Source organism: Cebus imitator, unplaced genomic scaffold (genome assembly GCF_001604975.1).
Source record: "Cebus imitator isolate Cc_AM_T3 unplaced genomic scaffold, Cebus_imitator-1.0 Scaffold237, whole genome shotgun sequence".
In the NCBI taxonomy this organism is placed as follows: domain Eukaryota; kingdom Metazoa; phylum Chordata; class Mammalia; order Primates; family Cebidae; genus Cebus; species Cebus imitator.
The window spans coordinates 1,287,681-1,359,769 of NW_016107552.1; positions in this window are offsets into that span (position 1 = coordinate 1,287,681).

Here is a 72,089-nt window from a genome sequence, read left to right on the forward strand (position 1 = left end):
AATAACCTTACTGTAGTACTGTTGGGGAAGAAAGAAGGGAGAGAAAGAAAGGAGTGCATCCTTAATCCTGGGTTGTGTTGCTTCATTTAACTTTTATGAAGAAGTATTAATCCCATTTAACATAAAAGGAAACTGAGGTGCCAGGTGGGGAAGTCACCATGGTCATATAGCTAGGAGAGGCAGAGGAGGGAGAATACCCAGGTCTGCTGACTTAAGTGTGTCTGATTGTGAACACCATGCAACTCAGTTCCCTTTCCGGAGAATCACGAGTGTTTAGAGTCTGGTGATCAGCTCCCATGACTCTCTCCGCAACCTGAACACACACAGACACATTAACATGCATCCTCTGGGTCTGTCACAAACCACCTCCTCCACCTGGGAAAGAAGGAAGCCCTTGGACCTCCATAGTAGGAAAGATAAGAGCATGGATTCCAGCCTCAAATCTGGGCTTCAATGCAGCTCTGAGTCTCAGTTTCTGCATCTGTACAGTGGAGCCAATAGTTGTACCTGCCTTATAGGGTGACTGTCAGGATTCAAGGAATAAATACATTCAGGTTCTTAGCATATAGAAATAATAGCATTTAGTAGTGCTTATCGTCAACATTACACCCAAAAGAGATGCACCAATATCTAATCAGAGAATGTGACACCTCACTTTTGATAAATTGTGCCTTCAATCCTCTCTTAAGAATATTTCCTGAAGCAGAACTTTTCCCAAGAGGCTCTGATAGAGAAATCACTTGAGAATTTCTAGAATAGATGTTTCCTCCCAACCTAGTTTTTTTTCTTTCCTCACAGCAACCTGTTATCATCCTTCCTTTTTCTACCACACTGTGGTATCTCACACTTACAGTTGTGTTTACCTGTCTATTCATTTCTTTGCCCCTGTTTATCTAATATTTTTCTGTAACCTCAGTTTCTAGCATCCCACGTAGAGAATACTGATGGAGTAAATAGATGACAGTGAGGCTGGGAAGAGGCTCCAATGAAGACACGGGATCACATTTTGTGAGTTAGTGTCTAGCTGAAAAGTCACCACTTCTCAGAAGTCTTCCAGGATTCCTTCCCTCTGCAGAGGGGCATCAAGGATTGTGAAAGGAATACAAAATGAATCTTTCAGATCAGTTTGAACCTGCTCTACCAGTTTCAGCTTGAGATCATCTCTGAGCCTCATTTTATCTAGAAAATTGAACCTCTCTCTGATGAAAACTCCCACCTTTACCAAACATTAGTCAGTCTCTTCCAAGACCTCTTCCCAACTAGGCCTTTTCCTTGACCTGCCATCCTTGGCCTGTGAAACTCAGGTTTAGCCAAAAAAAAAAATCCTGCTAAGAGAGTTTAACAAACAAGAATCTCCCCATTCTCAATGTCTAATCAAGTTCCTCTTAGTAATTTTCCATCTACTTATTCTCTCATCCTGCCCATTGGCTATAAATCCCCAGATGCCCTTACTAGATTCGGAGTTGAGCTCAGTTCTGTGCTTAAGTCACTCTCCTTTATTGCAGTAACTTGAATAAAATCTATCTTGCTGTTTTTGCCAAGTATCCAGTGTAATTTCTCTTTGATACCTCTCAAGATTAAACAGGAAGTTAGGTAAACTACCACGCCCAGAGCCGGACACTCAACTTATGTTAATAAATATTAGATGACTAAATGGATAGGTGAATGGATGGGTGGATGGATGGATGGATGGCTGGATGGATGGATGGACTGACGGATAGATGGATAAATGGGTGGACGAATGGATGAGTGGATGAATGAACAAACAATGCCCTCTGTTAAGACTTGCTCTATGGGTTTGAGGGTTCACTGGTGAACAAAACCACTTAAGGTCCTGGTACACAGCAAGCTCACAGTGTGGGTGGGAGTCAGACATTATTAGCCAAAGTACGAGATAGACTAATGTAAGCTTTCAACCACAATAAGTGCATTGAAGGAGAGGCACATGGCTAGAGGGCTCAGACACCACTTCCGGGAGGAGGCAAAGGCTGTGATGAACTCTGAAACACAAAAAGGAGCCTACTCAGGAGGGGAGGAGAGACTGCTCAAGCCAAGGGAAAGGCATGTGTGGATTTTTAAACAACCTTGTGTAAATATCAGGCTGATACGAAGCTGCAATCTTTATAGGTTAAGCATTGTCAAATATCATCAACTTCATATGATTTAACTTTCTGGTCTCAGGACCCTTTTATCCCCTTAAGAATTATTAAGCACTCCTCCAAGCATTTGTGTAGGTGGGGTATAGCTCTAGATATTTACCATATTAGAAAATTGAGAAATTTTGTAGTATAAAACTAAGAAATATTTAAAACATGAAAATATACAAGATACACAAGCTCATCTTCCATTAATTGTCAAAGCAATGACATCATTCCGTGTCACGTCGCCTCTAGAAAGTAATTGGCACATAGCAAATAATAGCATTTGTTGGAAAATGCCGTTGTAAACTCATAGGAAAATAAGAGAGAGAACAAATGATATCTTAGCATTATAATACAAGTAGTTTTTAACTCCAGCAAAGGTCTCAAGGTTACCCAGGAGTCCCACTTTAAGAAATGCTGGTTTAACCTAATAAATTCTGAGAACTTCCGCACATGTCCAATGTCAGAGTTAAAAGTGACCTATCTGTGCAGATAATACCTGGGCTTCTCGCACTCTCTGCCTTCCTTCTTTAAAACAGCATATTAAAGCATAAGAGGGCCATTGGGTCCCTGGGAGTTATCAAGAAGAAGAGGGAAGATCCAGTGGGAAGGGAACATGAGGCAATGCTGGGGATCCTTTCAAGGTGCTCATGGGAAATTCTGAGCATGGTTATCATGTAAACAAGCTCAGTGCTGTTGTACGTCAGGATCACCATGTTGAATGTGGCAATGAGAAAGTCAAGATAATGTTCCCCCAGGGACAGCTTTCAAAGATCAAAGACGTTGACACAGAAACAGCCAAACAAGGGGGGCTTAAGTATTAAGTCTTATCACTTCCATTGATAGGTCCTTTTTCAACTCCCATAAAAACAAGCATCATTGACTTTTTCATGGGGAAAAAAGAGAATTCAATGGGGAAAAGAGAAGAAAGTTTGCTGTTTTCAACATAATACTGTAATGCAGAGGCTACTCAACTAATGGGAAGTTCATTGTCTTCTCGATTCTCTGGGTTCAGTGGCTAAGAGCTTTCTATCGACTGAACCTGGGCTTAGTTCCCGGCTGTGCCATTTTTCAGATGTGTCAATTCACCTTCACAGCCTCAGTCTTCTTTCTTCAAAAAACAGGAAAGATAATGGTGCCTACCTCACAGATATGGTTCAGAACCGACCAAAATGTGGGGCGTAAAGTGCCAAAGATATACAATCAAATTATAAATAGGAAGACAATTAAACATTTTAAGACTTTAGTTTAAAAATTAGCTTCTACTTGCAGAAAGTGATTTCACTTTTCTATTCACAGAAGAAAACTCACATTCCCATGCAAAGTAATTTTACTTATTTGAAAAATAACCCATTTGGAGAATGTTATTAAAGAGGTCATATGAACAGGTGGTAGATGAGCACATCGGGGCTGAAGGTATTGTGCTCATGACCAAGTTGGACAAACCTGGAGATAAAGTATGCACAGTGCTCAGTTCCGTGTCTGACATATCCTAAGCACTAGAGACAGGATGGCTACTATTTTCTAAATGGTTTCCTGGAGATTGAAATGAGTATTTGGGTGAGGAAGCAAGACTAGACAGGGCGCAGACGCTGGTGCAAGCCACAAGTTCAAATCTTGGTTCAGCTTCCCACCTGCTGTGGACACAGGAGCACCTCTTTACCTCTCTGAGCCCCTCTTGTGGTTTGGCTTCCACCAGAAGTGCTTTTGGAGAGGATTCTAGTCATAGTAGTTGACATGAATGACAATCTCAAGAGACACAGATACAGGGGTAGGGAAGTGAAACAGGGAAGGGAAGAAAGTCAATGCAGAGTAGATTACCAACCAAATAACTACAGTGGGGAACTGTAGCTCACACCCACTGGAGGACTCTGGGAGATGGCATAGAGCACGTGGTTCAGTTTTCCCACCTGGGAAACTGGAATGTTATGCACCAACTCTCATCTGTAACTGAGAACTGCCCCAACACCATTAACTCTCAAGCACTTCTGACATGTTCCATGAAGGGGCTAAGCATGGCCCTGTGGCCAGTAGAAGGTTCCCACACTGAGAGTCACAGGCGTTTGTGTAGACATGAGTGTCAAAGCAGGAGTGGCAGGTTAGAGCCTCTGCTGCTACATCCCTGCCTTCCTCCTCTCAGAAATGAGGATAATGTCTATCCCCAAAGAGTGCTTTGAAAAAAAATAATTTATGCCATGCATAAAAAATAATTATGTCATGTATAGATTGTCTCTGGTACCTGGTTTGTTCATTTATTCAACAAATAATTATTGAGCCCCTGCTATGCAATACATCTGATATCCCAACATGCTACCTCACATTTATCCATCCCTCATGTTTTTGCCTACATTTCAAGTGGAATGTTTTGCAGAAATCTTGAACCCCATTGGGAATTGCAAGGGCAAAGAGAAGGGGAGAGAATTCTTACAAGAGGTTTTCTCAGCCACCCTTTCAGGTAGACCTCATGCCTCATGTGATTGGATATTCCAGTGCCCCCCTCCATCCTTCCTGATTTCACTGACACCCCTCTAGGTAAATGGCTGTCAGGGTTTCCATCCATGAGGATGCCATGAAGCTGTATGTCTCCCTTGGAATTTAATCTGGGAATATTTTGCATGTCAGGGGAGGGAGATAAACAAAATAAAGCAAGTCTTCATCACAAAGGAAGATGGGTCAATCTGCAAAGCATCTCTAATGTTGCTCTACCACCCCGGTGTGAGCATCCCTTGGAATATCCCACTTGCTGCCACTCCCCTGATGAGGGCTTGATCATCACTGGCTGGAACTGGGTCTGAGGAACAATGACTATATTCGCAGAAATCCACTTTGTGGGATCCGTGTGACCTCCCCCCAGGGCTGAATTGTAGATGTCTGAAAATCTACAGGCAGTTGAACTTAAAGTTCCAAAACCGAACTCTTAATGTTGAACCTATGGGTTGGGAAGGTTGCTTTGAGGTCTTTCTTTCTACCTTATTCTCTACTTAACCACCACTGTGACCTGGGGTATGCCACTTTAATTCTCAGAGCCTTGGTGTCCCCACCTGTAAATCGGGCATACATTATTGCTGTCTCCCAGGGCTGTTGCGAAGATTCAATGAGAAAAGGAATACCAGAGAAGATGGATGAGAAAGAAAATGAAAAGAAAAGGAAGAAAAAGAGAAAGAGGAGGAGAGGGAGGAGGAGGAGCAAGAGAAGAAGGAGAAGAAGGCAGCCTTTATCACAAGGAGCCTGGCACACAGTAGGTCTACAATAATTATTAGTTGTCCTCCCCTTTCCATAAGGTGTGAATGGTAGAGCAAGCACTGTGAGAAGAGTCTTGGAAGCTTGAGTTCCAGTCCTGCCTAGGAAATGGCAGTCCTCCCCCTCGTTCTGATCACAGTTCAGCACTGTTTTCCTACCCGGTTCTTATGTTGAAGCCAGTCTGAATTCTCTTTTCAGGAAAGGAGGAGAAGCCGTGAGGCAAATGAAGGAAGAAGGGAAAGAGGCAGGGAGAAAGGCAGAGGAGAAGAGGGGAGACAGATAACCAGGGAGGGTGAGAGAGAGAAGAACCCCAAGCGAGCCCCAGTATGACTGGATCCCCTTCAACCCCGCGTCATCAGCTGCAGAAAAGAAAAAAAGGACAAAAAAAAAACCCGAAGGCTATGGCTGTTCTGGAAGAGGCAGGCAGGCAGCCGCTAAATTAACGAGGTATTACCCAAGATGAAGGAAACAATTAGGACATTTAGCAACAGAGATAAAGCAAATACTCTTTCCATCAAAAAAATATTAAAGCTAATTCAATTGGAAAACAGGTGATGGGGAGAGGGCCTTGGAAGCTCAGGAAGGGGGAAGAAGGGCGGGCTGAGCAGTCCGCAGAAGAGAGAGATTTATCCAAACTCAAATACATGCTGGGAGGGAGGGGCTCTGGTGGGGTCCCCAGCTGGGCTAGAAAAACAAGTCGATGTCGGCTTCTGTAAGTGAGAGGGTGATGGGCAAACCTCACTTCCCCCAGTTGGCAGACTTGAAATGAGTGATCAATAGGGCAATATCACCGAGCTAATTAAATCAGCACTCCATGGGGCTGATTTCTTCTTTATAACCCGGGACCAGCCTCTGATAGGCAGGACCAGATGGCACTTGAAGGCCTGGCCCCATCTCTCGCCCCAACTGGATAGGTGAAGTTCTCCTGCCACATCTGACCCTTTCCATGTCTGCCCTTACTCACCCAAGGCAGCATATTCTGCTGTTTGGAAACACTAATAATAATACAAATAATATTAAACAGCCTAACCCTGAGAAGGTCCAAGCATTGGACTTTGAGTTCAGTCTTTTTTTTTTCTTTTTATTGAGACAGAGTCTTGCTCTGTCACCCAGACTGGAGTCTAATGGCGTGATCTCAGCTCACTGCAACCTCTACCTCCCAGGTTCAAGAGATTCTCCTGCCTCTGCCTCCCCAGTAGCTGGGATTACAGGTGCTTGCCACCATGGCTTGCTACTTTTTGTATTTTTAGTAGGAACAGGGTTTTAGCATGTTGGCCAGGCTGGTCTTAAACTCCTGATCTCAGGGGACCGGCCTGCCTCAGCCTCCCAAAGTGCTGGGATTAGAGGTGTGAGCCACTGTCCCGGCCGAGTTCAGTTGTTTTTTAATCTCATTTTGTCCTCAAGACGACACTCTGTGGTGGGTACACTGATTACCACCATTTTACAGAGGAAGACACTGAGGGTCAGAGAGGCGAACACATTGCCCAGAGGCACACCTGTGGAGTGTTTGAGTCAGAATAAGAATCCAGGTCTCCTGGCATCCCAGTGAGAAGGCTTTGACCGCTGATTCTGAGGAAGTCCAGCCAAATCTGGCATTTATTCATTCGTTCTTGCCCATGTGTGTAACTATGAGCCAATCATTGGGCATGGCAGTGGGAACAGAATGGGAAACTTGTTCTCAAACTAAAGGGAAAATACAGAAGAAAACAAGGTAACCAAGCAGCAAATGGACACTTAAAAAGTGTAGTCAGTGCTCCATGGAGCCAAAGAGGACTGTGGCCCAGAACAAAGGGGCGATCCTACAGAGAAAATCAGGGAAGGCTTCTGGGAGGGGGTGGCATTCACAGCAAGACCCAAGGGATAAGCAGAAGCCAGCCAGGTGGAAGGTGGAGGAGGCATTTGCGATTTTCTCAGAATAACAATGCAAATTCGTGACTGCATGAGACCAGAGCCCAGGCCTCCTGATGCCCAGCCCAGAGCTCATGCCTCTGGCAGCCTCTCCTGCCAGATGACAAGTGTCACAGGAGTGGGCACCTTGTCTTTTGTATTTGTTACTGTTTCCCAACACTCACTCCTAGATCTGGAACATACTAAGCACCCACTGACTGTTTGTTGTTTAATGAATGACATTAAACAATACTAAGCACCACCCAACTGTTCGTTGTTTAATAAATGACACCGAAAGTAGGGCTGGAGAAGGATTTAACACCTACTGAGCACCTAGTGTATACACGGCACCACGATCATTGCAATGGGACCAGAGCGATGAAAGGTCCTCCTCTTTTTTTTTTATGGTAGTCTAGGTTCTGGGGTACATGTGCAAATCATGGAAGACTGTTGCACAGGTACATTCATGGCGAGGTAGTTTGCTGCCTCCATCCCCCTATCACCTATACCTGACATTTCTCCCCACGTTATCCCTCCCCACCCTCCCTCCCACTATCCCTCTCCTAGCCCCTCACCCCAACAGAACCCAGTGTGTGATGCTCCTCTCCCTGTGTCCATGTGTTCTAATTGTTCAGCACCTGCCTGTGAGTGAGAAGATGTGGTGTTTGATTCTCTGTTCTTGTGTCAGTTTGCTGAGAATGATGGTTTCCAGGTTCATCCATGTCCCTACAAAGGACACGAGCTCATCGTGTTTTATGGCTGCATAGTATTCCATGGTGTATATGTGCCACATTTTCTTTGTCCAGTATATCATGGAAGGACATTTGGGTTGGTTCCAGGTCTTTGCTATTGTAAACAGTGCCGTGATGAACACGTGTGTACATGTGTCTTTATAATAGAATGATTTATAGTCCTTTGGGTATATACCCAGCAATGGGATTGCTGGGTCAAACGGTTTTTCTATTTCTACATCTTTGAGGAATCACCACACTGTTTTCCACAGTGGTTGAACTAATTTACACTCCCACCAACAGTAAAAAAATGTTCCTATTTCTCCTCATCCTCTCCAGCATCTGTAGTCTCCTTATTTTTTAATGATTGCCATTCTAACTGGTGTGAGATGGTATCTTAATGTGGTTTTGATTTGCATTTCTCTAATGACCAGTGATGTTGCCCATTTTTTCATATGTTTGTTGGCTTCATATATGCCTTCTTTCGAAAAGTCTCTGTTCATATCCTTCATGGGCGAAGGCTAAGAACAGAACCTCCTCTTTTTAAGGGAGTCTTGGTTTTCTCCCCTGTCACTTCCTAAAACACAGCCTCCATTCTAAGCTAGCCAGCATCCTCCTCGACTCTGTCACACACACAATTTTCCTCCAACTCTCTGCCTGTGCCCTCACTGTGCCTCCCACCTGAACTATCCTCTCTCAATCTTTTCAGCTGCCCAAATTAATTTGTTCAGTCCTCCAAGATTCTCCTCCTGAGTGATGCCCTCCCGTCACCATTTCTCTGGACTGTCTCTGCACACAATATTTATCTACATCTGCCCCTCCCAGTAATATGTCATCTCCTCAAGAGCCCAAGCCATGGTTCCTGTTTTTCCTGCAGGACTGGACCTGTGGGAACAGGTGAGTAAATCCTTGCTGAAGGGACTCCCAGGAGACTTGGGCAAGTCACTTCCACTCTTTGAGACTCTTGGTTGTGTACCTGCAAAAGAATGAGATGAAATTTTATCGAGGGTGGCAGAGTTGTGCGGCAACATCACGGCACCCTCTCCGTTAGTCAAAGCAGACATTACTAATTGATCACTGATTGTTCCCCACCGTGACCAGATGTACATTTCAAATCCTTTCCCAATGCGGCATTCCAAGCAGCCTTTACAAAAAAAAAAAAAAAAAATGTGAAATGTGTGAGCAAGATGATATCTGCTTGCCACTCTTCAGTGCAATATACTCTAAGGGAGTTTTCTCTGGCCTTTGGGGACCTATCATGAGCCTGGTGCAAAGAACATGACCTTAGAAGCTTGAAATCTAATTTACAGATTATGCAACCTTGAGTAATCCCACCCTTGATAAGCCTCAATTCCCTTCTATGTCAGTTAGCACATATCTTCTGAGATGTGCTCTGTATAGATATCATTGCTTTTTACCTGTTGTGAAAAAAATCTAATCATCAGGCTTGTTATAATTGTGTGTAAATGTAAAGTTATTAGGCTCGGAGTGTGGCAGCCTGAGGGTGAGTTCTAGCAGTGCAGGAACTGAATGTACACACTTGGAAGATCCTTTTTTCAGCCTGCTTTCCTTCTGCTTGCTGACTGTGCTGCGTGTATACAAGCCGTCCTATTAAACACTTCCATGTGAGTGAGATCCTACTCAATTCACTGTTTCCCCCATCGTCCTCTCTCTGGACAACACTGTAAATTCCCAGGAGTTCTTTACAATTGTGGATTGGCTCAGTTGTCTTGGCACAAATACAGCGGATAAGGGGATTCCATTCCTCAGTGTTCCCCAGCTCACCAGGCTTGAGGGCAGGGAATCTGCCTCACTCACAGCTGTGTCCCCAGTAGCCAGCAATGGGCCAGGAGCTCCACAGACTCTCAATCAAGATTTGTTGAATGGACAGAGGGAGGGAGGAGAGGCACAGATACCATGTAATGCCCCATGCAGCGCCTTCGGCATGCCAAGCCCGTGCGCACAGTGCTCTAGCTTGCTCGGACACAATTATGTTAAAAGAGCAATTAGCAACCTTTAAAGCCTGATTGCCAACTCCCCCATTAATCACTTGCAATTATAAACCCGAAATCTTCAAAACAATTGCTCCCAGACGCCCACTAGAGAGAAACGTTAATAACCTTCCTTTTTCATTGGGAATCTCTGCTCAGTTGGAGTCTCTGGGTCACGGAGGGGTGGAGCAGCCACCAAGGGCTCAATAGGCTGACATGCGAGGGGCGACCCTGGAGAAAGGGGTAAAAATGTCACCCCACAGGGGCCAAAGGACACTCTGGGAGGCCGCCTCCTCTTCCCTCTGCCTGCTTCTCCCCCATCACCACAGCCAGCTTGGGCCATTTATCTCCCAATGCTTTCACCAAACCACTCTAATTCCACATTATGAAGACACTGTCTCTAATTACTGTAGCTAATTAGCTCCTCGCAGCCACCCCAGTTGAGACACGTGAGGGACAGAGCCAGCCCCGAGGCCTTGGACGTGGCTGGTCGCCGCCGGCCGCCACTTCGCCACCGCAAGGACACCCTGTGAGCTGACCCCCATGTTTCAGGGAAAAGGGAGGAGGAGGATCAGGGATGGTGGAAGCCTGCTCGGTCAGTCTGAACCCCCTCTCTCCGCCAGTCCCCTGCTGCGGGCAGCAGGCAATTCAGACCTGAGTGCAACAGCTAATTAAATCAATATGAGATAATGAACGGCAATTAGAGGTCCGGCTAGGCACATCTTCTCTTGTAAATACTGTTTCTTTCCCAACGGGGAGCTCTTTTTTAATAATCTGTTTGTGTTTCATTTCCAGGAGCCGTAATTCCCCCAAGAAGCACTTTGGGAAAGTGATTTGTTTGTCTGTATAATCGCCAAAGCATTCCGTTAGACTTGTTTGTTTTGCTGAGTGCCTGCTACTACAGGAGAGAAGCATTTTTTCTTCTCTCTGATTTTTTTTTTAATTTCTGCTTCCTTCCTATACATCCTAATGTTGGGCCAGTCCAGGGCTGTGCGTCTCGGAGGTGTAATGAGCTGCACTCTGCCCCTAGCTCCCTCTCTGCCATTCTGGGGGATGAACAAAACTAAAATCCTTAGGAAATAACAGAATGATGGGAGGAAGTCCAGTGTCTCCCATTCTACCGATGAGAAAACTGAGGTCTAGAGCAGCCATCAGTGACTAAGAACCTAAATTCTCCCATCCTCCATTCAGATAGTTCATAAATCTCCTGTGGTGCCCAGGAGGGAGGCTTGGGGAGGGCATTATAAGGAGCACTCTACCCCCAAGAAGCTTTCAGATTTATCTGGCGAGACAGGCTAAGACACATATCAATTAGAAAGCAATTAAGTGCCTAATTGTGTGGCACCAACAAGCTCAAAGAGTAGAGGAAAGGAAAAGATCCTTGAGGGAATCGAGTGGAAGAAGAGAATGTCAGAGCCATTTGCATCTGAGTTTTATCTCTAGCTCCCATCAAGCCCTGTTTTCTGAGCTCTAAACTTTTATGTATTCACTGAGATACCCCATTGGCACCATAAAGTCAATTTGTCCAAAATGGAAAACAGCATACACACACACACACACAGCCACGTTTTCATTCTTCTGCTCCCTGTTCAATACACGGCTGTGCAGACATCCAGTTTTCCCTCTAGAGAGTTCAATTTCTTTCCCACAGCGTCTATGCCCAGTCAATAGGGCCTTTTAAATGTCTCTCAGTTGTACCCACTTTTCTCCTTCCTTACCATCACTACCCTAGTACCAGTCACCCCCTAGATGTACCCTGGTGGTCCCCTGAATCTAACCCTTCCTCCCCTCCAATCTAAGACTGCAACCAGAGAGGCTTTCTGCAATGTAATCCAACCAGATTATTTTCCTGATTAAAGTCCTTAGTGCTTTCCTCTAGATAAAGGTCACTTTTAGTGATCTATGAGACCATTGGTCCTTGCTTACATGTTTAGGCTAGCCTCTTGACATCTACACTCCCCCTTTTATTTTTTCCTTTTTTTTTTTTTTTTNTTTGAGATGGAGTTTTGCTCTTGTTGCCTAGGCTAGAGTGCAGTGATGCAATCTCTGCTCACTGCAACCTACACCTCCCTGGTTCAAGCAATTCTCTTGCCTCAGCCTCCCAAGTAGCTGAGATTACAGACCAGCCCCCAGGCCTGGCTAATTTTTGTGCTTTTAGTAGAGATGGGTTTCACAATGCTGTCCAGGTTGGTCTGGGACTCCTGACCTCAAGTGATCCACCCGCCTCAGCCTCCCACAGTGCTGGGATTGCAGGCGTGAGCAACTGCACCTGGCCATCACTCCGCCTTGTATACACACACAGCTCATGCTTCAGCTGTGGCCTCACAAATATGTAATACCCCTTAGATACCCAAGCCTCTGCAAGTGATTCTTTCTCCACTGAAAACTCCTCCTCAAATTTCCCCCTAGATCTCTGTAGCGAGCAACTCTTACTCTTCTCTTAGGCATTGTCTTAGAGAGCTCCTCCTCCGGGAAGTCTTCCTGTTCTTCACCACCCCAGGCCGGGCTACCTACCTCTCCTCTGAGTCTCAGTCGACACCTGCTGTGCTGATACCAGTTATAGCCCTAGATCTTATCAAATCATGTGGAATGGTAATGATCTGATCATTGCTCTCCCTGCCTCGCTGGAACAAGAGCCCTTTGAGGCCAGGGTCATGTTTTGTCCTTCATCAGAACTTCTACTACTTAGCACACAATAGTTTCTTATTAAGTACCCATTGAATGTGTATAGAATAAAAGGCTAGAAGTACCCTCAACATTTATTTAATGCCACCTGTTCCCTTTCAGATGGCAAAAACAGAGACCTAAGAAAGGAGCAGAGGGCTTCCCATGGCTGTGCAGAAAAATGACAGCAGAATCAGAGTGGATCCAAGTTGTCCTGACTGCTGATTCAGTATTTTGATCTGCCATATTTATTTTATTTTAATCAAATCCCTATTACCCATAAATACATTTGACTAAATAAATATGGTGTGAATACATACCTTGAGAACTTAGAAATAGCTAAACAAAACAGATATAGTGTGACCACAGAAGAGGGGTTTATCGGGGATTAGAGGTGGAACTAAAAGCTTCCCAGAGGCCAGGCCTAGTGGCTCACGCCTATAATCCCAGCACATTGGGAGGCCGAGCAGGAGGATCACCTGAGGTCAGGGGTTCAAGATCAGCCTGGCCAACATGGTGAAACCCCGTCTCTACTAAAAATACAAAAATTAGCTGGGCATGGTGGCATGTGCCTGTAATCCCAGCTACTCTGGAGGCTGAGGCAGGAGAATTGCTTGAACCCAGGAGGTGAAGGGAGGCAGATTTTGCAGTGAACTGAGATTGCAGTACTGCATACCAGCCCGGGCGACAGAGCAAGACTCTGTCTCAAAACAAACAAACAAAAAAAGTTTCCCAGAAGGTGGCGGGCAGTGTTCTTGAAAAAAAAGTGAACGTCTGATGGACCAGAGAGATAAAAAAAATTGCTAAAGTCACATACCTGGTCAATAAAGAAGTCATGATTCAACCCAGGTCTTTCTACTATGCTGTGCCTTTCTTTTGTGAAGAACACAGCTATCTTTAAAGATAATTTAAAATCTGCCCAATATGTGCTGATAAAGCATAGCTGGAATAAAAGTTGGGATCCAAGTTGGAGACTCACGTTTCCCAGCTAGAGTTTAACTACAGGGGTTGTTGGTCATTAAGAGAGACTGGAACAGAATCAGGGTTGCTAGGTGCTTAAAGGTTATCTTTTTAACATATAGGATGTGTGTCAGAAACTGCAGGTTGTAACATGGGGAGCTGAACTCAGAAGGATCTCTCAGAGTGAAGACCATGAACCAGAGCCAGAGATGGGCTCCCCCTCCGCAATGGTAGAGTGCCAACGCAAAGGTTTCAGAACCACGGACAGCTCCTGGGTGGCACGTTCCCCTGGGTGGCAGGTTCCCTGGGCTGGCCTTCCTGGTGTGGCTTGCATTATTGCATGGCTTCCTGGTATGCAGCAAATGGTCGCTCAATTAATTTAAAAAGAAAAAAAAAATGAATCAAGGTCTTCGTGTATACTTTTCTCCCCAGAGGATCAGAATCTCTTCCTTCGTTGGAATGAGGTATACACACAAAGGCCTGAACTTCCCACAGAGCCACACCAAAATCCCCACAGCCCCAACTCTTCCATGGACCTCCACCTAAGGTAAGAACTGCTCAAAAAATGCTTGACCTTGCCTCCTCTGAGGTATCTCTGTCTACATTTGAGGAAAGGTGAACCACAGAAAATCTGTCTTTCTGGGGATTCAGTCTTTCCAAGGTTCAGGCCAGAATTTTTCCAAACCTAAGTTAACGAAAGACAGTGCAGACTTCAAGAACCAGATATGGAGAAAATACACCAGCTCTGTCAGTTTTCCAATGGTGAAAAGCAAGGTGCTGAGAGAGACATCAATTTAGCCTGCATTAGGAAATTGGGAGAAATTCTAAGTCGTGACTACATTAACAGCCATTCATATCTGCTATCAACAGCTGCTACACTCCAGGCACACTTAAAAAACATGATCTCATTTCATCTGCCCAAGTGCCCTGTGAGAAAGGTACTATTAACCCTCTTTTATAGATGAGGAATCTAAAGCTCAGAGAAGGAAATTGACTAGGCACAAGTCACAAAGTCAGGTACTGACAGATCCCCCACTTCAAGCCCAGATTGTCTGACTCAAAGTTTTTGATGTGTCTACCATGCTATATTGCCTTTGGTGTTCTTCCCTGATCTTTGAGCCAACAAGACTTGCAGATTTCAACCTGGGAGCAGGACACAAATGACCTATCACACAGATAGGTTGAACTATTACCCCTAGTCCCTGTGGGCTTCTGCATGAGTCTTTTACAGGACATGATTCTATTATTGACCATGACACCCATAAAGAGCAGGCCAGATTTTACCCCTCCTTAAAACCTCCCTTCCTTTCTCCCATGCTCACCAGCTTAAAAACATGAAACCAAATTTTCTCAGGTCAGCAAAAAGCCCTGAATAAGAACCTCTCATCCACAATTCACCATTGCCAAAATGCCAAATTCACTTTCTCCTCCTTTCTTCTTTTCTGTTTGTGTAGTAAGGTCTAAGGCAAATCTGTAAATCAGGCCTTTTGATCATACCCTCTACCACGCCAGACACACCTGCTATCCACTTACTCTCTTTCATCTTCAATTTTTTGTCTTCTCCTTTCCCTTCAATCTATCACAAGCCACTTGTGACTTGAAAACACCCTGCCCAAGCACGATGGAAGCAAATGGGCCTTGAAATCACATAGACAAGAATTCAAACGCAAGCTGTACTCTTTTGAGTTCTGTGATCTTGGACACATTCCTTAGTGTCATTGACCTCATCTATAAATTGGAGATTGTGACTGCCTTTGGCTGTCATAGGTCACAGATGCTATGACCTATATACACATCATTGCTAATTTCTGTTACTGCTAACATGGCAGTAATAATATTGACATTAATAATAAAAATAATCATCACCAACTTATCAAGTGCTCACCTTGTACTAGGCACTGTTCTAAATGTTCTACACAGAGTAACTAACTATATGTAAATTACTAATAACTAATATTTGTAACAATGAACACGCAACTAATTATACATGATAGGCACAAGATTACACAATTAGTAATGTTCAGGCTTGCACAGAGTAGGTGTTCAATAAATGAGAATTCCATATCTCACTCTCTGTCTATATTTTGTGTCTCCTTCCTTCCACTGCTGATGATCCATCTTGTCACCTGAACCACTGAGCTCCTTGTTCCTCATCCAGGAAATGAGTATCATGCCCTGATTTCCAGAAGTGCACTGAGACCTCGAAGATATAAATGTGAAGGTACTCCACCCATAAAACAGGCTTAATAAATATTTGTTAGAAATTAATAATGCTTACTATATTTTGCTCCACCTTCTTCAGCTTCTGGATATATAGTTCTGATCCCATCACCCTCAATAAGATTACCCTCCAGATAATCATTCACCGTAAAATTGCTAAATCTAAGACCTAATGCCAGCTCTCATACTCGACCTGTGGGTAGCCTTGCCACTTGCGGATCAATATCCCCAAGCCAATTTCCTTCTTGGATTCCAGAATCCTAGGCTTTCCTGTTTTCTGCTTATCCCTCAACTCTCTTCCTTATTTCACCGATTACCTGTAACCATATCTCCAAAAGATGATTCTAATTTCTCTACTTACTCTATGGTCCAGTTCAGTGGGGAAGAGTCCCACTGGAATTTCAGCAGAGGTCCTCAGCCAAAGCTTTGAGGACAAGTAGCTTATTTGCGGTCCTGGGAAACACCGGGAAGGAGCATGCAGATGTGAACAGGAAGGAAAGACAACCAATCAAGGGTGCATAATCAAGTCAGAAACTCCCGTGGGCAATTGGAGCCTAATCCCACTGGAGAATGCTGAGAATCCATGCAGAACATGCTCGTTGGAGTTATTTCACTCGAGGGGCCAGGGGTCTGAGCCATTTATTCACCAGTTCCCTTCAATCCTTAATTGAGGGTTGCTCCTGGAGGGTGGTGATTCTCAGGCACTTCTAACTTGCATGCATGTTAACAGAACAGGCCACAGACAACGGCAAAACCCCTAGACTGTTGGAAATCATCCTAGCAAGCCCTACAAAGGCAAGGCTGCAGGGATGTGGGTGAGGACACCAATTGTCTGCTGCAACCCCCAGATCCGCATCTCCATCTACAGCTCTTCTCCCAACTTCCAGCCAGACACAAATTTCCAACTCAAGGTGGTTTTCTCCCTTGGACCTTCCTAGGCTTCCCACATCAGCAGACCTAGCCTGTATGTCATCCTATATGCCCACCATATGTCATCTATATGCCCAGAGTGGAAGTCAGGAGTTCCCCCATTTTCCAAGGTGGGGAATATGTTCCAAGACCCTCATTGGATGTCTGAAACTTGCAGATAGTAATACCCCTATATAGACTACATTTTCTGCTATGCACAAATACCTATGATCAACTTTAAAGTTTATATAATCTAAATTAAACATATATTTATGTTTCTCCTATACATAAATACCTATGATGAAGTGTGTAAATTAAACACAGCAAGAAGAGGTTAACAAGGGAGCACTTGATGGCGTGTAGAAGGTGGAGCACTCAGGGACAGGCCTTCAAATGGAATCTAGGGAGGGTGAGGGGCAAGGGAGACCAGCTCAGGTTCCCTCTTCTCCTGGAAGACTTCCCTAATTATTGTAGCATGTATTATCTGTAAAGTACAGACAATGTGTCTACGTGGGACGTTTACATAGAACAATACTTAATAATAAAATGGAACAACGATAACAATATCCTGTAATAAACATAAGGCATTCTTTGGACGTGAGCACTGTGATATCTCAACAGCCAATCTGATAGCCAAGACAGCCACTGGTGGGTAAAGGGTGAGATGTGTAGACAGATTGGATACCTAGACAAAGGGAGGATTCACATCCCAGGCGGGATGGAGCTGCACAGCGTGAGATTCTATCACACTACTCAGAACAGCATGCCATTTAAAACTTATGAATTGTTTATTTCTGAAATCTTCCACTTAGTATTTCCAGACCTTGGTTGACCATGGGTAATGGAAACCACAGAAACCAAAACTGTGGATAAAGGGGAACCCCCGCCATTTTACCTATTGTGTATTCTTGACCCAACAGTCTCGGCGTATCCCCCAGAGGCAGGATGGCACCAGGGCAAACAGCAGTTCAGCTGTAGTGGTGCAAGAGTTTGCATGCTGGCTGTGCCGCTTCCCAACTGCACCCACACTGGTGCATTGCCTCACCTCTCACGTGCAGCTGCATCACCCGCAAATGAGAATTTTAAAATCATACTTAGAGAGGGTGCATAGGGACATGTATGGAAGGGTGCCGGGGCCTAGTCCAGTTCCTAACACATGGTGGGTGTCCTGTCCCTTAGGGCTGTGACTCTTCCAATCAGTGCTCAAGGTGTACGTCTCTTTTCTTTTTGCCAATTCAAATGAATGTCTCATACTATCCCATCATGTTTATATTTTCTTGGCTATTTGAAGAGTCTGTGAGCTTGGCAAAATGCTGGATCTTCCGGTGAATGGTTCCTAACCTTTCTACAGCCCTCAATCACTTTCCCCTAGAGTCCTTCTTGCTTATCAATGCCAAACTCACCTCCTTGAAATAAAAACACATCCCTATCAGATATTACCAGTGGCTCACACTTGTATTATGGTGATGTTTAATCTCCTTGTTCTGGCATTTAAGTGCCTTCACAATCTGAAACCCTGATTACATTCTCCACTGTCTCATTGTTATTTTTGGTAAAATGCCTCGTGTTCTCTGCCTTATGTTGATTTATTCATCAAATGCTTATTAAGCATCTCCATGTACCAGGCTCTGTGCTAAGCCCTGAGAAGACTTTTCAAAAACAAGAAAAAGATATGTCCTTTACTCTCCCAGAATCCTCCATGATAAAGCCTTCATCGATGCCGTTTTCCAGCTCACCACCCCTACTCCAACGCCATCTAGTCCTGTCCAGAGAGGCCTGTCATTGTACTGAGAGCAGAGAAAGTTCAAGGTTCAAACCCCAGGGTGAGCATTTATGATCAGTGGCCTTTGGTGTTCACATTCCTCTCTGGGCCTCTGTTTCCAAAGGATAAGAAGTCCTGCCGGGCGCAGTGGCTCATGCCTATAATCCCAGCATTTTGGGAGGCCGAGGCGGGTGGATCACAAGGTCAGGAGATCGAGACCATCCTGGCTAACATGGTGAAACCCTGTCTCTACTAAAAATACAAAAAAAACAAAAAACTTTAGCCAGGCGTAGTGGCACACACCTGTAGCCCAGATACTCAGGAGCCTGAAGCAGGAGAATCACTTGAACCCAGGAGGTGGAGGTTGCAGTGGGCCAAGATCATGCCACCGCAGCCGCTGCACTCCAGCCTGAATGACAGAGTGAGCCTTGGTCTCAAAAAAAAAAAAAAAAAAAAAAAAAAAAAAAAAATTTTTCAAAAAAAAAAAAAAAAAAAAAAAAAAAAAAAAGTTGTGCCTGCAAGTGTTGATGTGGTCAGCTGAATAATGGTCTTCCAAAGATGTGCATGTCGTAATCCCTGGAACCTGTGAATGTTATTTCCTTACCCGGCAAAAGGGACTGCCCAGATGTAATTAAGTTAAGGGTCTTGAGATGGGGGGATTATCCTGCAATCACAAGGGTCCTTATAAGTGGGAAGCAAGAACAGCAGAGGCAGCAGGAAATGTGAGTGCGGAAGCAGAGGTTGGAGCCATGAGCCAAGGGATGCAGGTGGCCTCTAGATGCTGAAAAAGGCAAGAAATGAAATCTCCTTTGCAGCCTCCAGAAGTAGCCTAGCCCTGCCAACACCTTTGGATTTCCGACCTTCAAAACTTTAAGACGATAAATGCGTGTGTTGTTTTAACCCCTCAGTTAAAACGACGATAAGAAACGAAGACAGTCATTTCTTAGTTGAAACTAAGAACACAATACAGTTGTCATGGAGAGTACAGGCTAATGTATGACCTTGGCCTCCCCAAGGTCATGTGCCATAAATGGCCAGACTGGAGTTTCACCTGAGACTATTCCTGCTCCCAGCGCATGGAGGTGTCTTCCTGGAGAGGACTTGGTGGGGTGTGGAAGGTCCAGCACACAGTGACAGGCCTTCAAATGGAATCTGAGGGAGGGTGAGGGGCAAGGGAGACTAGCTTAGGTTCCCGCCTCTCCTGGGAGACTTCCCTAATCATTGCAGCATGTATTATCTGTAAAATACAGACAATGTGCCTATGAGAGAAGTTTACATAGAACAGTATCTTAACATAAGGGGACCTAGGAGTATTCTTGGATGTGACATGCATAGCAGGTGAACATTATTTCATGGGTGAGAATACAGAGGCCCCCATGTATTAAAGGGATTAATTGATGCCCAAGATCATTCAAAAGAGCACAGCAGATCAGGGATGCCAATCATGTTGTCCTGCCTACCGGTCCAGCACCGTGTGGGTTTCTAGCTGGCCTGGTCTCTGCGTTCATCTTGTCAGCATCTCCATCTACACTTTGGCAGCCACCAGCCCCAGAGAAGGCAGCTCTCCAGCCAGAACACCGAGTTCCACGGAGGGGGGCCCATCCCTAGTCCCTCTCCCAAGAGACACGACAAAGGGAGAATGCCAGCTGGGAAGAAATGATAATTTCCTGTAAGTCAATAACAGGATGAGAAATGGTCCAGGATAAAATACGCCCCATCTCCTACTCGGCTTGGATGCATGCCCAGGAGATGCCGTGTGCTGGGACTGGACCGAGGGGCAAGAGGAGACAAGGAAGCCTTGGTGGGAAAGGTAGAGAAAGTCCTCTGTGTCACTAGGACATTGGGAAGTGACAGCCAGGACCCTTGCAAAGTGTTGAAGAGTCTTGGTGTCTGCTTTCAATGCCGGGGTGCCAGGGCTGAGCCTGTCTTAGCCACTGCAGGATCCCAGGGACTAGAATGGTGCCTCATGCAACATCTATGCTCACTAAATGCTGATTGCATGAATGGAAAACTTGGAGTTAGGAAAACACCCTATAATCTAGAGGCTGGGGATCATAAATTCCACTTCCTATCTCTGCGCCCTTGCTTCGCCATGTGCAAACCTACTCATCAGGTAGTTTGTAAAAAGAAAATTAAATCCAGTATGCATTAGTCAAGTTTACGCACCCAGATTGTGGAGTAAGACACTTTTGTGCTCAAATTCGCTCTTCGTCCTTTGCCACCATTTGCTTCACCTCTCCAAGTGTTGTTTCCTCCTCCGCAAAACAGACCTCTGTAAGAATCATTATCATGTTGATAATTAGTGGGCCATATCAGTTATTTGCACTTAGCAGAAACAAAAGGCCTGTACGCAGAGTTTTGGCAGGAGCTGAAGGACACTGGTATTTTTTCGTGTTTACTATTTGCCATGAACTCTTTTAAGCACTTTGGGTGTAAAAATGTGTTTGATTTTCACCACAGCCCTGTGAGGTTCAAAGCAGGGAAGGAAATCACACACAGTCACACAGCTGGTAAGTGGCCAAGTCAGGATTATCTCAACGTCTGCCTAGTTCCGAACGCTGAACTCTTAACACGGTGTTACCTCTTCAGATCAAAATTGTGTACAGGCCATGAAAATTAGCTTAGTATGTATCCTGTAGTCCAGTGCTTTTCAAATTACTGTGAACAGAAATCAGATTCCTGACAAGCAGATCTTGAGTGGGGACCAGGAATCTGCAATTCTTTATTATTATTATACTTTAAGTTCTGGGGCACATATGCAGAATGGGAAGGTTTGTTACATAAGTACACACATGCCATGGTGGTTGGCTACATCCATCACCCCCTCATCTACATTAGGTATTTCTCCTAATGCTCTCCCTCCCCTAGCCCCCCACTCTCTGCTATGCCTCCCCTAGCCCCGCACACCCTTATTTCTAAGCAGCTCCCAAGAGTGGCCAAAGCTGCAGGTCCACTTTGAGTAGTGAGGTTGTAGACAACAGGATCCCACAGATGGTATTTCAGCGGGACGTGATAGAGTCGGATCTGGCCTTTAGTAGCTTCCTGGGCTACCATTAGGAGCCTGGATTGGAGGAGGTGAAGCTGGAGGTGAGTGTTTATGCCTTGAGGCTCCTTCCAGCTGAAACTCTTCCTGGTTTGATTCTTAGAGGCGCTCTAAGCCCCTTTAGAGAACTGGTGGAATGTACGATCGTAGGAGTCATTCAGCCCCACCCCTTCCCCAGGCTCTGAGGCAGCTTCTGCTTAAAAATGACTGCTCTGAGCAGTCACTCAGTATTCCAGAGACCACGTTGCATTCAATACATCAAAGGTTGAAGGATCATATAGCCCCATTAGCTGCAAAGTTTAATTTCCCTTCGGGGCTGGTGGTTACAATGAAACTACAGCAGCAATTACAACTTCCCCTTCACTGACAACCTGCTCAGATCAATAAAGGCTGCGTCACCAGGATCAGCCTCATTCGTCAGGAACTCTGGGCCACCCAAGGCCCCACCACTGCCCACCACACACCCTTCTCACCAAGTGGCAGGGGAGAAAGCATGGGGACACGTTTTAGAATGCTGTTTCCCTCTCTGAGTTTCTAGAGGGGAAGCCTGAGGCCAGGAGAGCCTGAGACCTCATTCATTCCTTCATTCATTCACCATATAGTTCATCAAGTGTCAACTCTTCTAGGCCTCAGGGGCATGGCTATTGAAGGAGGCAGATGACATACTTGTCTTTGTGGGAAAACAGAGGCAAAGTAAACAAACAAGTCGGAAAACCTATGATGACCACATGTACCTCTTTCGTAGAGGGGTCAGGGTTGGTGACTTGGTGACACAGGGGCAGCATCTGAGGGAAGTGAAGGATGAATCACCTGAGGATCTCAGGAAGGGCACTCCGGGAAGGGGAAACTGTAAGTGAAAAGGCTGCAGGGTAGGAAGAAACTTAAGAAAGAAACAGGGCTGGGCGCGGTGGCTCACACCTGTGATCCCAGCACTTTGGGAGGTCGAGGCAGGTGGATCACCTGAGGTCAGGAATTCGAGCTGGGCGTGGAACATGACTTCATGTTCCCTGTTTTTTGTGTGTGGCCATTGTTTTTCAAGGATATCCGTTTTCTTTTTTTTCTCTCTTTTTTTAAATTGTACTTTAGTTCGGGTTATATGTGCAGAATGTGCAGGTTTGTTACATAGGTATACACGTGCCGTGGTGGTTTGCTGCACCCATCAACCCGTTATCTGTATAGGTATTTCTCCTAATGCTACCCTTCCCTTAGCCACCCACCCCATGACAGGCCCCAGTGTGTGATGTTCCCCTCCCTGTGTCTAAGTGTTCTCATTGTTCAACACCCATTTATGAGTGAGAACATGCAGTGTTTGGTTTTCTGTTCCTGTGTCAGTTTGCTGAGAATGATGGTTTCCAGCTTCATTGACGTCCCTGCAAAGGACAAACTCATCCTTTTTATGGCTGCATAGTATTCCATTCTGTATATGTGCCACATTTTCTTTATCCAGTCTATCACTGATGGGCATTTGGGTTTGGTCCCAGGTCTTTGCTATTGTGAACAATGTCACAATAAACATGTGTGCATGAGTCTTTATAGTAGAATGACTTATACTCCTTTGGGTATATAACCAGGAAAGGGATGGCTGGGTCAAATGGTATTTCTAGTTCGAGATCCTTGAGGAATTGAGACACTGTCTTCCACAATGGTTGAACTAAGTTACACTCCCACCAACAGTGTAAAAGCGTTCCTATTTCTCCATAAAGGATGTCCATTTTCTTGTCAGAACTTCACAGCCAGCCTTGGATGCCCAGGCCTGGGGTTCATGTTTTATTTTCACAAGTGTAGAAGCCAAAGGCGAGGGCAGCAGCAGAGGCAGCGCCACCCACCCTACGGCCAGTCTTCAACAGTCCTCCTTCAACCTGCTTCTCCTTCTAGGTCCACACCCAGGTAAAGCCCTACCCATCAACCCTTATCATCATACCTGCAGGCACTGATGGCAAAGGCTGGAGTCTTCTCTTTCGAGATTTCTGAGACTGGAAGCAGCTTCCTCCCACTCTTCCCTCCCTCTGTGCCTCCACATTCAATCTTCTTTTCATTTTTTTTTTTTACTGTCATTCTTCCTTTGATTTATTAATGAAACCACCATTAAATCCTGCTCCGAACTAGACAGTGCGAAACCTATAAACAGGGACACAAAAAGATGAAGTGCGGCAAAGGAAACTACAGAGGCCAGAGAAAGAAGGGAAGGAAGGCAGATTTCAAATCACATGATGTTCTGTTGGTGCCAAGCCTTATTCCCCCACGCCTCAAGCTTAATTAGCTATGCCTTTCCTGTATCTGTATCTTCAACCTAGATTTACGGTAGTCTTCTTGAGAGCAAGCCACCTAGCTCCACCTTTTTTGCAGTGTCGAGCACAAATCAATGGGTCATATGCAGCACGGCGTGAATACTGAGAGTATGCACTCTGGGGCCAGGATTACCGGGATATGACTCCCAGTTTCACCATGTGCCAACTGCGTGACCTTGGACAAGTGGCTTTACTTCTCTGAGCATCAGTGTCTTCACCTGAAAAATGGGGATAAGTGTGGTGTCTCTCTTGCGGGGTTTCTGTAAGATGCAGTGACACCATTTGATGAAGTGACCTGCACAGAGGACTATCTGAATACGGTGAAGGAATCACTGATTATCTGGTTCCTGTGCTGTGCTGGGCAATCCATATTATCTCTTCTGAGCTTCAGCTTCCACTTTGGTATGTCCTCAGGGTACAAAATCCAGATGGGGTACAGCGACAAGAAACAAGGGCTGCTCCAGCCTCCCACAAGACTTGGGAGGAAGGTGGGAGATGGAGGAGATGTAGGGTGGTCCCTCTGCACAGCTGGTCCTCAACCAGTAGAGCCCTCTGTTGTCAAGATGGGTGGGCTCTGAGAACCAGCCCAGCAGGGGGCTTGGGAGGCAGTAGGGGGACTGGGAAGAGGGATTAGTCAGGGCATGCACCGCAGGACAAGCACAGATGGTTGTGACAAGACAGGAAGAAAGCCATTCTCTGGTCATGAAATACGGCCCCCAGTTAGTGGAAATGCCTTGGAAGAATTAATGCACAGAACTTTGGGGTTTTTTGTTTTTTGTTTTTTTGTTGTTTTGAGATAGAGCCTCTCTCTTTCACCCAGGCTGGAGTGCAGTGGCTCAATCTCAGCTCACTGCAACCTCCACCCCCCACCCCCTGGGTTCAAGTGATTCTCCTGTCTCAGCCTCCCTAGAAGCTAGGATTACAGGCGCCTGACATCTTGCCTGGCTAATTTTTGTATTTTTAGTAGAGACAGGGTTTCACCCTGTTGGCCAGGCTGGTCTTGAACTCCTGACCTCAGGTGATCCGCCCACCTCAGCCTCCCAAAGTGCAGGGATTACAGGCGTGAGCCACCACGCCCGGCCAAGATCTTTGATTTGTAGTTTATCTGCCAGGTAGAAGTGGAAGCATGTGTGTGAGGCAGGCAGGGTCTAAATACGGATTCCTAACACCCGCCAAATTCTTTGGAAACCAAGGGCATGTCTCCTACTCCATGGAGAAGGGAGCCGCTCATGCAGAGAAACCAAAGTGGAAAGAATTGTTGTGTCTGTATACGGCTCAGTGGGGAAGATGTGGGATGGGAGCCAGAAGGCTACTCCCTGCTGTGTTGGCACCTTCACATGACACCACAAACGATCCTCCAAGAAAGGCATCCATTGTGCAGATGGGAAAACTGAGTTTCAGGATAAAGAAACAACAATGTCACATAGCAGAACAGCATTTTTACTAAGGTTGCGTTCCCCCATAACACTCCTCTTCTAATGAGAAAGTCAAGGAAAGAAAAGACAATTGGGGCTATGTAACTCAACGACCTACTCCACCGTCAGAATCCCTGCAAGCAGCTGCCTTCTCACAAAGCGCTGATAGCTCTCCTTTCTTCTTGGGACTTTCTTCCTCAGTACTAGGCTCTATTTTGCAGGAGCATTGGTCAAACAAAAGGATTCTCTGTGTGTAGATTTATAGTGGGATGATTGGGGTCAGTGGTTGTCCTTCTAATGTCCGGATGAGCAAATGGAGATCCAGAGCTTCCATGATGTCTTCAGGATCGGATCGGGAGTTGGTGGACTTCATGTTCCCCGGTTTTTTGTGTGTGGCCATTGTTTTTCAAGGATGCCCATATTCTTTCTTTTTTTTTTAAATTATACTTTAGTTCTGCGGTACCTGTGCAGAAAGTGCAGGTTTGTTACATAGGTATACACATGCCATGGTGGCTTGCTGCATCCATCAACCTGTCATCTACATTAGGTATTTCTCCTAATGCTATCCCTCCCCGGTCCCCCAACCCCCAACAGGCCCCAGTGTGTGATGAACACATGAAGTGATAGCTGATCTACTCCCTCCTACACACCCCTAGGACACCTAAAGACAGCTCCTTTCCCAGTTCTGGTGGTGCTTACCTGTTTATTTATCAAGTTTTTATTGAGAGAGGAAAGAAGGAAATGAAGCTCTGTGGAGGAAATATATTCTTGATCCAATGAGGTTATTCAGCAGAATAGGCAGAACAAGTCACGTAAATATTATAACCACTCTAAGAATCTGAAGTTCAAGTCTGTGTCAAATCCTGTGGCAGCCCCCTGCTAACTGAGTGACATTAGGTACTTTACTTCACTTCTTTGAATCTCAGTTTTCTTTTCTTTAAAATGGAGATACTACCTCACAAGATGATTGGGAGCACAGCAGAAAAGCGAATTAACAAACTATGATGTTTTCATACAATGAAATACTACACAGCAATGAAATCAATGTTTCTGTACAATGAAATACTACACAGCAATGAAATCAATTATTGATCAAAATCAATGAAATCCATAATACTATACAGCAATGAAATCAATTAAATAAAAAATCAAAAGTCAATCAATCAAAAATACATTCAACAGCATAGAAGAACCACAGAATCACTTGGCAAAATGAAAGAAGGCAAATACAAAAGGCTGCAAACTGTGTGATTCCATTCTATGACGTTCTGGGAGAGGCAAAATTGTAAAGACAGAAATCCAAATCTTATCAGGCCTTGTCAGACATAAGATCAGGAGTAGGAGAATGAATTCAATGTGGTGTGAGGGAATTTTTGGAAGAGGTGAAAATGTTCTCTATTTTGACAGTGTTGCTATTTATACTGTAGTGCACATTTGTCAAAGTTCATCAAACTGTACACTTGAGAAAAGGGTAAATGTTGCTATAGATAAATCATACCTCAATACACCTGACTCTTTTATTAAAAAGTGAGGATTCTATAAATATTCCAAGCATGGCAATTAACTTAGCACACACTAGCCAGTCAGTAAGTATTGATTTCTTCCACCCCTCGAAGACAGTAAAATAGAGCTGTGTTGCTATAACCCATTTAGCCAGTAGTTGTCGCTAGCAGACTCCATGCCACCTTTGTTTGACAGTCCCATTTATTCACATCTTAAGGGCTGGATAAAATAAATCTTGGCTAAAACTGCGATTTTAAAACATTCTGTTGAAAGTAAAGGCTATTTTAGGCCTCTAACAAACTGACTAGGTGGCAAGCCTGGCCCTCTCCACCATCCAGATGAATGATATAATGGACTTGGCCCCAGTCCACACACCAGGCAGTGGAGGTGTGACCCACTACGTCACTGGGCTGCATGTGGCAGCTAAAGTCCTTTTGTAGATACCTGCACCAGGCATGGCTGGGACATTTCTTGAAATCTTCCTGCCCATGGAAGAATGCATGAAATGCTGAGGTCTTACAGGGCCAGGCCTGTGGGCAGCAGCAAACTTTGAGCTTAGACGGGCGCACTCCTCCCCAAACCCTCACAGCTGTGCCCCTTCCAATAACAATATTTTCTCTGCTCCCTCTGAAGAGAAAGTCATGTGTTAAATGGAAGATTTGCTTGAGTGAGTCACTGGGAACCTAAGCGAAATCATATTAAGGAAGTAATATTTATTATATCCATAAAGCAACCCGCACAGGCAAAGTGTGGGGGCCAGATGGGATGCCCAGATGTGCAGAGAGCCAAATCAAGCCTGTCAAAAGGGGGGACTCAGCCTGTGAGTTAAAGCCCTTCAGCCAGGGAGAAATTGGAGATGGATCTGGGCAGCGGTGGGGTCCTCTGGCAGCCTCAGAGGTGCAGGCTCTCAGGGGGAAAACAGAGGGCAAGAGTTACCTGCCGTGACAGAGGCTGCTGAAATGATCCTGGGTGATGCAGGGTACAGGCAGCTGGATGGCCAAAGATGAAAGCGGACATATTTTCAGGACACGCATAATAAGAAATGGGAGGAATGGGGGAGGATGGAAGGAAAAAAGGAAGGAAGAGGACTGCAGGGAACAGTTGTCTGACTCAGTCCTAGGTGAAAGGAGGAAAGGAAGATAGAGAAAGAGAATGGAGGGGAAACAAGCAACCAGCATCTTTGATCCTTCTGCGCACATTGCTGGTGACCCACTTCATCTCATGGTTAATATAGTCTTCCCTCTAAATGCATTCCCCTTGGCCTATGCCAATCTTACCTACACTTCCAAGGCCAGAACAGTCATCACCAACTCCGGGAAGCCCTCCCAATTGTCCACATCCCCCAAAGAAAGCTCCAGGTTCTGTTGAATAATCTGAAGCTTAATCTACAAGCCAAGCCCTGCCCTGAACCAAGCTATGATGCCTTCCCTGCCATTGGCCGGTGACCCTTTGATGGCCTTCCCCTCCTCATCCACATCTGTCTGTGCTCAGGGCTCTCAGTTTCTCTGAATCCTCCCTTAGAGTCATGAATGCAAGCAACTGACAGTCCTCCTTTGCTTACTCTTTAAATTCTTGTTGATGAAGACCACAATGCTGGCAATTCTGACCCTGTGCCAGGCAAGCGGGCAGGGTGATTGCAAGCAGAGAACCAGACAATGTATAGTAAATATTTGTTGTTCTGCCATTCAGCATCTATTTCCCCATTTTCTGGAAACAGGGTGCTTCTATTTCTTTAGAGACTCTCCTTTCATCTTCAGTCCCCGGGACTTTCGCTGCACTAATCCCTGCTCCTGGCTCCACATGTGAGTGCTGTTCCTCCAGATTACTGTGATTGGTCCACGGCCCAAGCCATTCAATGAGAGCCAGTCCTGTGACTTTTGCTACAACTCTCAGGAAAGAGACTCCCTTTCTGCTGACAGTGAGGGACCAGACATTCCAATGGAGTGGCCACTGCTAGTGGCCATCTTAACGCAGTGAAGGGAAATTTCTGCCCCAAGAATAGAGCCAGCTCAGAGAAAAGCAGAACCAAAAGATGGAAAGACAAATATTTCTGACGACACTGTTTGAGCATCTGGAACTAGCCATACCTGAAGCTGTCACCCGTTTTACTCATATAAACCAATGCATTCCCTTTCTAAGTGAAGATAATTTCATTTGGGCTTCTGGCATTTGTCACTGAAATGAACTTAATCAATAAGTAAAACTAAAAAGTCTAGTTATTTTAAAATCAGTAAAATGCAGGGCAAAAACAAATTGGAACTGAGAATCACAAGACGTAAGATTTTACCCTAGCTCATAGATTAAGCAGGTAGGTGAGCCTAAGATACTCATTCCCTCTCACCAGGCCTACTTTTCTATTCTGTCAAATAAAGATGGTCTTTGGTTTGGTTATGTTACTTTTTCTTTATTTTTTAAATAAAATGTCTGGCTGGGCATGGTGGCTCACGCCTGTAATCCCAGCAATTCGGCAGGCTGAGGTGGGCAGATCACCTATGGTCAGGAGTTCCAGATCAGCCTGGCCAACATGGTGAAACCCCGTCTCTGCTAAAAATACAAAAATCGTATGAGTATGGTGGTGTGCACCTGTAATCCCAGCTACTCCAGAGGCTGAGGCAGGTGAATCGCTTGAAAGCAGGAGTCGTTAGTTGCAGTGAGGGAAGATAGTGCCATTGCACTCCAGCCTGGGCAACAGAGCAAGAGTCCATCTCAAAAAAGAAAGAACGAAAAAAGAAAAGAAACAGATAAAAATAAAATGTTTTCAAACTTTTGTGAGAACCGTGACTTCTCTGGTTAGTGAGGAGGACTGCACTGTCACGGACATATCTCTTCAGGCACTCCCTGTCTTCCCTGGACTACATCCAATTGTGGGCCCTGCAATCCTCCCCATCTTGTAAAAGGAGAAGCTTCAAGAGACAGGTGTCCACAGTAACCAAAAGCTCCCACATTTTGGCAGCAGGCAGAGTCTGGCTCATATCCCAGGGGACCTGCTCACTGGCGTGAGAACCTTGACAAGTCCCATCACTTCTCTGAATGTGTTTCCTTGCTGTAGGATGAGGATCATTATCTTTAATCTTCACAGCCAGAGACTTCACTAGATGCTTTCTGTGCATCACCACCCTTACCCTTCACAACAGCCTTATGAGTTACGTTCTCTTATTATCCTCGTTGTGCAGAAAAGGAGACCCGGGCTCTGAGAGGCTAAGCTTTGTACCTAAAGGCAGGTCCTAAGCTGGGATTAGAAACCAAGTCTGTGTGATCCCAGAGCTCAAGTATGTTCTAGCACTACGTCCACAAATATCTAAGTCATGGCCCAAAACACGACTGACACTCAAAAGTGGATACAAACACAGTACTATGCACTAAAATTCTTCTCTATTAATAATGGAGTATTTTAGAGCTCTGCTATTCAATACAGTGGATCACACATCGTCCAATGATGGAGGTTTTATTTTAAATTTTATTTGATTTTAATTAATTTACATTTTAAAAGCCGTATGTAGCTGGTGGCTGGTATATTGGCCGGTGTGAAACTAGACACTCTGCTCCCTGAAGGAAAGATAGAAGATGTTTGTAAAATACACATAACCAGAGTCAGGCTGACCTATATTCAAACCCCAGCTGGCTATTTCCTAGCATTTGGCAATTTCAATAATGTGACAAAAAGCCTCTACTTCACAGGGTAATCATGATACGTGTTCATACATCGATTCAACAATACTGAGCACCCCCTGCACCCTGGGCTTCATGTTCGATGTTGGGAGAATGGTGAACAGGGAAGAAAAGAACTCAGCCCTCAAAAAATGTCCAGCAACAGGATGCTTGTCTGTAATTGTAAATAATGCACATGAGGTAGGGAACACAGAGCCTGGCGCTTCACACATGCTTGCAAAATGGAATCTTATTTCAAGAAGCAGACGTCTTCTGGAAGAGACTTGGCAATGTCTCCAGAGCATTTTGTATTAACTCGAGAAAGTTGGGAGGGTTATGCAAATGGGCCTGTTGAATAAAGAATATTCCTAGTAAAATCATTATGCAGAACGGTTTCCCCTCTGCATAAGGTGGCAAAAATTATCTCCCTGGTGCCAATTATGTGCTTGTTAGCACTGACATTCTCAGAGTCATTACACCGGATGGGAGTCGTTTATGTAAGATCTACACTGGGTGCCATTGTGATTTTTTTCTCTGTTTATAACCTGGTGTAATAAAATGTCATTTTTTCAAATGCTAAGGTATTTGGTATTTAATCTATCGCTAAGACCTGGAATGTGTTGGCCCCTAAAAGGCACTCACTCCCATCCAAACACCTCAGGTGTCATGGAATGGAACAAATATTCAGGGCTGCTTGATGAGGATGGGGGTCAGGAGACAGGAATTCCATCTCTGACACGATGTCCTTGACCAGGGAGCTTTCCTCCCTGAGCCTAATCATGCCACGTGTCGTGCAACGGGATCAGATCAGGTAATCTCTAACGTGCCTTTGCAGACTTGACTTCCGACAAGCCTGGTGAGAGGCTCAGCTTTTTGCAGTTGTTATTAAAACCATATTAATAGTATATTTTAAAAAGCAGACAAGTGGAGCAAAATGGTGCTAGATTAGATAGATAGATAGATAGATAGATAGATAGATAGATAGACAGACAGATAGTAGATAGACAGACAGATAGTAGATAGACAGAGAGATAGATGATTAATATAGGATAGATAAATAAATAGATAATAGATGATTGATCGATATAGGTAAATCGGTAGATGATAGATAGATAAATAGATGATTGATATAGGATAGATGATTAATAGATAATAGGTAAATAGGTAGATGATACATACATACATACATACATACATACATACATAGAACATCACAAATCTCAGAGTGAGGAAATGATGGATTATTGAATAAATCGTATTGAAAAATTAAGTCACTCTTTGTGGAACAATCAGGTGAATTTCGACCTCACACCATACACAAAAAATAAAGTCCAGATATATTAAATACACAAACACAAAAAGTAAAAGCAAAATAGTGGAGAATATTCTTGTGATCTTGACTGGGAAGAGTCAGGACTTCTTGAAAATATTCAAATAGCAGAGGTCATGGAAGTGGTAAAAGGACAGACTTAGTTACATCAAAATTAAAGACATCTGACCCATGGACACCAGAGACAAAGCTAGCACAAGACCAATGGAGTGGAACGAGAGATTTGCAAAGAACAGCTATCTAGAAAACACAAAGATATACAAATCTGGGGGGTAAAAAAACACTTAGAAAACCCAGTAGTGAAATGAACAAAACATATTAGTAAACAATTCACAGAAAGTGAAAGAAAATTATTCATAAGTATACTAAAGAATTGTTCAAAATTACTAGTGGTGAGTGACACATAACTTAAAATAACCATGAAGTAGCACATTACTCCCCATTTGACTAGTAAAAGTCAGAGAGAGGCAGTATCGTGCCTTGACAAAAAATGTGGTGAAAGAGGAATTCTCACGTACAGCTGGAGAGGGTGTGAACGACGCAGCCATCTGAGACCCGAGTCTGGCTAGACTCAGTGAAACCAAGTGTACCAGATACCAAGAGCCAGTCATCCCATCTTTGGTGATAGAGCCTGAAGAAATCCTTTCCTGGGGCCACAGGGAGATATGCTCAAGGATGTTCACTGCATCCCAGTTATATTGACACAAAGTTGGACTCCCCCTTCATCAGAGCAGCCGTGAGGAATCCGTGGTGGGAGCCACACTAGGAACATACTCTGTAACTATCGGAAGAAACTAGCCAGATCTAAATGTAGCAACACAGGCAGATCTCAAAACCATGCTGAGCAAGAAGAGTGAGAGCCAGGAGGGCTGGAAACCATGTCTGTACTTTGCAGAAGCACACACACACACACCCCATATCTATTCTTTTCCAGGCTGCAAATAGATAGCAATGGCTGGTCGGTGGGCTGGAGGAAACATAAACTAGGATGATGGCCAGGGTGGGAAGAGGGGAGGTATCAAGACAGAAGACGAAGGCTAGGCGCAGTGGCTCACACCTGTAATTCCAGCACTTTGGAAGACCCAGAAAGAAGGATCACTTGAGTTCAGGAGTTTGAGACCAGCCTGGACAACATAATGAGACCATGTCTCTACAAAAAATTAAAAATTAGCCAGGCATGGCGATGCATGCCTGTAGTCCCCCGCTACTCAGGAAGCCGAGGCAGGAGGATCCCTTGAGCCAAGTTGGAAACTGCAGTGAGCTACAGTCGTGCCACTGCACTGCAACGTGGGCAACGGAGTAAGACCTTGTCTCTAAAAAACAGAACAAAACAAAACAAGATGGAACTTATAAAGGAAACCTTTGCAGAGGGTGTCTACTCAACTCTGTGAACCTGAGCCCCCCCTTCCAAAAAAATATATATATGCTACCTTTTTCTGGTTGTTCCCGGGCACTATGCTAAGGGAGATATAGATTAGATATAGACTGAATTAGATATATTTGGATATATCTTTATCTAATCTATATTTAATATAGATCATTCAATCTGCACAATAAGTCAAGACTATAGGCATCACTATTAGAGTTGACAAATAAGGAAGTTGAGTCTGAGTTAAATAAAATCATTGCTCAGGCTCACCAAGCTCAAAGGTGACTGAGTTGGGACTTGAACCCAGGTTTTCCCTCCATGCCAAAGGCAATGGAGTGAAACCACTCCATCCTGTTTAGGACTGTTCAAGTAGCTCCCGTCTTGCTCTTTCCCTGTAGGCACCTTCGGCATCAGTTGGAACTGACCACAGTTGTCTGTCTCAGGCTGGACCCAGGCCTGTGTCACCAGGGTGGAGACCACGTCGGGTGCACCACTGTGCACCCAATCCCTAGCAGACAGCAGCAGCCATGTGTGGTCAAGGAGAGGATGCTCACCTGTGGTTCTGAAGCACAAAGCATGCTGTAAACTCACCCACTATAAAAAGAGGTGTTTGTCTCACAAGCATTAGGATGGCTAGTGTAAAAATTTTAAAAAACAAAGAAAGTAACAAGTGTGGGAAAGGGGGTGGAGAAATTGGATCCCTTGCGCACTGCTGGTGGGAATGTAAAATGGTACAATGGCTTTGCAAAAATGTATGACAATTCCTCAAAAAGCTACAAATATAATGATCACATCACTCAGAAATTCCGTACTTCCCATCTGGGACTATATCCTGGGGGAATGGGAAAACAAGGAACTTGAACAGATATTTGTACACCCAAGTTCAAAGCAGCACTATTCACAATGGCCAAGAGCATTGTAAAACCAACCCAAGTGTCCATCAGTGGATCAATGAATAAGCAAAATGTGGCATGCACATACATTGGAATATTATTCAACCTCTAAAAAGAAGGAAATTCTAACTCATGCTACAACATGGATGAATCTTGAGGACAGTATGCTCGGTGAAATAAGCCAATCACAGAAAGCCAAACACTGAATGTTTCCACTTACATGAGACATCTAGAGTAGTTAAATTCACAGAGACAGAAAGCAGAATGGTGGCTGCCAGAGGCTGGAGCAAGGAGCCAATGGGCAGTTGTTTAACGGGTAAATAATTTCAGTTTTGAGCCATAAACCATTTCTAGACTTGGTTGTGTAACAATTTGAATACACTTAACATTACTGAACTCTACATTTTAAAAATGGTTGAGATGGTATATTTTATATGTATTTTAACATAATTAAAAACAAAAATATATACATCCATATATATATATATTAGAAATCAATAGAAATGACATTCCAGAAAAAAACTCCCATGCTGAAACAGCATAATCAAAGTGAATGTGATGGGGATGGGAATGGAAATGATGCCTTAGAAAAGAAATATTTCTTCCTAGATAGATCCTCTTCCTAAAAAAGATTTGCTGTCAAACTTCCCAGTTTAGCCAATATCCTGTATATCTCAAGAACAGCCTCCTTGCTATGCTTTTCTAAAAGTTAGCTCCAGATGGTCACCAGAGTTTGTAGTTGAAAGAGCCCTGGATTGTTTTAGCATTGCATGGCTATTTGACCGTATTTTCTGTAAAACTTCCCAACCCCTCAAGAGCAAGGAACCATGTCTGGGTTTGCTGTTGCTGTCGTTGCTTAGAGACAAGGTCTCACGCTGTCACCCAGGCTGAAGCACAATGGCGTGGTCAGAGCTCACTGCAGTCTCAAACATCCGGGCTCAAACGATCTCACCTCGGCCTCCGGAGTAGATGGAGCTACTGGCACACCCACTGAGTCTGGCTAATTTTTTAAAACAATTTTTGTAGAGATGGGGTCTTGCTATGTTGCCCAAGCTGGCCTTGAACCCCTGTCCTCAAGTGATCCTCCCTCCTGGGCTTCACAAGTGTTGAGATTACAGGCATGAGCCACCACCACAATCATCCATCTGTTTTTTTTGTTTGTTTGTTTTTTGAGAGAGATTCTCACTGTCACCAGGCTGGAGTGCAGTGGTGCAATCTCAGTTCACCGCAACCTCTGTCTCCCAGGTTCAAGTGATTCTACTGCCTCAGCCTCCCAAGTAGCTGGGACTACAGGCATGTGTCACCACCCCCAGAAATTTTTTGTATTTTTAGTGGAGACAGGGTTTCACCATGTTGGCCAGGATGGTTTCCATCTCTTGACCTTGTGATCCATCCGCCTCTTCCCAGCCTCTCCCGTATGCCACACCCAAAGTGCTGGGATTACAGGCATGAGCCACTGTGCCTGGTCGGCCTATTATTACTCATGAATTGATCCCTAGCTTCTAGCACATAAAAAGGACTCAATAAACATTAGCTGAATGATATAAAACTAAGCATATCACACTTTGCATTCTTATCTTTTAAAAAACTAAAAGAGATTAAAGCAGAAACAAAGAAGGTGGGTCATTTGTCTTGACTCTTGACATCAATAATAAAAGGGACCTCCTTCATTTCTCCCTCTTCTCTCCCCTTGACATCGCTACCCAAGTCAGAACCTATCAAGATAAATCCCCCTCAGGACCGAGTCTTATAATTTACAGCGGTGCTCCAGGAAAAACCTTTGCCTAGAAGTTGGGACAATTCTTAACTTGCTGTGTGACCTTGGCTTTCTGAATGTGTTTCTTTATCCACTTCGCCATGGTCCCAGAGCTTGCTAAGTGCTAGGAACTGTGCTAAGTAAAGTTAAATCCCTTGCCCAAGGTCCCAGAGTTTCAATTTACAGATTCAGCCTTGAACACAGCCCAGGAATTCAGTTCAAAGCCTGTGATCCAATACAAAGACCGCTGGTCCACAGCCTCCAAGCACGCAACATGATTCAGATTTTGCAAACTCCATTCCTCAGAGTCCCTGACTTTTCCCTGGAATCCCAGGGAGCCTGGAATCTCGTGGAGCTCTTGGACTGCTCCTGCCCCAGAGAAGCCTGCAGGGAATGCTTTGCCAAACTCGCTGCTGGCAGGCGACACTATGCCACAACAAACCCCATGACAGATCTGGATCTGCAAGTGGCCATCTGTCCCCAGCCTGGCTCATGATGGCTGTCCTCAGGTCAGAACAAAGTGCCTCCAATAACCTGGTCATTAATCTTGACTCAGTGTCTCCCCAGCCTCTCCCATGCGCCACTCTCTGGACAAGAACAGGTTGGCCCCATCACACCTGTCTATCGGGCACTCCTGCTACAATCCTGGGAGATCCCACAACTCGAGTGTGCCACAATCGTTTGCGAAATGGGAGCTTGCTCATTTTCGGCTTCCTCTCAATCCAGAGAAACATTCATGTTTTAAGGGGATTCAGAAAATAGCCCCCTGGCAATACTGGTGTGGGCACCCCCCTAATTTCAAACAAGTAAACTGAGGCTCAGTTAGGAAATTGTGGATGAACTGAGCTGAGATTCTAAGATTGTTTTTTAGATGTTCAGGGAGACAGAAACCAATATAGTCAATAAGGTTCAGCTTTACTTTCCAGGCAAGAAAAAAGGTAACACTACTAAGGTTTTTGAGGAATGAGGCACAATATAATTCATATATTTTCTGTGTCATGGGCTTTTGGCAACTGAGTGTGGGCAACAGCTCCAACTCTACTTCATTCTTCCATCCAGTAGTGATTCATCCCATGCCAAATTTGAGCCAAGCCCCAAACTAAATGATGGGAAACAGAAGGTAGTGGGCACAGATTCTTCCCCAAAAAGACCAGACCCAGAAACTCATGATCTCATGATGCCATATCTGATGACGTCAGAGGTCAGAGGGGAGGATCCTTCCAGCTCAGGAAGGTTGATGGCCCATGACATCTTCATGCAAGGGTTGCCCTTGAAGTTTGACTTTTAAGGATGGGATAGAGGTGGGGAAGAATCTCAGCAAAGAATTCTTCATTCTTTTCTCTTTTTGTTTTTGTTTTTGAGACAGAGTTTCCCTCTAGTTGCCCAGGCTGGAATGCTATGGCGCAATCTCGGCCCACTGCAGCCTCCGCTTCCCAGGTTCAAGCAATTCTCCTGCCTCAGTCTCCCTGGTAGCTGAGATTACAGGCGATGCCATGACGCCCAACTGATTTTTGTATTTGTAGTAGAGACGATGTTTCACCATGTTGGTCAAGGCGGGCTTTGAACTCCCGACCTCAGGTGATCCACCCGCCTTGGTCTCCCAAATTGCTGGGATTACAGCTGTGAGCCACCGCGCATGGCCAAGAGTTCTTCATTCTTAATAACTCTTGAATCCAACTTCTCCCCATCCCCACAGTCACTTCCCATGTCCTCCCAAATCAGGACAGGACAGGCCAACATCATCTCTCAATCTGCAATGCCTGTCGTAGCTTCTGCACTGGTTTTTTCCACACTTCCCTCCCAAATCCACCTGAAACAATTGAATTCTAAAATCCAAATCTGGTCTTACCACTCCCCTGCTCCAAACCCTCCCATAGCCCCCTATTGCCTTAAAAACAAAGGCCACTCACCTTACCATGCCCTGCAGGATCCTGCACAATCTGGTCCCCGCCACCCTCCCCTGGTATCCTCTGCCATGACATTTACGTGCAGCGTCTTACCAAGGTGCTCAGAGTGCCTGTGATACACCGTGCTGGGTTTGCCTCCACGTCTCTGCATACAGCATCACCTCTGCCCAGAATGTCTTTTCTACCACATCCTCAACAGAGTCCCTGGCTAATTCCTATGCATCTGTCCCCTGCCTTGGTACCACCTCTGAAGGAGGCTTTTTTTTCTTTTTCTTTTTTTTTTTTTGAGACAGAGTTTCGCTCTTATTGCCCAGGCTGGAGTGCAGTGGCGCAATCTCAGCTCACCACAACCTCTGTCTCTCAGGTTCAAGTGATTCTCCTGCCTCAGCCTCCTAAATAGCTGGGATTGGGATTATAGGCATGAGTCACCATGCCTAGCTAATTTTTGTATTTTCAGTAGAGACGGGGTTTCTCCATGTGGTCAGGCTGGTCTCAAACTCCCAACCTCAGGAGATCCGCCCACCTCGACCTCCCAAAGTGCTGGGATTATAGGTGTGAGCCACTGCACCTGGCCTGAAGGAAGCTTTTATGCCTGCCACCACCCCTCCTTACTCCTGGCTGGGGCACATGCACCAACATTCAGTCTTCACAGAAACCCACAGACTAGGATTCAAACCAAGGTCTGTGCGACGCTGGGGCTCCAACTCTCAAGGAAGATGTCCTTCTGCTGCACTGAACGGGGATTGGGACACAGGAGACCGTGGAGGGAAAACGTTTCCACTCAATTCCATCTTGGTCTTTAAGAGTGGAAAGAGGAGAGAGTGGGAGGAAGCATTCCCACACAGACGTGGCAGGCAGGGGCAGTGGGTGATGGAGTTGACTAGGTGCTGGCAGCAGGAAGATCAGTGGCTCCTACACTTCACACCAGTGTTAGTGTGGATCACAGCTCCAGAGTGGACTCCAGCGCCCAAATGTTTCCCGAGCTCAGCTCCCCCAGTGACTCTGCAATGAAGCCATTCGAAGGGCCCCTTGCCCAGAGGGGAACAGACATTGAGCCAGGATGTGGGTGCCAGAGACAAGACCCATTTCAGCAAGATCAGGGCCCAGACAGAAGCAGACCCTGACCCTCCTTGAGTGGAACCCGTGTTCGCCATCCACACGTTTGCTTTCCATTTCACTTTTTTTGGATAAAGAGGAGAGACCTCAAAGGCCGAGCCAGAGAAAAAGGCAAGCCACAAAAGGAGAGACGCTCCGGGCCCATATATATTAAGGGATGCAAAGTCCACTCGTCAAAGGTACAGCAGGTTTAACCCTTGGGTCTGCCCCAGGCACCAGTCAGCTGTGTGACCTCGGGTAAGGCAGATGTCATCTCTGGACTTCAACTTCCAACTCCATAAAACGGACAGGGGGAGGAGAAACTATTTATTTATTCATTAATTCAACAAGTATTCACTGAGTGCTCTGCTAAGCCCCAGAAACCAAGCATTGACCAAGACAAGGTTGCTGCTCTCAAGGAGCTTACAACATGGTGAAGCAGATGTCAGCTAGAGGAACGCATATGCAGGTGGAGTGGGCAATAGGGAAAGGGGAAGGAGAAGGTGCTGGAGGGCAACACGGAGCCAGAACTTGGAGGAATTTGCTCCTAAAGTCTGTGAAGCCCTGCCTCTTGTCACTCCTAAACCTCCTTTGTTCCTGCATGAATGAAGAAAGCATCATTCAGTGGTCATACCCCTGGGTTCTGGGGTCAGATGCTGCCTTGCCCAATGCTTTGCATTCAAGATGGCAGCTCCGTGCCATCAAGCCCTCTGCCCAAAAAGCCTGCTCCGTTCTTCCCCCACTCCACTGATCCGGATCCCCTAGACTTCCATTTTCCCCCAGTTTTCTCTGTGCACTTCTCGCCTTTCATTTCTGACCAAACTTCAGATGACGGGAACACTGATAAATTAATGATCATAATTAATAAAAATTGACTCTGTGCTAATAAATTATTATGAAATGGCCTGTCAGGTTTTTTAATGAAATGCAAAAAGCTGCAGTAATGAAATAAGTGTGTGCACTTTCCCAGCCAAGACGTGAGGAAATACATCCACGGGGTGCTCAGGGGTCTACGAAGAAAGAATCTGGGAGAAGGAAAGCAGGACTGGATCAATGCGTTTGGAGGAGCGACTGCTGTGTAAGTACCTCCTGCGTTAGACACTTAGGCTGTGTTATTTTGTATTATCAGCTCATGAGGTAGATACTGTTATTACCTCTCATTTTACAGATAAAGAAACTGAGACCCAGAAAGAGAAAGAAACAACTCTAGGTCCAAAGCAATTATGCTGCAGATCTATGAACAAACCAGATATTTTGAACTCCAGACCCCTCTCCCACTTAGTTAACCACTTCATTATACAGCATTGATTCAACCTTGTTTTGTAGATCCAACCCTGTTTTGTAGATCTGTGATGAAACCAGATATTTGGGTTCTAGACCCCTTAACCAACCCACTTAGTTAACCACTTAATTACACATCCTTTTAAAAACTCAGGACTTGAGACCAGGCACAGTGGCTCATGCCTGTAATCCCAGCACTCTGGGAGGCTAAGGCAGGCAAATCACCTGAGGTCAGGAGTTTGAGACCAGATTGGCCAACATGGAGAAACGCTGTCTCTACTAGAAATATGAAAAAAAAAAAGTAGCTGGGCATGGTGGCACATGGCTGTAATTCCAGCTACTTTGAAGGCTGAGGCAGGAGAATTGCTTGAACCCAGGAGGCAGAGGTTGCCCTGAAACGAGATTGCACCACTGCACTCCAGCCTGGGCAACAGAGTGAGACTCCATCTCAAAAAGAAAAAAAAATACCTTGGGACTTGAAAGCAAGAGGCATGAGGTCCAAGTCTGATTCAGTCATTTGACATTGTGATTTGGACCAGGTTGCTTAACTTCTCTAAGCCTCAATTTACCTATCCTCACAGTGGAGATAGCAATACCTCTTTCCCATGGTTTTGTGCATGATCATGTGAGAAAGAAGCAAGATGATGGATGTGAACACATGTGGCCCTAACAGCACCCTTCCTCCCTTTCCCAAGAGTTTGGCATAAGAAATTCTGTCTGTGAGAAGGTGAAGCATTGCAAGGAAAAGGGTTCAATGTCATGGAGAGGAGGCATGGCGGTACCCTCATTTATGCCCCATCCCAGCTCTATGGAGTGTTTAATATTACAAGGTTGTCCCAGTTCTTTGTAAACTATAGCCATGAATGTAAAACAACCGATTTTTACAACAGAATTGTTTAACCCTGCACCAATTAAAAGTACCTGTTATTAAAAAAGGTAATTATGCTGTAATTAGTTTGACACAAGACATTAAGCAGATTATTATCAAAGCCAGGGAAATAGTAACTTCAAAGCAATTTCCTTTCTTGAAAGAGGCATTTACATGCCACCATCGGAACACGATCCTTACTCCAGGCACTTTTGAATGCAGGGAAATGTGATGCCTAACTCTTCCAAGCAGCTTGGAGCTTTATGGCAGGAAATGCCCGCATTGCAAATGAACTTGGGTGGTTGGGCTGCAGAAATTCTTCCCGGGAAACCACATTCTGGGTCAGGAGCTGGCTAAGCATTATCAGCCTGGCCTGAGCAAATATGGGCAGAGGCTACTGACAAGACCAGGAGGACTAAAGGACCTGCACTCAACACCCATACGTGCGAGCACCATGCTTGGATTTGTCGATATTCTTTCCTGGACTCCCCAAAACCAACCTGTAAGGGAGGAATAATGAGACACCTCTTTGAATAAAGAGACAGAAAACAGGTTTCCAACCACTAGTGTGGCGACAAGGGGGAAAACTGGATGTCCCTATCCGAACTAATGAGAAGAAAATCACTTTCCCTAGCAACAGTGTTATTCAAAATACATATCAAATCAAGTCCCCTTTTCCCCCAGAGCAATCTTTCAGGAGCTGGATCCTTCCAGAAGACTCTGATCCTCTCTCTCACTGTCTCTCTGCATCCCTCCTTCCATGCCTTTTACCCGCTTTCTCTTCTCTCACTTTCGGATTCTTGGGTGAGGCAGGATGGGCGTCATCATTGGAGAACCAGCATTCCAAAGAGCAGCTCAGCTCCAGTGCCCACCGATGTTTCAGGACCAAGGTCAGCGGCACAGGTGCTCTCCTTCCCATCGCCATCCTCGACAATAAAGTCCACCAGTAACGGAGGTCCCATCTCTGCTCCTTACCAGCTCTGCACACCTTGGATGACTTATGCAACTTCTTTGAGCCTCAGTTTTCTCTCCTGCAAAATGGCATAACAAGAGCATTTAACTTTAAGAGCCATTGTGAAGAATGAGAACTATTACTATTTTTAACCTGGGTTTTCTGACTGCTGACTAGTGTGTTCCCACGAGCTTACAGAGCTCTGTTCTCTAAAAGACAGAAAGAAAAAATATATACATATAAAAATGTAAGGCAGGCAAAAGGGCGAAAACAGATGGTTCAAGAAGTAAACTAGATCCTTCTTCTCCCAAAGCTCTACAAACACTGTCTATTTTATTTAGCCATCAACATGCAAATTTCCTTTTCTCTGGGTAGGCTTGTAATATTAATTATTATATATATGACATTTATGCTTTGCCAAGCATGCACTAAGCATGTTACATAAATTACATCATTCAAAATCTCAACCACTCTGTGAGGAAGGTAATATGTAACATCAACTTTATTCATTTTGCAGATGAGGACACTGAGGCTCAGAGAAGGGAGATAACGTGCTTTGCCATCCTAAAGATAAGTGACAGAGCCAGTATCTGGACTCAGGTGTCTCTACATCTAGCCTCACCCAAGATGCCTCCCTGCTCTGGCAGATCACATAGTCTTGTGGAGAGAGATAAGCTATTAGAAGCTAGCAGTGAGTACCAGGTACATAGTAGGTACTCAGGAAATGTGTTCTCTCTGTTCTCCTTAGCGCTCAGTTCCCCATGTTTCAATTGAAGGGTTTGGACAGGTCTTCTCTAAGGGCCCACGTATTCAGTACATGCTGTCAGAAGAGCCTCCCAGGACCCAGTGCCTGCCCTCTCACAGGCTGTCATTCTGAGGCCCCACCTGTGTTCTTAGGGCCCCTATCTGAGCTTCTTGCCTGCCCTCAAAGGCTCTAGAATCCGGGAGGAGCTGCAGGAGCTGATCCCAGCAGTAGGGCTTCTAGCCCATCCTGCTGTTGCCATGACAACAATGCCAGCATCAATCTTCTTCAAGCCCTCTTTCCAGTTCTGCCTCTTCCTGTCTCCTGTCATATCTGTCTCTGCTGGCTGCCCAGCAGCAGGATGTAGGATGAGGGGCCAGGACCAAGCGTGAATGCAGTGATGGGAAGAGAAGAAGGGTCAGGACTGGGATGGGTCAGTTCAGTGGGGCAAGGAGGGATCGGAGGTCCCCGCACTAACCTCGGAAAATTCCATTTCTTCCTCTTTGCCTTTTAATTTCTGAGCACATAATTCATATCAGCCATTGCGCTAAACTTTTTACACCCATTGCACCCACTGAGGCCCAGCTCAAGTACAACCTCCTCTGGGAATTTTTCTATGATTATTGTGCCCTCCTTCACCCCAAACTTCTTCATTCCTCCTGCATCATAACAAGTATCTTCATCCATTTTGTGTTGTGATAAAGGCTGGGTAACTTATAAAGAAAATAGTTTTATTTGGATCACAATGCTGGTAGCTGAGAAGTTCGAGATTGGGCATCTGATGAGGGCTCAGGCTGCTTCCACTCACGGTGGAAGGCAAAGGGGAGCTGATGTGTAGAGACCACATGGAGAGACAGAAAGCAAGGGAGGTGGAGGGAGGCACCAGGCTTTTTCTCAAAAAGCAGCCCTTGCTGGAACTCGTAGGGTAAGAACTCACTCACTCCAAGGGGTATCAATCTATTCATGGGGGCTCTTCCTCATGACCCAAGCACTTCCCATTAGGCCTGACCTACAACACTGGGGACTACATTTCAACATAAGGTTTGGAGGGGATGGACGATATCCCAACTACAGCACAATTTTACTTGAACTAACATCTCGATTCTCATAATGACTTTACGAAGTAGGTTCTGTGGTTATCTAATGTTGACTGCTAGTATCCCCCAATAAATTATCAGGTGGAGAAACCAAGGCTAATGGTGGCTAAGCCACTTGCTTGTGAGCAAACTGCTTAGCCTCCATTTATTATGTATTTATTTATTTATTGAGATGGAGTCTCACTCTGTCATCCAGGCTGCAGTGCAGTGGCACGATCTCAGCTCACTGCAACTTCCACCTCCCAGGTTCAAGTGATTCTCCTGCCTTAGCCTCCCAAGCAGTTGGAATTACCACGTCCGGCTAATTTTTGTAGATTTAGTACAGTCGGGATTTCACCATGTTGTCCAGGATGGTCTAGAACTCCTGACCTCAAGTGGTCCACCTGCCTATGCCTCCCAAAGTGCTGGGATTATAGGCATGAGCCACCTAGTCACCATTTAACCCCACTCTATTTGGCTGCAAACCCCAGATCTTTCCACTGCACCAGGAGGACTCCGGGATCAATCCAGCTGAGAGAAACAAAAGATATCAACATGTTTAGCTGCTGATTTGCATCATGAATTTGAAGAGGAGCTGACGTGAACAACAATGTGGACCGGATGTCAGCAGGGACCAGTCAACTGGGTCTGTGGTCTCTGAATGCCTCCTCAGTTTCAGCCACCTTCTCAGGAATGCATGAGTGTTTCCCAGAGGAGAGAAGCAAGTGGGTCAGGGGTGACTACCCTCAGCTCTGAAGCCTGAGAAAACCTCTTCCCAGGGAGTTGGTGCAAGGTACCACATGTACAGAAAACCTCTCCAAGGGCCTTAAGTGGGATACAAAAGCCCATCCACTCTGAATCCTCACAGGAGGCTCACAGCTGGTAGATGTGATAGACCATCCCTCCCACTCTCATAATATAGACTGAAAAGCTTCTTCCAGGGTAGGAACAAGTCCAAGGCCATCTGGCCATTAGAAAGAGGCAGAGCCGGGACTTGAATTCAGGTCTGCCAGATTCCTATTTGAGGTCTCTTTCCTCTAGCCCCACATTAAAGCAGCCAGAGGACTAAGCCAGGAGGACCAGTGGTCATTCCACCCTGCGGCATCAATAAAAAAGGTACCATTGGCCAGGGGCTGTGTGAAACGCTTGGTATAGTACATTAATTCAATTTTCAATACACTACAAAATAGAAATGGTTATTAAACCCATTTATTAAAGAACTAAGGGCCTATGTTCATTTTTTGCTGCTGCTAAAACAAATTAGCATATACTAAGTGACTTTAAAATATCAGGAGCTTATTCTATTACAGTTCTGGAGGTCAGAGGTCTGAACTGGGTATCACTGGGCTGGAGTGAAAGTGTCAGCAAGGCTGTTTTCCATCTGGAGACTAGGGGAAAATCAGTTCCCTTGCCTTTCCCAGCTTCTGGAGGTTGCCCTCATTCCTTAGCTCTTGGCCCCTTCCTCCATCTTCAAAGGCAGCATGTTCAGGCTGAGTCCTCCTCAAGCTGCCATCTCTGTGGTTCTCTCTTCTGTCTCCCTTTTCCGCATCTGAGGACCCTTGTGGTTCCATTGGGCTTATCCATATAATCCAGGATAATCTCCCCCATTTTAAGGTCAACTGCTTTGCAGACTTAATTTCATCTGCAATCTTAATACTCCTTTGCCACATAACCTAACATAGTCACAGGTCCACACAGGACATCTGGGGTGGGTCTCTGATGGAAATAAGTTTTCTGTCCTCCATGGAGTCAGTGAAGATGTTGCTCAGGAAGACGGCATCCAAGCCAGGCCTTGGAGACAGGGTGGGTTGGAGGTTAAAGCCTGCCTCTGTTGGGTGTCAGGGGAAAAGCAAACTGTAGGATATGACCATCCCTTCCCTAACTCAGCACATCTCTTGACCTCCCCATGCCGTATACGTCTTGCTTCCACCATTCGGAAATTTCTCCTGACCCCAGTACAGCTGGGTCTTTTACGCTCTGTGGCTTTTTGTGCTGTTCCAGTCTCCATGACTTTCCCATTATTTCAGACTGGGGAGCATTGGTGGTTCAGTGGCAGAATTCTCACGACCCATTATTTCAGACTGATTGACTCCGTCTTATCTTCCAGGTCTCCTCTGCCATGCAAGTGGGACTCGGCCCCTCTGCCCCATTCTTCCCTTCCCTCTCTCTTCTGAGGCTGCTAGTTATTAACATAGATATTTTAACACACATGGCTCCACTCGGGTAAGAAATTACACTAGAAATTTCTGGTGTGATTTTAAAAAAGAGAACTTTCTTTATATGCAATCTTCTACCTAGTATCCACTTTAGACTCAGAAAATGTAAGTTACCTACGGCCTGACAAAGACAAGTACAACTATTCCTGTCTCAAAATGTTTCTAAAATTAGAGTGAACATTGTGTTAACCGCCACAGTTAAAATCAAAATGATGGATTTCTCTTCCGAAATCAATCCTAAAATGTTTCCTCTTCTGGCAGTCAGAAAACTCATTCACCGTTCATACTACTATGATCCTTATAATCGCTTTTCAAAATTGCATTGTGACTACGTTTCACTCCGTAAGGATTAGGGTGGCCTTGGAGAAAAGAGGAGAAATGCTGACCTCACACAGAGGTACTTCCTGTCTCAGCTCTGAGACCTTTAGATGCTTCCTGTGAGGTGTGAGCCAATCAGAGCAGAGCTGGGCTGAAACCTCACAATTGAAGGAGGATTTCGTTAGCAGAGGGACGATGACAGCTCTGATGAATTGACATAGAAAATGTCTAATGTTTTCAGTCATAGGAATGCCAAGGAGACACCTCTAACTGGTGGATGCTTCCATTGAGAACTGAGTTAAATAATTCTGAGCACTGGAATGCTGCAAATTTAAAAAAAAAAAAAAAGTGCCTCTCATTTAACAGCTGAGAAATTCAAATAACCATTAATCCATTTAGATGGTAAATCATTCGTCATAGAATGCTCTTCCCTCACCCTGATTTTGAGGTCAGAGTACCTCCCCTTGATACTGGATACATGACTTTGGGCAAATTGTCTTTCCAGGCCTCAGTATTCTCCTCCCCAAAAGGGGGAATCCTAGGCATTGATGCACCCAGACATTGGGACTATTCAAGGAGATAATATAAGTACAAGACTTGGTGTAAAGAAAGCACCCATGAATGTTTCCTTCTTGGCCAAGGTGTTCATGTGCCACTCCTATTCCCACTGTGCGCAGCCAGCACTTGGCTCTCTAAGGGCTTAGAGGAAACATGTTAGCATGGGCCAGTCACTAGAAGTTCACGACTGTCCTGAGTTTTGCTTTCATCTGTGCTGCCAACCACATGGGTGCGCTTGAGAAAACTGTTGAAAACTCTCTGAACATCATTTTTCCATATAACGTGCAAATAAATTCACCTCACCCAGGAGAGCTGTGAGGAGCAAATTATTTAGTGTATCAAAACATCTTGAGAATCAGCACAGTCTCCATCCTGAAGAAGGAAAGAGGGACCAGAAACAAAGTTATGATGTGCCCTCCAGAAGAACTTAAAAGAGGACAACTCAAAACACAGCACTCTGAACTTTCTGCAGGAACTCATACCTAATGGTGAGGTTTGGGATATACACCAGGTGGGCAAAAGGAAATATTTAAGAGTAGGAATTCAGCACCTCTCTTATCATGTGAGGTCTCTGCCCACCACCTCTTCCCTGTGATCATCCTGGACCAATCCCCAAGTCAGCTCCAGCCCCTTCTAAAGTTCTCCTTGGACATCAGCACCGTCAACATTGACAGTGAGATTGGTCCTAGCCAAATGCTATGCATAGTCAGCTGGGAGGAAGGAACTTGAAGCAAAACACCAAAGCTTAATTTCTATTCTGCTCCCAGATTCTTAAATTAGCCTAGGGCAGTGGTTCTTAATTGGGGGTGATCTTTGCCCTTCAGGGGACATTGAGCAATGTCTGGAGACATTTTTGGTTGTCATCTGACTGGGACATTGCTCCTGGCATCTTCAGGGTAGAATCCAAGGATGCTACTCAACATCTACACTGCACACAATCCACTCCCCACTACCTGCCACCAACAAAAATTATCCAGCCCAATACATCAACAGTGTCAAGGCAAAGAAACCCTGGTTAGGGGTGAGGCTTAGTCACTGGTATGTTTAGAAAGCTCCTCAGGTGATTCTAATGAGAGCCACTGGGTTAATCCAACGCTCAACAATTAGCCTTGGGGAATTAGAGTCTTTTAGATGAAGCCTCCATAACCAGCCAGCTGTTACTAAATCATCAATAGCTGTAGCCAAATTAAACCCAGAGTTAAGAGTGCTTCAAGCGTTGACTTGGCCATTCTTGCAAGGGCAATCAGCTGTCCAGTGTTTTTCCAGGACTAAGGGAGTTCCCAGGAAATAGGAATTTCCTGTTTTAAGACTGGAGCAGGTCTGAGGACACTGGGATGGGTTGGTCACCCTTCCTTCTGCCTCTTTCTTGTTTTCCTCCACTAACCATCTGTCCATGGTTTGTTGTGTTTGTACAAAGTGCCAGGCCTATGCACATAGTTTACCCATATTAGCTCAGGGAATGCTCAGAGCCCTAAAAAGTGGGTATTAAGATCTCCATTTCCCAAGAACCCAGGGCTTCAATTACGTGACCACAGGCTGCTCAAAGAGTTAAGTATTTGAGTTAGAACTCAAACCCAGGGCTGCCAACTCTATGGTCCTCACGACTAGATCACACTGCCTGCCTCCTTCAGTAACGTGATTCACAGTACTCTATGATGGAGTGACTCAGAAATGCTAAACCCCTTTGGGCCAGGAATGCCACGTCCCAGTTCTGCAGAATATCTCCCGTTTCCATTGACCCCATTCCACTGCCTTTTGAGTTTGGGGCCCAGTCAATTAAAAGGAAAAGAATGGCGGCGCTGCAGATGACCTTCAGCCGAAACCAGTTAACAAAGGCTTCTCAGCATACTGCAATGCCGAAAACCCACAGGTAAACGAGCGAGGAATAAGGGGAGGCTGGACACAGTGGCTCACGCCTGTGATCCCAGCACTTTGGGAGGCTGACATGAGCAGGAGGCGAAACTCCAGGTCAGAAGTTTGAGACCAGCCTGGACAACGTGGCAAAACCGCATCTCTACTAAAAATACAAAAATTAGCCAGGCGTGGTGGTGCACCTGTAGACCCAGCTACTTGGGAGGCTGAGGCAGGAGAATTGCTTGAACCCAGGAGGCAGAGGTTGCAGTGAGCCGAGATGGCACCACTGCGCTCCAGCCTGGGCGACAGAGCGAGACTCCGTCTCAAGTCTGGTGTTAGAAGCCACGTCTGTTTACTGCAATGCCCATGCTTTTAGCATTTCATTCCATGCCGTGTGGGGAAGCCTGACTTCTTGTTGATTTAACAGCCCAATGTGGGTAAAGCGCCCCTAACAAATCCCAGAAGGTTGTCTCAAGGAGGTGTTCGTGTTGTGCAAACAGCATTACACGTGTCCTGGGCTTTGTAGCACCGTTTCAGATATTGACGAGGCCCATTAAAGAATTCTGAGAGGACATGCTGCCTTAAGCGGAGCGGGTACTGAGCTCAGAATACGTGGTGCAGTAATAAACGCCATGGGCCCCGCCATTCCAGGCAGGGGCCTCGTGGAAGTCAGGCTGCACCCCCGTGCGCACACACCCCCCACCCTCCGCCGACCTCCACCGGCCACCCCTCTCCACGCGTGCCCTCTGAGGTGTGAGCCCCACTGTGCCCTGTGCATTTCTACGAAATGGTATTTTATTAAATAAACAAACTGGAGCTGTTCCCGTAGATTTATGAACAGTTCCTCAAGTCTCACTTGTTCGACCCACTGCGGATTTACGGCCCCGCATTAACCTCGTGAGCGCTCATAACGTTTACTAAGATAATGTTGGCAGGAGGGAGAAGGGATTTTTACAGCCGAGTAATAATTAGGAAATGCAGGGAGGACTGGGAAACCTGTTTATTGGTGATGCCGGGTGCATGGGCAACGATGGGATTGTACATTCTGTGCAGGTTTCTCGGGCGGAAATCAATTCCTTCCCTCTCGAGCTGATTTTACCTCTGTGGCTTGTCTGAGATCTGCTCTCTACTTTTAGAGAATGTGTTATCGGCGTGGTCAGGCCTCAATCTCAAAAAGAGAAGAGAGGGCAGCTGCCCGAGTGACCCCTGGTGCAAATTTACTCTGCCTATTCAGAGAGTGGGACCCAAAGTGCACCTTTAGAACCTGGAGGGAGGTGACATCCCCTGGAAACAGGTCAGCTGAGGCGGGTGCAGCATTCCTTCCTCCTCAGAGTGGGCGCAATGGGTTCTTCAGGCTCTTTCCTGACAATGCATTTGCTAGGGGAAAAGAGAAAAAGTGTTGTGGCACTGATGCTTAAGAGGCATTGAGGAAGAGGAAGCTTGCAAAATGGTCAGACAACAGGAGCAGGGCCGGCACACCGGCTCCGGTCTGTTATCCCAGCACTTTGGGAGGCCGGGGCAGGCAGATCACTTGAACTCAGGAGTTTGAGACCAGCCTGGGCAACACAGCAAGATCTCATCTCTACAATTTATTTATTTATTTTTAAATTAGCCAGGCATGGCGGTGTGCGCCTGTGGTCCCAGCTACTGGGGAGTCTGAGGTGGTAGAATCACTTGAGCCTGGAAGGTCAAGGCCATGATCGCACCACTGCACTCCGGCCTGAACAACAGAGTGAGACCCTGTCTTGAAAAAGAAACTATGAGGGGCATAAACAGTAAAGACATATCAGTAACAAGAACTACAAAAATCTGGCTGCATATAGGAGCCATGGTGGCGAGGAGGCGGGGGTCGGGGGAGAATTAAAACGCTGGACCTAACCAATTAAAGCAGACGCTGGGGGATGGGGATGGGCATTGTGTCTTTACAGACTCCCCAATAATACTGATGCACAGAGAGGCTTAGACCAGCCAGTGGCCCTTATGCAGTGCTTTCCTATCTGTATGGCCCGGCTGTTCACAGGGTGGGCTGCAAGCCAGCAATATGGGCCTCACCAGGGAGCCGGTTGGAATGCAGAATCTCAGACCCTGCGCCAGCCTTACCGAATCAGCACCAGCATCTCAACAAGATCCTCGGGGACTCACCTGAGCATTCAAACTTGAGAAGCATGGTAATGCGACATTTGACTCTCAGAAATGGTACCTCTCCCCAGAGTAAATAGAGGAGCTGCTCCTTTTGCTCCCATTTTACAGGAGGAAAAATAAGTCAAGGCTCAGGGAGGTTTAGCTACTTGCCTGAGATCACACAGATCCAGGCCCACGTCTCTCTGCATCTCTGCATCTCTGCACCCCACAGTCATACACAGACACCGCTGGGGGAAATCCGGGCACCGTGGCAGGTGCAAGGGAGGTGCTTGTGGGCTGGAGCTAAAAATGAGAGATGAAAGAGGGACACCCCAGGGAAGGGGATCAGTGAGTAGTTGTCAATTAGTCACCAGGCTGCCAGCAGCGGGCAGAGTGGGGCCCTGTGTAGGCGGCCACCACCTCCTCCCACTGCCTCTGCCCTCTCTGCCTTCTCCTTCCAGAACCTCCTTGAGATCTGAAACTCAAACAACAGGGCATGAATAATGTAGCGCAATTGCTCCTCTCGTCTCCCCTCAATCCTCAGAGGGTGAGGGAGGCTCCTTGTCTGCCTCATTAGTGGCCGTTCAACCATTTGATTTCAGTAAGAGTGTGCCTTCCTTGGAATTTTCATACCTATTTGCGTCACCGGAGTCAACACTGAATTTTTGAATCCACATGAAATTTTAATGGGGTGATCTGCATACAGCACGGTCCCGGCTGGGGCTCCAACGACGGCTAGGAGAGGGACAGCCTGCTCTGAAGATGGGCTGATCACAGAGACATGAGTGGGACCCTAGTCCACCCCCAGCTGGGAGCCCGGATTGGGGTACAGGGTGATAGGGAGGTCCCCATGGGCTGAGAGGGTGCTGCCAGCTAAACTCTCCCTGCAGCCAAGATAAGCAGCTTCCAATTTCAGGTGAAGAGTTAAGGACTCCACTCTGTAGTGTATAAGCCCTGAGGTCAAAATCCAGCTTTACCATTTCCTGGCTGTGTGACCTTGGGTAAATTGCTTGACCACTCTGAGCCTGTTTGCTTATCTGTGAAATGGGGATTCTCACAGAGTTGTTACAAGGCTTAAATGAGGTAATCCATGTAAATCCCTCAGCCCAGTGTTTGGCACGCGATAGGCAATTAATGCTTGGTAGATAGGATGATGCTATCTAGTGTTCAATAGAGATGGCAGTGGTGACGAGAATGACAATGACGATGACGATGTTTTCCTCTCCATCTTTCACTCTACACACATGACCAGAGCTGTATGGTTTGCAAAATATATTCACATCTGGTTTTTTGTTTTTTTTTTCTGGTCTGTACTTTGGATTTGGTAGCAGACTGATGTCAGTTGATCCTGGCTTTACCTCTTAGGAACTATAGGAGTTAGAAGAAGTAACTTCAGCTCCTGGAGCCTCAGTCTTCTCGCCTGTGTAATAGGGAGACGACACCCTACCCTGCAGGACTCTCATCAGGATTCAACAGGAAAATGTCTGTAAAATGCTTCTCCTGGTGCCTCCCACGGGGCAGGCACCATACACAGGAGGATGATCTTGATTCTAAGCACACGTTTTCGTTCACAATTTGCGTCTCTGGATTCAGGGTCCATCTGCCATTGCGAGAGCATTTTAAATCCTTGAACTATAATGATATTATTTCCATCCAGGGTATTTATTTGTCCAGTGCTTGCCTGTGATCCAGTCATGTGCTGAAAGCTGCATGGGAGCTGAAATCATTCATGCTATCCTTGCGACAACACAGAAAGTCGGTGTTTTTTGTAAATATGCTTTGAGGATGGGGAAATGGTGCCTCTGAGAGGTGGTGGGTCCTCTCCTGGGTTCTACAGCTGGTCTGTCTTACAGAATTCCTGCTCTTAGGAGCTTATTCTCTAAGCTCTGTTCCATCTCCCCATCCCTCGTGAACAGCTAAGAAGACGAAGGGCCAGAAAGATGGGGTGATTTGCCCAGAGTGGCATGGCCAGTAAGTGGCAGAACTGGGACTGGATCCCAAGTCCATAGGATCACGAATAATGAGCTCTTTCTGCTGGGACCCACCATGGCTGGCAGGTGGGTGGGCAGCATGATCCTCTTATTATGTGGCTCCGGTGTAGGCTAGGACAACCTTGCCAGAGCCTGGACACCGGCTGTCATTCCCAGGTGCCTTGCAAGTATCTCCAAGCCTCACTTTCTTCTCCTGTAAAACAAAGGAGGTGACAATGCCCACCTCTCAGAAGTGTTGTGAGGATTACACCGAGCAATGATAGAAATAGGTTCTTCCAGCCATGGAAGCACCCCAAACGTGAGTGATTGCTGAGGACACAGAAAGGCAGGGGCCCTGGGAGGTGGGATGAGCCGCACCATAGGACCTTGGCGCTGAAAAGAGCCACCAAGGAGTCTCCACCCCGTCTCAGCGCTGCCTTTTCTCCTGTGGGATGCTCAGTGTGGAGATCCTTCCTCCCCACCTGGCACAGAGATGGGAGTGAAATGAAACAGCCCCTACCCTACCCCCTGCTGCCCAGGGTTTCTCACCCGCTGTAATGAAATGGAAGGAATTTCTGCTGAGAATGGTGATTACTTGCCTGCCAAGATGAGTGAGAAAAATCAATTCAGAGAGTGCAGGAGAGAAGGGACTCTGCTGAATGGGGGAGGTATGGGAGAGGAAAGAGGGTGGAGAAACAGAAAGAGAGTGACCTGGGAGAAAAAGAGGGAAAAAGTGGGGGGGCGGGGGAGAGAGAGAAGGTGAGCTGCATACCTGTTCATCGAAGTTGAACTTCAGGGAGATTTAGCCTCAATCCCTCTCTCAGTTTCTCTCTTCAGTGATTAGACACGGACAGCGGGACAGTGGGTTGCAGAGGCAAACGCGTGCCATACAGCAGAGATTCAGTAGGTCTGGATTTGGGCTTGCCAACAATTCTGCATTTCTAACCAGCTCCTGGGGATGCTGAGCCACTGCTCTGGGAACTTGACTGGGGGTATCAAGGCTGAAGACGGAAACCACGAACTTGCCCATTGGTGAACTGATACCACAAATGTTTCCCAAGTGTGTGCCGTGTGTTTTAAACCAGAGAGCCAGCCACTTATCAAACACACAGTAGGCTCTGCTGAATGTTACTGGGGAGAAGCCTTTAGTCATTAATTCTTTTACTGAGGCGAAGTTCACGTTACAAAAAACTAACGGCTTTAAAGTAACCAATTCAATAGCATCAGTTCGGCCGGGCCCTGTGGCTCGTGTCTGTAATCCCAGAACTTTGGGAGGCAGAGGCAGGCGGATCATGAGGTCAGGAGATCAAAAGCATCTTGGCTAACACGGTGAAACCCCGTCTCTACTAAAAATACAAAAAATGAGCCGGGCATGGTGGCATGCGCCTATAGTTCCAGCCACTTGGGAGGCTGAGGCAGGAGGTCACTGGAACCTGGGAGGCGGAGGTTGCAGTGAGCCGAGATCACACCACTGCACTCCAGCCTGGGTAACAGAATGAGACTTCATCTCAAAAAAAAAAAAAAAAAAATATATATATATATATATATACATGGCATTAGTTCATTCAGTATTGTACAACCCTAGCTCTATCTAGTTCTAAAACGTTTTCATTAAACCCCAAAGAACACCTCACACCATGAGTAGCCATTCTGTTTTCACTCTTCCTCCCAGCCCTAGCAACCACTAAGCTACTTTCCGTCCCTACAGATTTACCTATTCCGGATATTTCATATAAATAGAATCATATCTAGTATGTGACCTTTTGTGTTGAGCTTCTTTCACTTAGAGTCAGACATGTACCTGCGCAGGCAGCAGTGTTTACAATAGCCAAAAGGTGAAAATAACTCAAATGCCCATTCGCAGATGAGTGGATAGGCAAAACGTGGTCTGCAATGGAATATTACTCAGCCATAACAAATGAGCTACTGATCCATGCCGTGGTGTGGAAGAGCCCTGAAAATGTTACACTAAGTAAATCATTTTTAAAATGCTGTTGCTTGCCCTCATGGCTGTCACCATGATCCTGATGACCTCCACTCAAGTGTGGTCACCTTTCATTCCAAACAAATGTCAGCTGAGCAGCCACAACGGGCAGGGCACTGGACACTCCAGGAATGTAGGTCAGTTAGACCACGACTGCCACTCTGGGTCCTTACTGACTTACTCCGTGACCTTAGGCAAGTCCCTTCCCTTCTCCAAACCTCAGATTTCTTATCTGTAGAATGGGATTCCAGATTTCTCATCCGGTTGGCACAAGCGTTAGGTCAAGGTGAGGTCTCTGAAGAAGCCACAGAACTGGACAAGCGTCAGTAACTACCACAGACTGAATGTTTGTGTTCTCCCAAAAATCATATATTGAAATCCTTACCCCCAGCATGATGCTGATAGGAGGTGGTACCTGTGGGGGTGATTAGTTCATGAGGGTGGGGCCCTCATGAATAGAATTAGTGCCCTCATTAAGGAAACCTCACCTCATGGTTCCTAGCACCCTTTCTACCATGTGAGGATACATACAGAAGAAATTGGCAGTCTGCAACCTGGAAGAAAACCCCCATTAGAATCAACTCTGCTGGCCCTGGTGTAGGATTTTCAGCCTCCAGAACTGTGAGAAATAAATTCCTGTTGTTTATGAGCCACCCAATCCACGCTACTTTGTTATAAGCATCCCTGACAGACTGAGACAGTTACTGTCACTGTAGGTTGTACAGGGGGGGGACCTCAGAACCTGCCATCATCCTCAGAATTTGGGAATCAGAACCTGAATGTGTGGAAAGAGAATTGCAGTGCAAGGGGAAGACTGGACGGAGTGGGAATCCCGGAGAGTGACTGCTGTTATGTAAAATCCACACCTGTGGCCCACCAGGCACATCCAATCCAGCGCCGAACACCTTGCAGACTTCGGCTGGACCCTAGAATTCATCCAGCCCAACTTCCTCATGTCGCACGTGAGGAATCAGGGACTCTAGGGAGAGAAGTGATTTGCCCACAGCCTATCAGAGAAATTTCCTTTCATTTGTTACTGACTTCCAGGGAAGATAGTGGATTGAACACTTCCCTCATATATTTCCTTCCCTCAAAGCGAATACTATTATTTAAAAGGATTTGTTTTAAAGGCATGAACTCATAAGGTCAAGGAGAATGGAGGAAAAGACAACAGTTATGAGATCCGGAAATGGGGAAGTGAGTAGACAATGGTGGTAATTGACTTAGCAGAACCAACGTGGCTAAGAAGTGGGGATGGCGAGAGACCAACCCAATCTGCACCCATTCGCGATGTCATTCAATTATCTTTCATTTGTCAGTTTCTCTGCACAGGCCCAGAACAAAGATGAACGCGACTCTCCAGGCCATGCCGCCCAGTGGTGTGTGATCTTCTGGTGGCAACAGGGAAGCAAATGAGGCAATGCGGAACACTATAATGCGACATAGTGTTGGCCTCCACATTCTTGGATTCTGCATTCATGGATTCAACCAACCACACATTGAAAATAGCCAGGGGAGGCCGGGTGCGGTGGCTCACGCCTGTAATCCCAGCACTTTGGGAGGCCAAGGCAGGTAGATAATGAGGTCAGAAGTTCGAGACCAGTCTGGCCAACATAGCGAAGCCCTGTCTCTGCTAAGAATACAAAAACTAGCTGGGTATGGTGGTGTGTGCTTGTAGTCCCTGCTACTTTGGAGGCTGAGGCAGGAGAATCACATGACCCGGGAGGCGGAGGTTGCAGTGAGCCCAGATCGTGCCATTGCACTCCAGCCCAGGCAACAGTTCAAGACTTCATCTCAAAAAAGAAAGAAAAAGAAAATAATCGGGGGGAAAAAACGGATGGTTGCTGTCCAGGTGCAGTAAATCATACCTATAACACCAGCAGTATGGGAGGCCGGTCAGGGAGAAATACTTGAAGCCAGGAGTTGGAGACAAGCCTGACCTAACATAGTGAGACAACATCTCTGCTAAAAAATAAAGTTAAAAAAAAATACCTGGGAGCTTATTGGAAGAGTCAAAAAGCAATTCCCCTGAATTTTATAAGGCAACACAATCTATCGGCCCTGATTTTTCTGTTTCTCTGTTATAGTTAAGGATTCTCACTCACTTAACCCACTCAATGTAACATAAGAAATGTAGCATAAGAAGTCTGTTCAGCCGTGTACAGTGGCTCACACCTATAATCCCAGCACTTTGGGAGGCCGAGGCAGGAGAATTGCTTGAGCTCACGAGTTTGAGATCAGCCTAGGCAACAAAGCAAGATCTTGACTCTCCAAAAAATTAAAAAGTAAGCTGGGCATGGTGGTGCATGCCTACAGTTCCAGCAACTCAGGAGGCTGAGAGGCCCTTAAGCTCTGGAGGTGGAGGCTGTAGTGAGCTGTAATGGAGCCATTGCACTCTCGCTTGAGTGACAGAAAGAGGCACTGCCCCCAAAAAAGAAAAAAAGAATCACTGTATCTGTACTGAACATGTACAGACTTCTTTTCTTGTCATTATTCCCTAAACAATAGAGTATAACAAGTATTTACATAGCATTTACATTGTATTAGGTATTATAAGTAATCTAGAAATGAGTTAAAGCATACAGGTGGATGGTGGAGATTACTTGCAAATACTATGTCATTTTGTATCTTGTATCGGTGACTTGAGAATTCGAAGATTTTGGTATCCACAGGGGTCCTGGATTCAATACCTCATGGGTACCCAGGGATGACTGTGTATAAGGTACCAAGAGGAAACAACAGGCTCTCTCTGGAGGGGGATGAAAGAGGAAAGGGTACAAGGATAGAGGAGTTTGAGTTGTTTTTTTGTTTTGAGACGGAGTTTCGTTCTTGTTACCCAGGCTGGAGTGCAATGGCGCGATCTCGGCTCACCGCAACCTCCGCCTCCTGGGTTCAGGCAATTCTCCTGCCTCAGCCTCCTGAGTAGCTGGGATTACAGGCACGCGCCACCATGCCCAGCTAATTTTTTGTATTTTTAGTAGAGACGGGGTTTCACCATGTTGACCAGGATGGTCTCGGTCTCTTGACCTCGTGATCCACCCGCCACGGTCTCCCAAAGTGCTGGGATTACAGGCGTGAGCCACCGCGCCCTGCGGAGTTTGAGTTGTTTACTGAAGAAGGACCAAGAAAGAGGAGGGGGCACTCCCAAGAACAGGAAGAGCCTATGGGAAGGCAAGGAGCAAAGGTATGAAACTTTCAGAGCATTCCAAGTCTCTTAGAGACACCCTCACGTGCAGATCTTAAAGACCCCTCTAAGTCAGAACACAGGGGTACTCGGGAACCATTGAAAGGTTTTGAGCAGTTCAGTGACAAGGTCCAGAAAGATCACTCCAATGGGGGTTAAACAGAGGAGTCTTTAGAATTCCCACTTAGGTCTCTTGCCCTTTCTCCATCCCTTCTTCCACAAGCATTAACTGAGCACCTACTGTGCACTGCCCCATACTAGGTGCCTGAGACCAGGGGCTAGGTATCTGCACACGAGTGTGTGGCGTGATCAGTCGTGAGCAACGGTAATTGGGCCCTGTCTGCATCTGCTGTCTCCTGTTGCTTGGAAAACACGTCCCAGTGAGCTTCAAATGTGCACCTGCTGGCCCTCACACTCACATAAAAGTCTCTGAAAAAAAAATTGATTATATTCATTCTCTTAACCTCACCCCAACACGAACATAAATCGTCTCTTTATAACACTTCTGGCATTTTGTGCATTTTGCCGAGTGACATAAAATGACAATAAATTTAGGCCCCACCAGCAGGAAAGTACCTAAAATGCCACATGTCACTAATATTGACAGGTTCTAAAAGTAAAACTTGGAAATGGTTCAGGCGACATAAATTAAAATAAAAATATATACTTTGTCCTTGAGAGAGAATCAGCTAAAATTAAACCTCAGTGTGGGTGGGATGTCCAGGAATAAGAGGGAGGGAAGCATCAGCTCTGCCTTGTTCAGAGCAGAGTCCCAGACCAAGAGGCTGAGAAGGATCCAGAGAAAAGTCAAGCCAGGACCTTGATGGAAAAAAGAAGGACTGTTCTTAAAGCTGCACCACTCAATACGGTAGCCACAACCTTTCTGTGAGCATTTAAATATAAATCTAAATACAGTAACGTAAGGTCTTATAGGCTGGCGGACTGACGGCCCCATGGATTCCATGTTAACCTCTGTGACCTGCATGGACACTCCAGACGAGTTCCTGGAAAATCTCAAGTAACTGGAAGACCACAAAAAGAGGAGGAAAGGATCAACCCCTGGGGTGCCTACTCAACTTTGAGACATTCTCTATTGCTCCTTACTCTGTCCCCAGTTGATAAGGCCACTGGACTTTGCAACCCACCTTGGTCAACCTGTGACTCCACACCCAACGACCCCCTCCCAGCTTGCAAACAAACACCCTAAACGGTAACTTCTGAAACTTTCCACTGCCCACCCCAAACCTATAAAACCAACTCCTATCCCACTGCCCTCCACTGACTCTCTTTTCCGACTCAGCCCACCCGCACCCCATTGAATAAACAGCCATGTTGCTCACACAAAGTTGGGGGTATCTTCATTCAGCACCCGCATTTTAACAAATAAAAATTCAGCTTCTCAGTTGTGCTAACCACATCTCAAGTGCTCAGTAGCTACCCAAGGCTAGAGGTTACTGAGTTGGAGGGCAGACGAGAGATCACAGAAAGTTCTAGTGGACAGCTCTGTCTAGGAGGAGGAGACGGACACCTGAGTCTCCTCTCCTTCCTCCCTGTCTCTCCTCCACTTCCTCCTTCCATCCTCTCTCTCTCTTCTCTCCCTCCCTCTTTTCCCCTCTCCTCTTGTCTCTCTTTATTTTTTCAGTTTTACTCTAAGCCCAGGGGTACAGGTGCAGTTTTGTTACAGGTATGCCTGTGTCATGGGGCTCTGGTGTACAGACGATTTCATCGCCCAGGTAGGGAGCCCCTCCCCATTAGTTATTTTTCCTGATCATCTCCCTCCTCCCATCCCCACCCTCTGATAAGCCCCAGTGCTTATTGTTCCCTTCTCCGGGCCCATGTGTTCTCATCATTTAGCTCCCACTTGTAAGTAAGAATACGCAGTATTTCGTTTTCTATTCCTGTGTTAGTTTGCTGAGGATAACGGCCTCCAGCTCCGTCTACGTTTCTGCAAGGACAAGATCTTTTCTCTTTCTCTTTTCCCCTCTCTTCTCTTTTCCTTTTCTCTCTCCTTTCTCTTTCTTTCCCTCTCTTTCTTCCTTCTCTTTTCTGCCCCTTTCTCCTCTCTTCTTTGTCTCTTTCCCTTTCTCTCTTTCTCAATGACTGCTCGCCCTGCCCCAACTGTCTTTCTTTCTCTGCCTGTTTCTCTCTTCTATTTCCCTTCCATTTTACATGCTTTTCTAAAACATAAATACAGTGAATTCAGAAGGCAGCATAGGATTAGGAAACCGGGGGTCCAAAGCCTCGCTTGACCATTCTGCAGTTGTGAGGTTTCAGGCAAGCGACTCCAGCAGGCTCCTCATCCTCCAAACTGGTAATTATGGGGAGAATAATCCCTGCGGTGCTTGGCCGTTGAATTACATCACCTTTTCGGTGGCACACGGTAGGTGCTCAGTGAATGCAACTTTCTTCTTTCTTCTCCTTGATCACACACCTTCAGAGGCTCACAATAATCTACCAGAACTTTTTCAGCCTCTCAAGCTCAGAACTGCGGCCTGGCCATATTTTCCATCTTTCATCTCTGGCTTTAACCCACTCAATCCTCTTCCGCTCCCAACGTCCCATGCACTTTCCGACCAGCAGGTCTTTGCCCATGCTGTGTGCCCAACCTGGGATGCCCCTTCCCCTTCTGCCTGCCTTAGCCTGCTTCCCTCAGTGGCGAATTCAGCTCAGAGGTCCCCACAGCCTCCTCACCCTCTGCAGCTACTAACACAGTACAGGTTGAAGAATCCAGTAAAGAAGGAAGGTGTAGACAGAGACCCAGAGAAATCAGGGGGCTGGTCAGGCTCATTTGAGGCAGACTGGAACCTGGTCTTAATCTGGCTGAGATGACATATTTCACTCATTCAGTCAACACTTACTGGGCGCCTACTGTTTGCCTACCCCTGCCCCAGCTGGATGCAGAGATGCATCGGGCAAGTTCCTTTCTGGGGGAGTCACAGCCCCGTGGGGAAAGAGAGTCTCCCCAGAGCAATTACTATACAGCCTGGTAAGTTCTGGAATGCAGGTGCACGAAGGTTCCCTGTTCGCATAACAGGGGGGCTAGCAGTCCCCTTGAGGAGGCTATGGGGACTTCAGGAAATGCACCAAGAGCAGGGCATTGGGGCAGCGGGAGGTGAGGTCGCCACAAAGAAGCCGGCTTTTGCGGTAGGGACACCCCAGGACGGGCGACGAGCCAGGAGCAGAGGAGGCGTGTGAGTCAAAGGAGTGCAGGGACACGAGTTTCTCAGTGGACTGAGCTGAGCTGGGAAGAGGAGACTAGAAGGAAGCTAGTCAGGAGGGTGGACGGGCTGGACCACCACCACGAGGGCTCACAGACGTTGGCCAAGGAGCCGGGACTCGACCTTGAGGGCAGCCTGGAGTCCGGCAAAGGGTTAAAGCAAGGGAGACCCGTGACCACAGAGGCAGTTTAGAAATCTCTGACTGCTCTGGGCCGGCCCTATGTGGGGGCAGCGTGGGTCCGGTCCAGAACGGAGGTGGGGGCCGAGGTAAGGCAGGGGTGGCTCTGATGGGGACAGAGAAGGGGAAGGAAGGAGAGGGAGGCGCAGACGGAGGGGGTCCTACCTCGGGCCTCGCCCTTCCCCCTTCGGCGGCGGCTGCCTGGGGCGCCTCACCACCTCCCCCTCCCCGGCCCCTTCCCTCCCCACCCCCTCCCTGCCTTCTGGCTGCACAATTTGTGAGGAACATTATGTAAATGGGCTTTATGCAAATCCACATCTCCCCCCGCTCGCTCGCTGGACTCCTGAACCCTAATTAACTTGCCAAAGCCTAATGTTGCTTTCCCCCCTACACCGGCCCAGCCCCCCGGCCCGCTCCCCCAACCGAGAAATCCAACTTCAGAAGCCAGCGCGGTCCAACCGCCGCCTCATTTGAATGTGCGGGCTGTCGCCCACACTGTTAGCCCGCAGGAGAAGGCGGCCTTTCAGCCCCGACACCCGACACCCGTGCTTCCGATACAGCTCCAAAATAAATGCCTTTTTTTCTACACCCCCCCCCCCGCTAACCCCCTCCCGCCTTATTTTTGCTTGCTTCCAGACCCAGAAACGGCCTGGGGAAAGTTGGTGCAATTTCTCATTACCTTCAAGTCTTCTGTCCGACACTTAGCATCGCCCTCCCCTCCCCGACCTTAACGTCGGGGATCGAATACCCTCTCCCCTCCCTCTCTCTCAAAATAGCCGCTCCGGAGGGAGGGGAGTGAGGGCAGGGCGCAGGGGCTCAGGCCTGTAATCCCAGCACTTTGGGAGGCCGAGGCTGGCCGATCACCTGAGGTTCAGGGGTTCAGACCAGCCTGGCCAACAAGGATCAACCCTGTCTTTATTCAAACAAACAGGCAGAAGGTTGAGGTGGGAGAACTGCATGAACCCAGGAGAAGGAGGTTGCAGTGAGCCGAGATCTCGCCCGTTGCACTCCAGCCTGAGGGGCGGAATAGGCTCTGTCTCAAAGAAAAAGAAAAAAGAAGGAAAAGAAAAGAAAAAAAGAAGCAGGCATCGGTGTGCTTTGAAATCAGATCAGCAAGGTTGTATTCAGCTCCTGCTGCCTGCAAGGCACTGCTGTGTCCTTACCCCCTAAATGAAAGTACATTTTTGACCTGGAAAGGACTCCAAGAGCAACAGCCTCCTTGATTTTTTTTTTTTTTTTAAGACAGGGTCTTGCTCTGTCACCCAGGCTAGGGTGCAGTGGTATAATCATAGCTCGCTGCAGCCTTGAATTCCTGAGCCCAAGCAATCCTCCAGCGCCAGCCTCCACTACAGCTGCACGCATGCCACCATGCCCAGCTAATTTTTCTAAATTATTTTTTTGTAGAGAGCTTTGTTTCCCACGCTGGTATCAAATTCCTGCCTCAGGAATTTGATAGTCCTCCTGCTTTGGCCTCCTGAGTAGCTGGGACTACAGGCATGCACCACCATGCCTAATTAAAAAAAAAAAAAATTATAGAAATGGCGTTCTCACTATGTTGCCGAGGCTGGTCTCAAACTCCCGGCCTCAAGCGATCCTCCTTGTCTGGGCCTCAAAGCGTTGGGATTATAGGCATGACCCACCATGCCAGGCCCTTGATTCTTTTGTTGCTGTTGAGACAGGCTCTCACTCTGTTGCCATGGCTGGAGTGCAGTGGTGCCATCTCGCCAGCTCTTGATTTTTTTTCTTTTTTGAAACAGAGTCTCACGCTCTCACCAACCTCCACCTCCCAGGTTCAACTGCCTCTGTCTCCCAAGTAGCCGGGATTACAGGCATTACCACCATGCCCAGCTAATTTTTGTATTTTCAGTAGAGACGCGGTTTCACCATGTTGGCTGGTCTTGAACTCCTGACCTCAGGGGATTCTCCCACCTCAGCCTCCCAAAGTGTTGGGATTACAGGCATGAGCCACCTCACCCAGCCCAGCCCTTGATTTTAAAGACAGTTGAGCCTACATTCAACCACAAATGATGCATCCAAGGTCATGTAGCAGGGATGGGCTGGAAGACAGCCTCCCAGACCCCACACAGCCTGGGCCTTGCTGTTGGCATCCCTCGTTCCACACAGCACAGCCTAAAGGAGCTGAGCTCTTCTGGCAGCCTTGTGCATGCTCCCTTCAAGTGCAGAACAAAACAAAATAGAGGCTTTCCCTGGAAACAGGAAGAACTGTTGTCAGCCAGCTCCTGCTGCTGCAGTGAATCCCCTAGATACAGCTCCCAAAGCAGAGATGGGAGAGGGGTGACTGCCTCTGGAACTCTACCAACAGAGTAGGCAAGGTGTCTAGGCTCGGTGTTGTAAATGGGTTTTTGAAACATGCAAGACATAGGACGTTTGCTAGGGTGAGAACAAGCAGGTCGGTCATTCATTTGTTCGTTCACTTATTCATCCGTCATTTATTGAGGAAATACTTCTTGTCCATAGTGCCTGGACCACAATGAATCCCAAAATATATTTCTGCCCAAAGAATCTGGTAACCCACTTGTCACTGGCTACAAGAGACCAAGATCACCATATGCAAACAGCCGTCTGACACCACATCTTTCCTGATGGCCAAATCTCCTCCCTCCTCCCCCAGCAACCTGGCATCTGAATAAATAAAGGATTTACATTTGGAAATCCCCAGCATCCTCTTATTCCTTCATTTTCATTTCTGCAAAGAAGTGAGATATGCCTGAGCTCAGTCTTGAGAAGGACAGTTCATCCCAAAGGGCAGTTTATCCTGGAGGAGAGAATTTGGAGTCAAATCTATGAGCTTCGGCAAGGCACAACTTTCAAAGCCTTTTTAATCTCATCTGTAAAAGGGGTATCATGCCATGCCTACCTCTCAGGGTGAACGGGGATTAAATGGGAAAAAGTAGAAAATATCACCCTCTTTCTGAGATCAAAGTCTGTTCACAAAACCTCTATCAAATCCATGGGTTTCCCACTGAGGTTTCAAAAACAAAGATAGAAAACCAGAATTCTTGTAAGTTTTTGGTGAGGATTTTGTTATATCAGAGATGTCATTGAAGATGATTTTTAGACAGCACTTTGGTCCAGTCCCTTCACCTCTCTGAGCCTCAATTGCTCCAGTGCTAAAATGGGAATAATAAAATTAGCTACCTCAAAGGATTATAGGAAGGAATTAATTAAGGAGGTCTTAGGCTGTATGAGTCACATAGCTATGGCTCTATGACTCTCAAAGAACATACACATAGATATACTTAATTATAGTAGAAAACGGGGAATTTTTCAAACAACAATTAATTAATTAAAAGTTAGTTTCCTAGTTTCTCTATTAAGAAAATAGAGACTCTTCTCTCTCCATGAGGTCTCTTTTCTCTCCATCAGGATGCACACAGGTTCTTAATTTCTTTTTTCCCAGACTTGCGAAGGGTGATTTAAACAGAAATGTTGGAGTATGTCCTTATTTCTATTTGGAAAAACAACAACAACGACAAGAACAACAACAAAAGCATCTTAGTGATCATGGAAATTACATGAGTGTGCTTATTCCAATAAAAGACGAATCATTATCTCTGAGATTTGGCATCCAGTAAGCCTGTAGATCCTGAGGTCCTAAACGCTCCGGTTAAGTAAATAGAGGGTATAGTCTGACCACACCCTCTATGGATACACTTAAGGATATATCCATATATCCAATGCTGAATGCTAGGATATACACGGTACCCTCTATCATTATTACAGAGCCTTCCCACATGCCTTTCCATCCCCTCTGCTTTGAAATTAGCGGAGGGGATGAAAAGGCGTTGTTATCATCAAGACAGCAGAATGGCAGCCACCGCAGACGGTACTAGAGTTCTAGTGCATGAGCAACAATCAATCTCACATGGAAATGATACTTAGTCCCATAGTGCAAATGGGCCTCCTGTAGCATGCCAGCTCCCATCGACTGGTAACCGCGGCCTGAGGTAATGTGTTAAGAAGGATTCGGATGTCTTGTTTAAATCCAATCCCAAAGAGTGCCCGATTGATTAGTGATGTCTGCTATGGAACTAGGAGATGGTCAGTACATTGGGCACCTCCTGTTTGCTAATCCCAATGTAATATAACCCCTGTGTGTGATAGTGAAAAGTAACTGAGATTCAGAGAGGGGACTAGATTTGCCAGGGTTACACAGCTATTTAGTGGCAGAGCCAGAACTAGAATAAAGACCTCCTGGCTCCATGCCCAGGTCTCTTTTCTCTCCATCAGGATGCACGAGGGTTCTTAATCAAGGCTCAGGGGTAACCGTGGAACAGTCAGAGCATTTGGCATTTGTCACACTATTTACCCCCATATGGTTCCAAAGAAATTTACAGCGATTACGCACCAGAAATACACACGTTAGAGAGAAATGTGCACATTAGAAGGGGATTAAAATAAAATAGAGAAGGTAACCAGGGCAAAGGGAAAATGAGAACAAAAAATAGGATGGAAACAAGAATGAGTTTGGCACACACAAACGCTGTCCGTACGCAGTTGCTAAGCAACTGGTGGCCAAAGCAAAGAAAGGAATAGGAATCTATGTGTTTAAAGATGGAAACTACAGTCAGTTAAAGAAGCAGATTTCCGGGCCGGGCGCGGTGGCTCAAGCCTGTAATCCCAGCACTTTGAGAAGCCGAGGTGGGTGGATCACGAGGTCAAGATATCGAGACCATCCTGGTCAACACGGTGAAACCCCGTCTCTACTAAAAATACAAAAAATTAGCTGGGCATGGTGGCGCGTGCCTGTAATCCCAGCTACTCAGGAGGCTGAGGCAGGAGAATTGCCTGAACCCAGGAGTCGGAGGTTGCGGTGAGCCGAGATCGCGCCATTGCACTCCAGCCTGGGCAACAAAATGAGACTCTGTCTCAAAAAAAAAAAAAAAGCAGATTTCTCCATCTCTCTTGCTGGATACCTGAAACCAGCTATATAAAAAAAAAAAAAAAAAAAAAAAAAGCAGATTTCCTTGGTATTCCCTTGGGAGCGATATCTCCTAGGTGCTCATACCAAAGCAGTTGTAATGGAGTTGAGGATGCCCCTCAAAAACAGGTCTCCAAGAAATCAAGCAATTTTGACACCATTGATTCTTGGAATGTCTTGCAGGGAGGTTGGTGCAAAAATGTCTAAGTGCAGTCCAATAATTCAGAACTTTTCATGTCCAGGTGGCTGAAGACCACCCTGTGTCCAAAGCCAGTAGTCGGAGTCCATTGTTCATCTGACTTGACCTCTCATATTTGATACCACGGATGGCTTTACCTTTGTGGGTTTATGTTCTCTCCAAGGACAACACATGCTCTTGGGTTTCCTCGTATGTCAATGACATCTCCTTCTGGATGTCCACTATTGGGCGCTTCTCCTTCCCCCCGATGCCTAAGTGTTGCAGGCTCCGGGACTCAGCTGCAGATGTTCCCTTGCACTTATCTCCCCTTGGTTCTTGGTGACCTCATGGCTTCAAACCAGCCTCAGGCTGATGCCTTCATATTTTCTTACTCCAGCCTGACCTCTCTCCCAAAACAGGTCAGACTCATATATGCACCTGCTCCCCTGACCTCTTCATTTGGACACTAATGGCATCTCAAGCTTCATAAGCCCTCACCAAAATCTGGACCCCATGCCACTCTTTCTCTAACCTGGTTCCACCAGCAGTCCTCCTCATTTCCGGAACCAGCAGCATCATGGAAATAGGTGCTCCAGCCGAAAACGACTCAAACTTCGCTCAAACGACTCAGCCTTCAATCCTCTCTCCTTGTCATGTCCAATGTCCAATTCATCAACAGGTCCTGGTAGCCCCACTCCAAAAATGATCTCAAGTGCACTCATCTCTCCTCCTCTCTACCTCTTGGTCTCGACTACCTTCCTTTCCCACCTGGATAGCAGGAATGCCTCCCATTTTGCTCCTGGCCCTGTCACTTGTCCAGACGGTGTCCAAAACAATTATTTTAGAAATGTCTATCTGAGCAGGTCATCACCCGGTCCAACCCTCCCTATGGCCTCCCCATCACCGGAGAGCTAAGGTGTTGGCGGTGCATGGCCTGAGCCCTGACTCCACGACCCGGACCCCCCATTGCTCTCTCTTCTCCAGTCACACTGGGTTCTTCCCTGTTACTCATGTGTGCTGCGATGCTGTCTTCTCGTGGCCTTGCATTTACTGATATCTCCTCCTCAGAAAAAGATCTACTAATGCTCTTTCCCCAGACAGCCCCTGGCTCACTCCTCTACCCCTAACACAAAGGAAACACCACCTCCTCCAGGGGGCCTTCCCTGACACTTTATTTTAAATGGACTATACATCCGCCCTCCCACCCCTTCCTTACCAGCCTCCCCCCATCCCTATAACTTCCCCCTCACCTCCCGCCAGCCTCCCTTCCCACTCTCCACCAGCCTAGCTTCTCTCCCACTTCCTACCAGCTTCTCTCTCACCCATCGCCCACATCTCTCCAAACTCCCACCTATATTGGCCTGTGCCTTACCTCCTATGTGTAAGGGATTAGGTCTCTTCTCCACAATGTGAGAGCAGAGACATTTGCTTCACTAGTTGACCACTGTATCCCCAGGACCTTGCACATAGTAGGTGCTCAATAAACACATGTTGCGCAAATGACACTCTAGTGGTCTGATTTATTCTGGGTAACAACTTCAGCTAACAATTCCAAGGAGATCAGCCTGTAGGGAAAGCAGGGTGGACTCTGTCCTCTCGGGGGTGGGTCACATGCCTAGAGAAACCCACACTGAGGGTCTTGCCTTTGATGATGACACACAGAGTCAGGCCGGGCAGTCCCCTTGGCTGAAGCCACCAGGGACACCCCAGTATATTCTATAGCTTTTCCTTAATCATAAATATCCCCCCTTGGTGTCAGCTGGCCCCGTGGAAATCACCAGACGAAATACTGTCATCAAACCCCGATAAATTCCTAAATGCCCAAGCCAACCGCGCCAATTTACAGCAGGTTTTGACTTTAATAATGTTTTGTCTTAGATTTGGCCCTAATTATAAATCATTTGCAACTGTGGTTTAAACCATAAGCAAATCTTACATGGCGTTCTTATTATCTACTTAATATCACAGAGAGAAAGATTTATAGAATCACATTCTGGGAATTAAGCAAACGAGGAAAACTTTTAGGTGAGGGTGAAACACGTGAAAATTATAGTTTTGTCATAAAACGTTGATTGATCAATGATTATTGTAAAACGGTGGTAACCGTGCTGGCGTCAACATAAATCTGTAATTGGCTGGATTTATTCTTTTTCAAAATACTATATTTCCTACAGTTCTGACCATCGTGTTAATATGAATCTGTTCGATTTACTGTGGTTTTAACTTAATTAACTCCACTTAGCTTATGCATATGTGTGTGTGTATGTATATGTATATATAAACATAGATTTATATATGTTATATATCTCCTTAAAATGTACTGTCCCCAGTCACTTACACCTTTTACATCATGGTTTGTGGTTTTCTTCAAATACAATTTTTTACATTTTTGGGAAAAACCCGTTTTGCTGTATGAAGCCAGCTGTTGCTGCAGAAATGGGCTCGAAGCACTGTTTGAGTTTCTCACCTGTGGGGTGACCACGTCGGGTAATGACACTGCATCTCAGGAGACAGTGAAGACTGCAAAACAGATCCTGAGTCAGGCTCAAATCTTGACTCTGCCATTGTGTGGCTGTACCACCCTAGAGAACCTGTTCTACCTCTCTTTGCCTGTCTTCTCATCTGTAAAATGGCAATGGAGTCATTGCCCCCACTTCAGAGGTTCCTGTGAGGCTTAACAAAGTAAAGAATGCTACAGGGTTGGCATGGGGCTTTGGGAGGCAGCAGATGTTGAGTACATGTTGTAGAGGGTCCTTCTTTCTGCTTCCCAGCCAGGAGTGGACTTGTGATATATGGGGTGGCATGCCCCAAGGAGTGAGGTCAAGGGAAAATCCCAACCCTCAGAGGAACCATCTTAGGAAGGGCCAGTCCCGGTGCCAGAGGGAACCAGCCCCACCACCAGAATCATCTTCTAACCTAATAGGACCAGAGAGATGATGGGTCCAGATCAAAGCCAAGTAGGGACGGAGAACCATACACGAATTCAAATTTAGAATAATAATAATAAAACAGTAGCTCCCACTTACCCAGAAACACTTGCTTTGCATCAGTTTATTTTATTGAGATGAAATCCTGCTCCGTTGCCAGGCTGGAGTGCAGTGGTGGAATCCCGGCTCACTGCAACCTCCGCCTCCCAGGTTCAAGCGATTCTCTTGCCTCAGCCTCCCAAGTAGCTGGGATTACAGGCATGCGCCACCACGCCTGGTTAATTTTTTTTCATGTTTTAGTAGAGACAGGGTTTCACCATATTGGCCAGGATGGTCTTGGTCTTCTGACTTCGTGATCCACCCATCTCGGGCCTCCCAAAGTACTGGGATTACAGGTGTGAGCCACCACAGCCAACCTTTTTTTTTTTTTTTTTTTTTTTTGGAGTAAAGTCTCACTCTGCCACCCAGGTTGGAGTGCCATGGTACAGTCATAGCAGCTCACTGCAGCCTCCAACTCCTGGGCTCAAGACACCCTCTGCCTCACACTCCCAAGTATCTGGGACTACAGGTGCACATCACCACACCCAGCTAGTTTTTCTAGTTTTTGTAGAAATGGGAGTCTCGCTATGTTGCCCAGGCTGGTTTCAAACTCCTGGCCTCAAGGGATCCTCCCACCTCAGCCTCCCAAAAGTGCTAGTATTACAGGTGTGAGCCACAGCACCTGGCCCATAATTCTTTATAGACTTAATCTCGTTAAAGCTCAGCAAAGCCTGCTAGCCTATCAACCTTGACAGGAGAAAATTATAATTTCAGAAATGTGACTTGCCCAAGGTCACACAGCTAATAAGTGGTGGAACTGAGACTCCAGGCCCACGTTCTGAGGGACTGAGTTTTACCACCTCTGATGGTTACTGAGCCACACGTCCCTTCAGCAGCTGCCCTGTCTCCTGGCAGCATGCATCCTGAGCCGATGACTCCTTCCAAGTCTAAGCTGAGGAAAAAGGAGGCCCAATTCAGCCACTGCCGTCTCTTCCTGTCTAATTGCTAAGGACAGAGCTGAGAAGTCATTGCCCTGAAGCTCAAAATCCTCCCTTTCTATGGAGTTTTGCATTTGTATTTAGTCGTGCTTTATTTTTCTTGATTCACACTACGGAGCCAGTCACAAACATGTTCTGAGGGCCTGCTCTGAGTCATTGACTCGTGGTGTCTGCTCTGAAGTTGCCCAGGGTCAAGTGAGTCAGCTGTGGGCAAATGAACCCAGACACTGGATTTCACTGAAAAGTAAACACTGCAAGCACTGGGGGGAAAAATGTTGGTTTCAGAGGTACCTTGCACATGCAGCCTCCCTGCATTCTTCCCCTTCTCCCTCTCCCTCCCCCCCACCTCGTTCTCCCTCTCCCTCCTCCCACCTCGTTCTCCCTCTCCCTCCCCCCTACCTCATTCTCCCTCTCCCTCCTTTCTTTCCTTTCCACATTGATTGTCCCTTTTCTCATCTCTTTCTCCCTCTTTATTTCAGTCTTCTTTCTCCTTTCAAACTCTTTTTTCTCCTGTTCCCTTCTCTCGATTTCTTTCTCCATCTCCCTCTTTTTGTTGTTGTTGTTGTTGTTGTTGTTTTGTTTGTTTTGAGACAGAATCTTACCCTGTTGCCCAGACTGAAGTGCATTGGCGTGGTCTCAGCTCACTACAAGCTCCGCCTACCAGGTTCAAGCGATTCTCCTGCCTCACCCTGCTGAGTAGCTGAGACTATAGGCGTGTGCCACCATGCTCGGCTAATTTTTGTATTTTTAGTAGAGATGGGGTTTCACCATGTTGGTCAGGCTGGTCTCGAACCCCTGACCTCGTGATCCACCCATCTCGGCCTCCCAAAGTGCTAGGATTACAGGCCTGAGCCACTGCACCCAGCTCTTCTTTTCTTTCCTTCATTTTTCTCTTCCTTCTTCTATTCTCTTCTCTTGTTTCCTATATTCTTTTCTGTTTTACACACAGGATTTTGTTTTTGTTCGGGTATGGTGACACCACATAGCACTAGACGACCACTATTGAAAAGATAGCTTATTATTCACAGTTCCCAAGAGGAGGGGGCATGACAGGCTACACAGGGCAGACGGAGCCAGGGGAAAGCGGAGGCCAGGGCCTTTATCCTGGATTTTGTCTTCTCGGTTGATGGTAGCCAAAATAAAATAACAAGAATAGGCTGGGCGTGGTGGCTCACACCTGTAATCCCAGCACTTGGAGAGGCTGAGGCAGTCGGGTCCCTTGAGCCCAGGAATTTGAGATTAGCCTGGGCAACATGGTGAAACCCTGCCTCTACAAAACGTACAAAAAATTAGCTGAGCGTGGTGGTGCACAGTCCTCTAGCTATTTGGGAGGCTGAGGTGGGAGGATCGTTTGAGCCTGGGAGGCAGAGGTTTCAGCGAGCCAAGATTGTGCCACTGTACTCCAGCCTGGGAGACAGAGTGAGACCCTGTCTCAGAAACAGCAGTGATAACAATGTCGTGGATTTTGCTGGAAAGAACAAGTGAGCCAGGGTAGGCAGACTTAGCATTGGCCATTGTGAATACATTCGGCAGACTCTGGGTTGCAGGGGAGGTCCCTAGCTGCCTGGTTCCTGGCCCTGGGGTGATCTGGAGCACTGGGATAGGGTCCTGGAGGTAGGAGGTTGATAAATAGACTCAGGATTGGTGGGTTTGCATATCAAAGGCTTCCTCAGAACGGAAGTGGTTTGCTATCTCTAGCAATTACCTAATCCCAGGAGGGGCACTCCCTCCCG